This window comes from Barbus barbus (assembly GCF_936440315.1).
Source record: "Barbus barbus genome assembly, chromosome: 11".
NCBI lineage: Eukaryota > Metazoa > Chordata > Actinopteri > Cypriniformes > Cyprinidae > Barbus > Barbus barbus.
In genome coordinates this window covers 15987793-16059881 of record NC_136739.1, presented here as the reverse complement: position 1 = coordinate 16059881, position 72089 = coordinate 15987793, and the positions used below count along the sequence as shown (strand labels likewise).

Here is a 72089-nt window from a genome sequence, read left to right as displayed (position 1 = left end):
TCCAACTCTGAACTCAGTCCCCAAGTAAATTCGGTTATTAAATAAACAAATAGCAAAACGTTTTGTGCGGTGTCCCCACCACTTTTCAAAGCAAAGTTACGCCACTGGCAGTAGTGATACCTATCTTTAAAGCAGGTGATAGGACTTTTCCATCAAATTATAGACCCATAAGTATCCTTCCAATAGCATCGAAAATTGCAGAAAGGGTAGTTAGTGATCAATTAGTTTCTCATTTAAATGAAAAATTAAATTACATCCAATGTAATTTGGGTTTCGAAAGAACCATTATACAGAAACGGCTAATTGTTTTTTTGTCGAACAAATTAGAAGTCAACTTGACAAAGGTGGTGTTGTTGGTGCTGTGTTTTTTATATCTTGCAAAGGCATTTGACACCGTTAATCATAACTGTTTAATTTTCGAAGTTCAGAATTTTAATTTATCTGCTACTGCCTTGACTTGGATGAGATCATATCTGACTAAGAGGAAACAATGTACAAGAGTGGTTGATAAGTATTCTTCTTTTGCTAGCTGTCCTATAGGGGTTCCTCAAGGGTCTATTTTAGGACCTATTTTATTTAGTATTTATATTAATGATCTCCCTCAAGTATGTCCAGGTGTTAACATTCTAATGTATGCAGATGATACTGTGCTTTTTGTTCATGCAAGAACTAAAGAACTTGTTGCAAGCAAACTGACATCTGCAATGGTGGAAGTCTTGAATTGGTTAAATAAGTCTTGTTTGTCCCTTAATGTAAGCAAGACAGTTTGCATGTATTTTACTGCACGAAAAAATAACTCCAGATATCGTACTCAATGGTGAAGCAATCAAATGTGTGACACATATAAAATATTTAGGAATAATAATTGACCAACACCTGTCTTTTAAAAAACAAGTAAGGGTTATAAATAATGTTAAATTCAGTTTAAATCATTTAAAAAAACATCAGGCATCAACTGTCTCAATCAGCTGCACTACTTTTTGTACATACTTTGATTTTTCCTCATTTATCATATTGTATAACAACCAGGTCACAGGCAGGTGCGACCACACTTAAGCCTGTGTACTCTCTTTATAAACAAATTTTGAAAGTGCAAGACAAGAAACCAAGGGATTACCATTATTGTACTATTTTGAAAAAGTTAAATTTTTTAAATTTTGTATTTTACAGTGATGTATGCCTGATGTACAAAATGATCCATAATCTTGCTCCCCCTCCTCTTAAGGGATGCCTGGCCCATAACGGCAGTGCCGGTAGGACAAGAGCATCTGCTAGGGGAGATTTAGTACCGCAGTATAGAAAAACCGCCTTTGATCAAACAGCGTTCTCAGTTAGAGTAGTGAGGTTATGGAATTCTTTACCTACAAACATTTAAAGCATTGACAGATACACAGTTTTTTTAAAACCAATCTTAAGCACTGGATACTATCAGAACAAATTTGCAACCACTAATGACTGTGTTGTAAGTCTTGTGTTTTTTTATATATTGTTTTTTTATTTTTGTGGATATATGCATTGTGATGTTCTATCTGGTGTATATGTAATATTGTATGTTATTTAATTAGTTTACCTGCCTAGGGACAGCAGATGTAAATTAGCTATTAGCTAACTCTGGTGCAATTACTTTTAATTGTGCATTGTCCCTGTAAAAATAAACAATAAAGTACGAAAGTAAGTAAGTATGTATTTAGATTTTTTTGCACCCTCAGATTGCAGATTTTCAAATAGTTGCATCTCGGCCAAATATTGTCCTATCCTAACAAACCATACATCAATGGAAAGCTTATTTATTCAGCTTTCGGATAATGTATAAATCTCAATCTCAAAAAATTGACACTTATGACTGGTTTTGTGGTCCAGGGTCACAAACGTACCTCCAAAATTGTCCCACCCCCGACCCACGCCTGATTTTGAAGTTCCATTTCAGTTATGATGCTTAGAACTTTGGGACCTTTTAGAAAGGAGTTGCCCATTAGAAAGAAGATAGCAAGGCAGTTCAGTTGAGGAAAAGAGTTAGAGAGACAGGTATTGAGAGAGAGAGATGGAAGAAGCGATACAACTTTGGGAACTGCTCTCCACGTTAGCATGAAACAGGATTTTCTGCTGTGAATCTCATTTAAACAGAATGACTCCAAGCCCTCAAATTTCCTTAATCTGATGAATCAGTCTTAATCAAAAAGGCTGTTTTGTGTTGCTGGTGTCCCCAAGTGCCGATTAAAATCTGTAATGGTGCTGTTGTGCTTTTAAAAACAGATGATCTTGCTATGATTAGGTTTGGTCTGTTATGTTAGAGGCCACAGCTTAACCTGTGGATGTTACCACTCAGCAATCAAACCTTGATCTCTCTTTCTCACTTTTCTCCCGGGCTAATGTCTGAACAGAATGAAACCACAGTTCTGAATTTCAGATCTGTTGAGGATAGCCGATGGCAGTCGGCACACCAGCGGAGAGCTCTGTTCTCCCTGTGCTGTCTGTGAATAATCATAAGCATCCATCTGACTTATGGAGTCAACGTGACTGGTGGAGCAATGAGGAAGAGGAATAGATACAGATTTGTGAGACTGTAGATCTCAACCTATCTGGAGTTTTGCTGTAACAAACTGGCAAACAAAGTCACTTAACAGTGTTGCCACTTTTGTGCATATTAATGCAGTGCAAAAACTAAACACATTGTGTTAAAGTAGAAGGACAATTCTCTAGTGCAATAATGTATGTACACTTAAGAAAAATTTATATCATTTAACTTTGAACCCAGTACTGTGAATCCCTGGTGTGTTGGCATCTGCTGGTGACACACTTGTTCCATTTTTGATGATGTTATGAGAGTGACATCCCCAACTGCTCCATTAACAAGAACTACAACAGCACTGACAGTGTCATCTTCACTTACTCTAATTAGTGTGTGTGTGTGTGTGTGTGTTTGTGGGTTAAAGACTGGTGGTGTGTGTGAAAGTCATTGTAACCTCCAGATGTTTCCCAACCCACCCAGAGAAAGAAAATTAAGCACAGGGCAATAAATCTGTGCAGTAAAATTGTGAGTGTCCATTTGCACTAGTGTAAGGCCTATATGGATTATGAGGTGAACACACACACACACTTTACATCCTGGTTAAAGCTCTTTGCAGTGCTGTGTTACACTCTTTTTGTGACTTTTAGTTGGTTGTTTTGTTTTTCTCTGTTCAATCAAAAATGAAGGAACGAGTTAAATAAAGAGGGTTGAATATCAGTTCTTACCACCATTTATTAAGTTTGCAGTTTGTTACCCTAGTAAAAAAAAAAATCTTATGTAATAATTTATTTAAAATACATTTATTTCATACTAAGCTTCAAATCATTAACATGTATTGACATATAACGTAATACCTACTGATATAAAATTATAATTGAAACGTCATATAGAGTATGTCTTTATTGTACAATGTACATTTCTTAATATTATGCTTAAAATGTGTTTTATTATCACTATTAATAAGGATTGATGTATAAGCTATGATCTCTGTATAATATCAGTGTTTAAATGCAAGATATTTAAAGTGTACATGACGTGTACATATAGTATATCTTTAGTTGGATTTCAGCACTACTTCCGCACAATTAAAGTGCATTGAGTACAAAATTAGTTGTTCCAATTTAGCAGACTTTAAGTTATACCAGATTAGTATACCAAAAGTACAATTGCAATGTATTTTTATTAAGCACATAAATATGTACATGTATTTGTAGTGTACTTAGCACAAAATAAATGTATTTCAAATACATTTTAGTATTTCTTTATTATTTTTTTCACTCGGGTAGTCTTCAGTTTTCAGTTTTCTAACAAATTGCTCTGTAATTTAACTCAGCAAATTACTAGCTACAACTCAGCTGAATCATTATTTTTTATGAAATCTCAATCCAGCGGATAAGTGGTAACTATTTATGTTCATATAAAGGCTATAGAGGTTTCTTGTTAGTTTTCTGACAGCTCCCATAAATGTGCTCTTGTCTTTCTAATGCCATCTGATGATGCATATTTCACCTCTATTGTTTAGATTCCTGGATGTAATGGTGCGTCGAGAGATAATTAGGGATGTATGTGGTTCTGCTTGGCTAAATCGGTTTGTCCAAAACACGTCCTTTATCATGTTAGTGAGAGCGCTCTTCCGTTGAGTAGCTGGACATTCCACTCTAATGAAATACTCTGCGCCCTCTCACGAGATATTAAAGTTTATGGTCATAATAATCCGTGAGAAAGCAGGGCAAATTCAGAGATTCATTCCAGTATCACTTTCTATGAAGCCAGTGTGTGTAATACATTAAAAAGAAAGAAAGAAAGAAAGAAAGAAAGAAAGAAAGAAAGAAAGAAAAACTAAATTTAGTCATTATTTACTCACCTTTAAGTCATAATTTCCAAACCTGTTTTACTTTCTTTCTCCTGTTAAACACACACAACAGATAATTTGAACTGTTTTGGTACATAGTCAATGAAAGTAAATAGGGTTTCATGGTGTTTCTATTTTATTATTATATTTTCATTTTATTTTATCCATTCAAAGGCATTGCAATGCATTCAAAGTATTACAGCACGTCATCAACAACACATTTTAAAGGGTCATATCATGTATTAACTTGAATTACAGTTTTTACAGGTTTTATACTAAGTAATTATAAATTATTACATTGTGGGTTTGTGATGTGTATTAAAAGGAATTGTGAATATCTCTGCATCATATAAACAGACTTACAGAAAATGTGAAGTGCATGTCTCTGTATGCGAGGTTCCTATCGTAATAGGACCCCAGACTTTGTCTAATCCATCATTACTCGTAAGTCCAAAAACAAGCTGGCCCATCGAAGGCCTCAAAGAAGTGATTTGTAGCAATATTATTTTTAACATAAATCATTTGTTGCGAGAGGCGAGCTGAAGACATGGGTTTATAATTTGTATCATTCAGCATTTTTCCCGTGGTTTTTAAAAGCACTGGGCTTCCACTTGTATATCTTTGCCTGGCTAGCAATATCCCCTACGTAATTTAAAAACAACAGCGTCTGAGAGCCGCCGGGCAGAAAGGATCAGCAAGTCAAACAAAGCCTTGAGCCCTCACTGCCCCCTCAAGCCTGCTCTTATTCAAACAGCCATTAGCATTTCCGCAGTGGTAATGATTGGAGCTGAGAAAACACCACGGAAAAACTCATGGCTCACATCCCACACATGCTTACTTAACTATCTATATGGAGAAATACCAGTGACTTCTATAGCAGATTTTTTACATATTTATGTGTTAATGAAGACATTTAGTCTCCTTAAAGAATATTTTGAACTCATTTTGTTTTTTGAGCTTTTCCCAAAACATCTGTTTTTTTCAGATATAGCACATCCGGAGAGAAATTTTGTCCTCAAAGTACACCACAATAAATCTCTAAATAAAGCATTTGCTAAATGAATAAACGTAAAGGGCGAAGTTAGAAACACACCCACACTAATACACATCCTCTCTCGTCTTGTTCTCATGGGTAATGGTTTCTGCCTGTGTGGAATGTAGACGGTGTTCTTAGAGTTCATCAAGCCTTTGGAAAAGGAGCGGGATATTACTATTTGATTTAGAAACGGACATGGCAAATCTACACAATAGAAACTCTCACGACTAAGGCATAACCACCCCAATAATTCTATGAAATGACCTGTTGTATCTGAAATTTGCTATGGCTCAGCTCCAGCGTATTTCTCCAGACCAGTCTAGATCTGCTGCAGTTTATAAAACTGACAACAGGTGTCACTGCTAACGTAGGTCTCTGAACCCAAAGCAGGGTTGATGCTTCACAGAACAAAACTTAAAAATGTTATATTTAATTCCAAGATAGCCTCCTGTGGGAGTAGCATATCATTCACTGCTTGGATTGATGTAGCGTCCACAGACACATTACTAAGGGTTATTACCTTAAGGCAAGTGTTTTAGTATTGGCTGTTATATATATAGAACGTTAACTTTACACATCCAGGAGCAGAAAACAGTGCCGAATGACCTGTGAGAGTACAGACAGAAAGCACTAACATTCCTATGCTCCAAATATACATTTCTTTATCAGCTGGCAGCTCTTAGGTCAGCCATTTGTGGTGAGCTGTCTTCAGATGTCACTTTCGAATTATTACAGTGTCTGTTTTCACACTTAAGCCTTGCAGAGGTGATTGATGTGAGTGTGGAAAACTAATTAGGAGGTCACGGCCGTGTGTCTGTGTGTAGTGAACTTTAAAGTCCTCCTATAAAACATTCAAAATAAGACAAGATCTGTTAGTAAGCAGCCTCCTTGCTTATGTATACATAGACATCTTCCTTCAAAAACAGCATCCTAAATCAATCTTCATAAAAAAGTGATTCACAGTAAATTACAGTAGAGTTTGATGTAGCATGTTAAAACTAAACTTAGGCAAACGAACTTAGGTGAATTTAGGGATGCACAACATCAGCACTATGAGAGTTTGCTTCGACATTAGAGTTTTGGGCTTTTTATTTATTTTACATAGTTTTTTGTTGTTTTGTTTTGAGAGAGAATTATTGCATTGGACAATACTTTTTCACCGGAGAAAGCGTTATACAGATCATTAACTTATATTTTGACCAAAAGCGACAGTTTATGGTTAAAGCACTATGTTTCTTACAAACCCTCATTTGGTCACTTCACAAGATGTTAACTGATTGACTGGAGTCATGTGGATTACTGCGATGATTTTATCAGCTGTTTGAACTCTCATTCTGACGGCAATCATTCACTGCAATGGTCAGCAAGTGATATAAAGCTAAATTTCTCTAAATCTGTTCTGATGAAGAAACAAACTCATCGAAATGGCCTGAGGGAGAATACATTTCCAGCAAATTTTCATTTTTGTGTAAACTATTCCTATAAAATGCTGTCTAGGTAAGCTACAATATAGCAAGACACACAATAAATCACGGTTATACACATGGGAAACCCAAACTGACATTTTGCAAAGACTAAATTAAATGTTGCATGGACATATGCTCAAAGGAATCAATAGGAACATGAGCACTCGACTAATGGGTCATATGTACATGATTAGAGAAATGTAATACTGCCCCAAGGGTTTCATGCCTTGAGTACATGAATGAAATGGAGAGTGTTAATGGTGTGAGATGCATGTGTGTGAGATGTGCTAGTGATATACTCACAAGCAGTGTATATAACAGCATCAAGGGGGAGACCATAGAGGACAGATGGTGCATTCACTCTCACACACACACACACACACTGGTGGCAGACAGGTCTAGGGCTAGATGGTGACATCACAGTGGGGGTGTGAATGACAGAAGCCTTGCAATGAAGGAAAAAGGAAGAAGAGAGCGCTTTGGGACCCATGTTCACATTTGATTCTGTTTCTATATTTGTATGCTGACTAATGCTGGGAAACAAAACTAGTTTGACATTGAGGTGTCAAGCCAGGCTGGATGCTATTATGAAAATCTGCAATAACTAATGAACAAAACGACTTTCCCAACATTTCATGGACATTTCTTCAGCATTTCATTCTCACATTTCTATAAATAAGGGTCAAATAACTACCGTTAACTATCATTCAAAGGTTTGGGGTCAGTAAGATTTATTTTATTTGTTTTGTTTTCAAAATTGATCATATTAATAAGAAATGTGTCTTGAGTACCAAATCAGCATATGAGGATAATTTCTGAAGCATCATGTGACACTAAAGACTGGAGTAAATTCATCACATGGATAAATTACATTTTAAAATGCATTAAAGGAAAGAGTTTAAATTGCAATAATATTTCCCAATATTACTTTTACTATTACTATTTTTATAACTTACATTATTTTATCTAAAATTGTTTTTACTGTATTTTAGTTCAAATAAATGCCGCCTTGGTGAGCATAAGAGACATCTTTAAAAACCTTTGAACCATAGTGTACTTTTACACACAATTTTCAGTCAAACCAAAACAATTATTTCCATATTTTTATCTGAAATCATACCATATATTCAAAATTCAATTATAAATTGTTACATATATATACACGTGAGCACACAAATAGAGGCTACATAAAAACTGCATGTGTTATTATACTGCACTTCCATGCTGATTTGCATGTTCTGTCCAATATTACGTGTGTGTTATTGTCTGCTCTGACATCACTGTCAATTGTCAGGTCCCTCCTTTTGTATGACTTCCTTTAAACCACAAAGGCCAGACTATTTTAGCACACACCTTCCTGAATCACTGCTTGACCCTCCCAACACATGCTGATGCAAACACTGTTGGGGATTCTGTCCAGTTTTCACTATCCTAACACTTTCAAAACACAATCCCTTCCACATGCACATACACACATTAGATGCACATGAGACTAACTCCTTATGTCAGTTATATTTCTGATCATTTAATGAACCTGCAGCACTAGCAGTAGGGCACAGAGCTAGCAACACCAAAGTCATGAGTTCAATTCCGAGGGCAAGCAAGAGCTGATAAAATGTGTACCTTTAATGCAGTGTATGCAATGTCCGCCAAATGAATAAATGCAAATGTAAAGTTAACTGATGTGCAACGCAGGCTATGCAGCAAACAAAACTTCCAAAAATATGTACATTGTGAACAAATTTAAGAGCTGACTGTGTAAGATACCCTTCGGTGGTGTCTTTGTAATTATGCAAACCGGTTTCGGAGACTGCACTATATCTCATGGCTTTGTCATAAATTGTCTGTAGAAAATAGGACAGTGGGTCTGGAGTGACGGTTGGTGTTGTGTGATGGGTGGGGAGGATATGTGCTGTGTGTGTGTGCTGGATGAACAGTGCATTTGTTTTCTTTTTCCCACAGCCTTCTAAATCTGTGACTATTGTTCTGCGTGTGTTTATGCGTGTCAGAGTGTGAGTGCGTTGTCGTCTCAGGTGATGTAAAAGTGTGTTCCTTTGTTGCTGACTGAGATCTTTTGCATGCATGTACTTTAGTCAGTCTAATACTGTGTGCATGTTCGCTATCATCACATCACACCACTCAAACTCTTTCTCCATTTATCTTTCTGGCTTGGTCCAGTAACTAAATAAGCACATGGGCCATATGATGGTCGCACAGACTGACAGAAGTCTCTTTCCCTTCCTGTCATTTTTGTCCCACTCTCTATTCTGCATACAAGAGATTCCCACCATAAGACACAAAGCAGCTGTAAACCATCGCAAAAAGAAAAAAAAATAGATGAGAGAGAGAGCGTGAGTGTGTAAAGAAAGCTTCTATCTAGCACACATAACGGTTCTTCAGTTTGATCACTGGAGAAACCTTTTAAAGTGCTTTGTAGGTCTGTCTTAGAAAGTTCTGAAAAGAGGCATCAAATGATTTGCATGCAGATCTATTCAGTATGCACATTTTCATCTGAAAAAGTAGCAAAAACAGCTTTTTAAGATGTATATCAGATGTTTACAATAGCACATTTCTGTACTCTTTAACAGATGTCTAGCATATGTGCTTGTAAAGATTTATAAAATTGGGAAGGTTTAAAAATCTGTCAGCAAAGCATAAAAATAAACTGTTAAAATAGTTGTGTTTTCATATTTAAAAATTATTTATAATAAAAACATTGTATTAAACAAAATAAACCCATTTGAATTGTACAATAAAATAATTTAACCTAAATTATATTATATTGTATTATTATACAATTCAAATGGGTTTATTTTTGTTTAATACAATGTTTTTATTATAAATAATTTTTAAATAATAATATAATATAATATAAAAACTCCTGAGCTTCCATAACGTCATACAATTGACCGAGGTCTTGTACCTAAATTTGCACATAATACACACTCTGTAATGACCATGTATGTGTGTGTTAGCCACCTTTGTGCAGGGGCTTTCCTTGTGATGTCCAAGCAGAAAGACCGGAATTGCTGCTACTACGTAAACACTCACAACTGGTTAAGTACATACAGTAACTCACTAGATAGTACTGACACATCTATTTTAGACTGGACAATTTCCTCAGGTCAGTAAGGTTCCGCAAGACTTTCAGTCTTCAACCTTCAGCCTTCAGTCTCACACTGCTAACACAATTCAAATCAGACATAGATTGCTAATAAAGCAGATGGTGTTTTCATTAATTAATGACTATAATTATTTATGAAATAAAGATGACAAAACAAATGATTTACCACACTGTTTGCATAGCTCTTCTAATGGTTCTTCCTTTTTAACTAATCTTTGTCACTGCAGTCTGAATGCAAAAGGCCTTAGGGGTGCACCCTATGATTATTTTTTTTTTTCTTTTAAATATAAATTCCATACGTTTAAACCAGGATTCCTTTAAGATTAACATTTAAAAATCCCAAATTGCCATGAAAGATTAACATTTAAAAATCCCAAATTGCCATGCTTACATTGTAAAAACACAAGATGCGGGGCTGTGGAATGCAAATAAACACAAGGTCAGCAAGGTCCTATTTTAATCAACTCTACAGTGCACAATGTCATTGTATAATGCTCTTTTCATTCCATCCTCAAGGCTCTCTTGTGGAAAATATGTGTGTGTGAACGAGTGTTAGTGTGTTGCCATTTCGATACTTTGCATCCATTAAAGATAACCATCACTATCTTTAATAATTATTAACAAAAAATGCATTTTGAGGATGTTAAGATACTGAGGGCAAGAGAAGACCCTGATAAACACAAAAACTGTCACTCTTACCTGCAATTTGTGCGTGAATTTGTTTAAGCTCTATCACTGGTGTTGATCAGAGGTGTCTCATTTTAGCATGGCACGTTAGATTGAACAGGTGTAGATGTAATGTGTGTGTGTGTTGCACTGGAAGAGATAAAACTGTTATCTGCTGCAGATCCGTGGGAACGCTGGGTGTGAGCATTCCATGCAAATGAGCCCAGTTTAGGGAGGAGAGAGTGACCGAGGGTAACATTCAGGTCAACATCAAGTCACCATTACCACCCACTTACTTCTAGTTTAGATGAATGTGTTTCTCCATCTATGTGTGTGTATCTGTGGTAGGGCTGGAATGCTAGAGTTGTATATGTAGGTTTGCAAGAAAGAAATAAACACACACACACACACACACACCGGCAGCAGCTGTCTCACCCCATGAATCGCCACCTACATACTGGAGTTCTGGAAGGTCAGAGGTGCTCACACACTGAAACTACCCAAAAATATCAGCCAAAGTATCTCACTAGACTTGAACTCCAAAACACAAGCTGTCTTCACCAAATCCCTCCGTCACTTTCCATTTTGACCTGCTTTATTTGGCTAATAGGCATATGAAAACAATGCAAAGTTTCTTTAGCTGACTTCTTGAAGAGCGACACAACACTGTCTTTGCATACAAGATTAAGTACTATGATTTAAAAAGTACTTGACCATTGATGAAGTGTGTTCTTTAGATATTCAGTACAGAGCCCCGCAATTCGCTCCCTCATTTTAATTAAGATAGATCTTGGCCGTGTTGTACAAATTCATCCCCTAGTTTGAATTCAGTTAAATTGTAGTCATGATTTATAACTAAAAGAGGGAACAAATTATTAAACCGCAGGAACATATTCTTAATTTGAGGTCAGGATTTCTTGTTTTTCCCCTGCATGTCATGTGACGAGCTCCGTAAAGCAGTATAAATAAATTCCCAGACATACTACATCCATCATGTTGGCACTGTCCTTTGACCTGTGTGTTCTTTGAACTATGATGCATGGACAAAATCTGTGAAAATAATTCACTGCTGTTGCTAAATAAGTAGACTTGAAAGAGCCGTTCAGCTCACAGTTCTTCTCCATTTTTTATTTTTCAACCTCTGCCATTTTCTCAGTTCATGTGTATAAAGGTAAATTTGGTGCAAAACAACTGAGCGTCTGTGACAGCAGAATTTGTAGTTGTAGAGAATAGCCACACATGTGTATCAGTAAACTTGAAGCCACAGACAAAAGTCGCAAACTTATAGATTTTTTTCTCTCTCCCCCAAACACAACACAACAGTTACACCTTCTCGGATCCTTCATTGCAGAGACACAAATCCTATTCTACGAATCACAAATCAAGACACTCGTACTCGCACATGTTTTGCTACTATTGCTGCAGTGAATATGGTGCAAAACACATTCACACACCTGCATCAAAAATGTGAAGTCACGGACAAATTTTGTACATCCACAGATCAGTATTTGAATTCTTGCAATGAGATTTGCACACTTGTACAATGTTTTCTTACATATTTTTTTTTTTTCTCAGATGGTTTTTCGAGCACAAACACAAGTACATAACGACAACGGCTTGAATCTGCTGCTACGAGTCTTAACGCTGTTTTTCACCTGCAAATTACTAGTTTCGTGCTCTCTCCCTTTTGCACCACATATCTGTGTGATAAATGGTGCAAAAGTGATTTGTGCATCTGTAGAGGCAACAGCGAGCACTCTTCAGAGATCAGAGGATTTGAGCCAATCAGAAGAGCTAGTTTGGGCGCCTATCAGCAGAGAGGAAAAAAAAACTTCTTCCGGAGCGGAGAGCGGCAAACAATAAAGTTTTTTTCTTTCTTTTTCTGAAATCACTCACAGTTATACTGTACAGTATATTTGTTTATAGTTTAAATATTAAATGAGTTTAGCTCCAACCCTGATAAAACTCACCTACCTGTAGCCTTCTAGTAGTCCTAATCAGTGTTGGGCACTAGATACTAGTAACTTAGTTACTGTAATAATATTGCTTTTTACTGTAACTAGTAGTGTAACTCATTACTAATAAGATTTCAGTGATAATATTACAGTTACTATCCATAAAACAGCTTAGTCACTTCTGATGACTCAATCCCGCTGATTTAAAATCTAACAATCAAATAATTCCTAGATTTATTTTCATAATGTTCATGACTCGCATGTTTGTAAGTTTCTTACAAACTTTTGTGATTTGATAAAATACATAATGAAATGTATATGTAATGGAGAACTTACAATTAGCTTAAAGCTGCACATGACAATTAATGAGATTGATAGTGACATTCAAGAAGAAGTGTTGTATTAATCACTATTGAGTGTTTTTAATAACTTCTGACTGCGATCCAATGTGGATTTTGGTCAAATTATGAGGCAGAAATATGTTATTAGTAACATTCTAGAAGAATGTTATGTGGAAGATACACAGTTACAACTTCTGTGGTGCGTGAATAAACAGTAATGTAGTGTAACTAATTACTGTTGCCATAAAGTAACAAGTAAAGTAACAATATTACTTTTGAAAGGAGTAACTAGTAATGAGTAATATATTACATTCTTTTAGTAACTAGCCCAACACTGGTCCTAATTAAATTAACCGGTAGAGGTGTTTCATTAGGGTTAAAGCTAAACTGCAGGACAGTGCCCTCCAGTACCAAGTTTGCCCATCCCTGCTTCAACTCACAAAGAGGCTTCATAAAAGATAAACCCATTAATTACATACTGTATATAATTATGAGAGTGTAATTTACAAGATGATTAAATATATTTGTTAATATATTTTAAAAGATTATAAACAAATGTACAGTATAACAGTGAGTGATTTCAGAAAAAGAAAGAAAATGTACCTTTATTGGTATTTGCTGCTATTATTTTACAACCCCATAAAGAGCACAATAACTCATTAGCATTTGTCTTTATAATATTCTTTTTAATTGTTAAACATGTTCTTTGTAAAAATACAAATTACAAATCTTCATCTCTAGCATGTGCTAGCTGAAAAAGGGCATCACCACAGTCCCCAGGGGACTGTATCTGCAGCATGGCAAAACAGATTTCACAGAAATAAAATACAGTCAAAATTTGTTTGTGTTGTTGTGTTAAATTTCAGTAATTTTGGCAAAGTTGACAAGCTCTCTGATGAGAAGCACCACGAGGGGATTCAGGCTGATGCTTTATCTTTGCGCACTCTTTCCAAAATTCCATCTGATCAGTGACTCTGAATGGCATTTGGTGCCACCAGGGTTGATTCTCAGAAAGAACCTGCAAGCACAAGAAAAAAAGAAGTTCATTTTCAGTGGGAAGTGTTTACAGAATTTGCCCTAATTGCCAGATTTGTGCTGTATGCCCTTTGCGATTAATTAAAAATACGATATACTCTCTGAACGCACCTACAAGGAAGGTGCATAATTAGTTGATAATCCATCACAAATCATAAACTTATAATGCATTCCTGTAGATCAAACAGTAGATCAAAGTCAAGTCAAATCAAGTCACCATTATTTTATATAGTGCTTTTTACAATGCAGATTGTGTCAAAGCAGCTTTACAGTATTAAACAGGAAAATAGTGTTTCGAGATAGTGTGTCGTTCTCCTCTGGCCAGACGAAACCAGCAGGTTGTTCCATGCTGCAGCAGAATCAGATGTTTTGTGCAAAGGACTCATCTGGATCCTGTGGTCTTGTCCCGATGGCCGTCTTGGAGACAGGGTCTTCACTGGGGATCAGTGTCTGGGACTCATCTAGGTGTCCTGGCTGTAGAGGTCATCTCTAGCTGCTGATCCACCATCTGATCTGGATACAGTCTGGATCTGGGTGGCTACGGTGACCTCGGAATAAGAAAGAAACAGACTAATATTAGCGTAGATGCCATTCTTCTAACAATGTAACGAGTACATCAGGTGTTTTGGGAAGTGTTCCCGGTTCTGGCTGACCTAATTAATGCAGTCTAACAATCCTTTAACGGATTTGAATTATAGAAATGCGATAGTGTATTATGTGTAAACCAGGTTAAAGAGATGGGTCTTTAATCTAGATTTAAACTGACAGAGTGTGCCTGCTTCTCAAACAGTGTTAGGTAGATTGTTCCAGAGTTTGGGCGCTAAATAGGAAAACGATCTCCCGGCCGCAGTTGATTTTGATATTCTAGGTATTATCAAATGGCCAGAGTTTTGAGATCACAGCGGATTTGAAGGACTATAATATGATAAGAGCTAACTCTAATACTGAGGTGCCAAACCATTCAGGGTTTTATAGGTAATTAGCAAGATCTTAAAATGTATACAATGTTTAATAGGGAGCCAGTGCAGTGTTGACAGAACCAGGCTAATGTGGTCATACTTCCTGGTTCTAGTAAGAACTCTAGCTGCTGCATTTTGAAGCACAAAACTAGAACAAACTAGAGCACAAACTAGAAAATAATCATAATAAAAAAGCAGTAATTGAAAATACTGTTTGGGTAGCTTAACTCAATAAAATGTGTACCTAATGCAGCAGGGTCTATTCCCCATAACTTGATCCAAGTTGCTTTGGACTACTACCGCATCCCATATAACATCCAGGGCATGATCATCAGTTACCTGAGAGACATCAAGCTACGGTTCCAGTCCGCCAAGTTTACAACAAAGTGGCAGCCAGTGGCGAAGGGGATAGTGACAGGATGCACAATCTCTCCCATCTTGTTCATCATGGGAATGAACCTGATCATCTCTGCAGGGAGTACAAAGTCAAGAGGGCCGAAGACCGCAGCAGGATGTCAATAGCCAGCAATCAGGGCATTCATGGATGATCTTACCGTGATAACACCAACTCACATGCAGGCAAGATGGGTCCTGGCAGAACTGGATCGTATGGCCACTTGGGCAAAGATGGTCTTTAAGCCCAAGAAATCAAGGAGCCTGGCGATCCAAAAGGGCAAAACAACTGGAAGGTTCAAGCTACTTGTTCAAGGGGAAGAGATCCCGAACATCCAGGGGAACCCAATTAGATGCCTTGGAAAGTGGTATGATGATTCCCTGTCAGACAAGACCAGCATCTCCAGCACCGGAAAACAAGTTGAAGAATGGCTGGAGAAGATTGATAAGTCTGGCCTGCCTGGGAAATACAAGTGCTGGATCTACCAACATGGCCTGCTCCCGAGACTCATGTGGCTTCTCACTGTATATGAGGTGCTCCTATCAACTGTTGAAGAAATGGAGAGGAAGGTCAACAAGCACCTTAGAAGATGGTTGGGAATACCCCCAAGCTTTACATCCTTGGGTCTCTACATAAGGTCGGGCCAGCTCCAGCTTCCCCTGTCATCAGTGGTGGAGGAGTTTAAAGTCGCCAAGTGCAGACTGTCCCTGACATATAGGGACTCTCGAGACCAACTCACCAGGGAAGCAGGAGTCAGAACAAGATCTGGCCGTAAGTGGGCTGCCAGTACGGCAATTAACCAGGCAGAATGTTCTCTTAGGACCAAAGACATCATCGGAAACCCTTGCACTGGAAGACAGGGTTTAGGAACGGCACATTTCCCAGCAGTGGTCAAAGTCCACCCCTAGGAAGAAGAGAACCATGATCCATCCAGGATGAAGTCCGAAACCTTGAGGAAGAAGGGAGATGAGCAAAATCCATCGAGCTCGCAACTCAAGGCGCCTGGACGAGGTGGAACCTCCCCAAGAGAACAATCACATGGGGTGAAATGTGGCGGCTGGAGCCCTTCCGTATATCCTTTCTACTCCGAACAGTGTATGACACCTTACCAACCCCAGTCAATTTGCACAGGTGGGGGAGGAGGGAGAACCCACTGTGCAGGTTGTGTGGTGGGAAAGTAACAATGGCGCACATTCTGTCAGGGTGTAAGATCGCATTAACACAGGGGAAATACAGGTGGCGCCACGGCAAGTTGTTGGCAGTGGTCGCAGACATCCTGGAGCAGGAAAGGAGGAAGAAACAACCAGCCAAAGCAAGACCACTGCTGAGTACCATCGCCTTTGTGAAAGAGGCCAAAACAGGGCCAAAGACCTGTTGTCCACAGCCAAGCCAGGCAGAATCTCCTGCAGTCAGCCAAGAGATGGGAAATGGAGGTTGACCTCGGGAGGAAACTCCACTTCCCCGAAGCGGTACTGTCCACAACTCTAAGGCCCGACATCATTATGTGGTCTCCAGAGGGAAAGAAGATCATCCTGATGGAGTTGACGGTACCGTGGGAGGAGGGCTGTGAGGAAGCTGCAGAGAGGAAAAAAAGCAAATACCAGCAACTTGTCCAAGACTGCCGGGACAAGGGGTGGACAACATGGCTGATGACGGTAGAAGTCGGATGTCGAGGATTCCCAGCTCAATCTGTGTGGAATCTATTGACAAAGGTTGGACTGAGAGGCCACTTGAGGAAAGCAGCCGTCCGTAGGCTGGGAGAAGCGTCAGAGAGAGCCTCCTGTTGGCTCTGGCACAAGAGAGAGGGTATAAGCTGGAAGCCTGTAGGAGAGGGGCAGTGACCTGGCCAGTCACTGCTGATCCGCCAACTGGAGGGTGTTGTGGTTAAGGGTCGAAACACCCAGAGAAGGTTGGGGACCACCTGACGAGGTTCATCCATTAGAATGGGTGTATGGTAGCTTCATCCATTAGAAATGGGTGTATGGTAGCATCGCAGATGTATTGTACAACAGCACATGTTGCTTTGGATTAAAGCATCTGGCAAATGCAGGAATGTAATTATAATGTAAAATCAAATGTATTTTGAGTTACCTAATTTATATAAAATTGACAGCTGGCCATTTTGATGATTCTGCCCCTCATAGTCAGCATCACTGTTTGTGCTTGGCGTAATCTCCTGTAACAGAGTCACAATCCTGTTAGTGTTATTGTAGTTTATGGTCAGAGAAAAAACTACCATACAATAACAGAACTTACAGGTTATATTAAAATAAACAACATTCATAATATTTGTTAGCCAAACTTCGTTACTATTTTCACGTTAGCTTGCTGTTATGTAACATCTGACATAACCTGCTACAAAAAGGCAGTGTAGAATTATATGCATTATTATTATTAATTCCCTGATTGATTCGGTAAACTGATGTTATAACTTAACTTACCAGCTGATGTAATCACCATAATGATATCTCCAAAACACACCCCCGACGTTGCAGACGATAAAATCCAAAAACTTGAACATAAAAAAATGAACAACTTTAAAAAAAAAATAACAAAAAACGGATACAGTGTAGCTCTTCTGATTGGCCGAAATCCTCTGATCTCTGAAGAGTGCTCGCTGTTGCCGAAGAGTGCACGGGAAGTCGTGGCCTAATGGTTAGAGAATTGGACTCGTAATCGAAAGGTTGCGGGTTCGAGTCCCCGGCCGGCAGGGATTGTAGGTGGGGGGAGTGAATGTCCAGCGCTCTCTCCACCCTCAATACCACGACTGAGGTGCCCTTGAGCAAGGCACCGAACCCCCAACTGCTCCCTGGGCGCCGCAGCATAAATGGCTGCCCACTGCTCCGGGTGTGTGTTCACGGTGTGTGTGTGTGCGCATTTGTTCACTACTCACTGCTGTGTGTGTGCACTTGGATGGGTTAAACGCAGAGCACCAATTTCGAGTATGGGTCACCATACTTGACAATACGTCACGACTTTACTTTACAGATGCACAAATCACTTTTGCACCATTTATCACACAGATATGTGGTGCAAAAGGGAGAGAGCACGAAACTAGTCATTTGCAGGTGAAAAACAGCGTTAAGACTCGTAGCAGCAGATTCAAGCCGTTGTCGTTATGTACTTGTGTTTGTGCTCGAAAAAAAAATATATGTAAGAAAACATTGTACAAGTGTGCAAATCTCATTGCAAGAATTCAAATACTGATCTGTGGATGTACAAAATTTGTCCGTGACTTCACATTTTTGATGCAGGTGTGTGAATGTGTTTTGCACCATATTCAATGCAGCAATAGTAGCAAAACATGTGCGAGTACGAGTGTCTTGATTTGTGATTCGTAGAATAGGATTTGTGTCTCTGCAATGAAGGATCCGAGAAGGTGTAACTGTTGTGTTGTGTTTGTGGGAGAGAGAAAAAAATCTACAAGTTTGTGACTTTTGTCTGTGGCTTCAAGTTTACTGATACACACGTGTGGCTATTCTCTACAACTACAAATTCTGCTGTCACAGACGCTCAGTTGTTTTGCACCAAATTTACCTTCATACATGTGGCCTTATTGAATAGCAATGTGTCCGCTATTGTACTATTTAGAATGATTGCTGAATCATTAATGATTCTTTTTATAGATTTATTACTTATGGTTGCTCTGTGGTTTGTGAGTATTGTATAATATGGAGTTGGCGTCAGAGCTGTGGGTTAAAGGGCATTCTTTAAAGTGATCAAAAGACTGTCGCAGTGAGTGTCAGCGCTAAGCAGCTCTGTGTCACTGTGAGGTGACAGAAGGTGAAACTTCTCACTCCTCCATTTAGAATGTAAGTGTCACATGGACTCTCAGTCTTAAAGGAGCTGTCAATCACACCTGACCTCAGCGATCAATAACTGGACCACAGCATGAACGGCTCACTCAGGGACCAGTTGAGCTTGCATGCAGACATACAGCCAGGAGAATTTAGTTTATTTTAGTTTAATCAAATAAAAATATTAGAACGATTAATATTCCTTGAGCACCAAGTCAGCATAATAGAAGGATTTCGTAAGGATCATGTGACACTGAAGTCTGGAGTCACAACTTTGTTTCTAACTGTAACATTTGGCACTGCAAGCCTGCTCTGGAGCATCATAAATTAAAAGGTTTAAAATTGGAACTAAGTTACTAACCTCATTTTGAATGTGATTTTTTTTTAAAGCTCTTTTGAAGAGGAGATTCTTTGTTTCATTTATCATACTTTTATGTAGCAGAGTGGTTCTATTTGTTTGTACATCATTGTGCGTTACTTCAGACATTGTAAATACTTAACCCGATTATATTACAATAGATAATATAAACAATAGAGATATAAACAGAAAAATTATTTTAGTATCTTGTTTGGAGCTTAACCTGAAATGTAAAAAATAAAGAAAAAAGTAAGATTGTATATCTGATGTGATAAAAGTTCACATGTTCCCATATTGTTTTTCCAAATGTTAGTAATACGATTAAATCTTTCCTACTTTTCTACTATCCTAGTATTCTCCTCCCTGAGCAAATTCAGAGAAACTGTTATCTTCAGAGGAGAAAAAATGTTTTGGTGTCCTGTTGTCTGTTTCCACCTTAACCTCCAATAGAAAGCCTGGGATGCCACTGACATCACCTCACGGCAAGCAACAGTGCTAAACAAGAACACAAACATACAGATACACAGCCTTACACAGATTCTCAGATCATAACGATATTCATATGAGTGTTTGACTTGAGCATACATGCTTATGCAAATGCAAACTCCAGCCCACTTTAAAAGCTTGATTCATTCAGCGTCAGAGAGACGGACGAGGTGAGAAACAAAAGGGCGGTTAGTGACAGTGACACGCACACGCCGCATGAAAATGAGAGTGGAGACTGAGAGGGCAATGGCAAACTGTGCTTCGGACAGCCGGGGTGATGGATATAACGGATCAATCACATCTAACTGTGCTACAGGACATCAGTCAAACATGAGGGACTTTCATTGTGCGCGTGTGTTTGTTGTATAAAGAGTGTGGTGGGGTCCTAAGGGGGTCTTTAAAGATGCAAGGAATGAGGCTAACAGGCATTTAAAAAGAGTTTAAAAGTATTCATTGTCCACACCCAGTTTTCTAGTGTTCAGAGACCTTAAGAATCTTCTTCGGTGATCACTATCAATGTTATTTTATGTAGGCGTATCTATAATCTGATGTGTATATACTTTTAATAAATTAAGAGTTTTCTTGTGAAGCACAACTAACAGAGGAAAAATGACTAGTTTTATTTGAAAGGCTGCAAATTACTTCAAAATTTGACTCATGAACGTATATGATCTTTCCAGTCATTTGTGTAGAGCCCCTAAAATGACATTTGCAGACACTTTTATAAAAATGTTTGCACATGCAAGACAAACTTCTAATCTACCGTTATCTGGTTTATGTATGTCTATTTTTCCCCATGGTAACTTTCATGTAGGCATTTTCCCATGTGAAAGTTTCTTGTGCACACTAACTTCCCACAGAAGTTCGAGAAAGTTTTACGATTCGTTTTTTTTTTTTTTTTTTTTTTTCGCCAAATGTCACTTCAGGGTCTCCATACATTTGTGATTACTGGAACTTATAGCAATCACTGTAATTCAAACTGACTCACAATAGAATCATTCAACGGGATTTGTGAATCAGTTCAATTGATTCATTTAAACAACTTGACTCAAAAAAACTATTAACTTACAAATCAGGCATCACTATGACATTTGAGCTAATCTACTCTATAAAACCTAGCTTATTAAATATGCTAGAGCAGAGAATAAATAAGAAAATGTACTTTTGCTAATAGAATATCAATTCTTTTTTTTCTTAATTCCTTTTCCAGCAGTGTTTTAAAAGCCTTTCATAACCGTAGAAAGCTTAGGATCTATCCAGAAAACGCTACAAATGAGCAATGATTTTCATTGTGTGGTCTGTCGTGAGGATGTTTGTACAGTTCTGCTAATAAATTATTCTGACCATCAAAACAGATGTAAGTAATGCATGTATGCACACGTGTGCACGCTCACACACAAAGGTGACGTCAACTTTAGGGCCTCTTGTTTCTTTCCTTGCAGAATAGTTTCTCACGCTCTCTCTCTCTCTCATGATTATTCACTCTGTCATTCCAGCTTCCAGTCTCAAGACTCAGTAGCAGGAAATGGCCATTGTTTCTAGATCAGGTAGAGAATGGGACAGAGAGTGAGATGAGGAGAGGAGGCCTGGAGCCGTGATGATGTGGCTCTTTTCCTGCAGGGACTTTCTCAGGCTCTTTTTCCTGTGGTGCCAACGTCTCTCTGCCTCCCTTTTTTCTCAAAGATCTCTACGTAGAGATTAAACAGTTAAGAAGAAGGGAACAGGAAAAAAACGAAGGGTTAAATAACTTGATTTTTATAGGCACAAATAAACATTTCTCCTTCTCACCAAGAGAATCAAGAGTAGGAATGAATGAGTCAGACCTGTAAATCTCATCTGTCTCTGATCACCCTTCAGGTCAATCCAATACTACAGAAATGGCCTTTCACCTCTTTGCTTGGCCTGTCACAGCCTTCCATCTATATAGCCGTTTATTATAAAAGAGGGCCTTAGAGCTCAATGCTCTTTGACAGAAAGCTCACTAACTACTTCTTTCTTCAATGACAGAGGCTTTGGGTCCACATCCAATGGATTTAATGGATTGGATCCGCATTTAAACTTATAACACTTATGAAAAGTGAAGTGTGTCACAAGCTGCACCAATCTGTTGCAATGTGTTTGTTTGAGACATAACAACATTAGCTACACCAATGATGGTGCAGGACACCCAAACAATGGAGGATGTGGGGATTGTAAGAAACGTATTACTGCATTTTGTATGCTGTTGCTGCTAGTGGTTGAGAAGCACTTTAACTAGATTTTTACATTTTTAAGTAAATTTGCCCATTAAAATATCACTGCCACAATTATATGATGTTTTAATTACAAGGTTCGGGAGGAGCACAATCAGATAATCAGTCTGGCCCAGGTGGAGCTCGTCAGCTAATCACCTTAACAAGCACATCAGGTGTATATATACAGCCAACTCACCTCTTTTCTATGACAGTTTTCCAACATCCCACCTCCACACCAATTCCTCACTCTTAATCTAATTTCATCCCATTCTTGGGATGGGGGGTTATCTGGGTTCGGGCTCTATTCCGAGCTTGGAGCCCTCCCTCTGGACAGCACGCCAAATATGATTACTTATTGCTCAATCATATTATATGTTAGTGCGAGCTCGTGAAATGATGTTGTGGGTGGTTTTTATGCCGTTGCTAATCCCACACCCACATTTCTCTTTCTCTTTCCTGAAATATTTTAATAAAAAAACATCCAAAAATAATACATCCACTACCATTCAAAAGTTTTGGTCTCATATGATAACTGTTCCCACCTGGTGGAATGACCTGCCCAACTCAATCCAAGCAGCTGAATCCTTAGCGATCTTCAGGAAATGGCTAAAAACACATCTTTATTTGACCCTCTAACTCTAGCACTCTCTATTCTAATTCTATTTTATCTATCTGTCTTCTTTTAATAAAAAAAAAAAAAAAACGCACTTGACCCTCTAACAATTGCATATTTATTCTGTAATTATTCTGTAATTTCTTGAAAAACTAACACTAGCTTTCTTTTTTTCTATTCTATCTACTTGTTTCTTTAAAGAATTAAAAAAAAAAAAAAAAAAAAATATGCTACATGTACTGCGTTAGGCTAACCAAGTCTTGTCATAGCACTTGCTTGTTGTTGCTCTTTTGTTGGTTTTGATTGCTTCTATTGTCCTCTACGGTGGCCGAGAGAGCTCAATGCGCTGCAACTTCAGAAAACACTTGCAAATAGAAAAAGCACCGGCAAATCAAAAACATCTTCATCAGTTTGACAGTAGGTGGTGTAAATGCTCACAACACAAACAAATAAATAAACACACTGCAAGTGCTCACAATACAACCAAATACATTTTATTTGCAGTGCGTTTCTTTGCTTGGTTGTGTTGTGAGCATTTGCAGCGTGTTTGTTGTCAAATTGACGACGGTTATTTTCTTAATTTGCAGGCGTTTTTTTTTTTTTTTTTCCACTTTGAGGTCTGACACTAAAGTGCCCTTGCAGTACCGCCAGGGCACCTCCATCAGGGGGGCATTTGAAGTTCTAGGTGGGGCACAAATCACGTTATGTGTGTGGTGGTGGTGGTGTGGGGGGGGTTCCGGTGGGAAGTGTGCAATCTGTGATCGCGTGCAGTTGCTGACGCTGCTAAAGCGTGCAATCGCTTTCGTATGCGCACTGTTTTATCGGTTTCACTTTTATCGGTTTCACTTACGTGAATGCACCCCCTTGGCGCCGGCACTGACTTGCGGTCCGGTCTGTGCGATATGAACGATATCGTGGATGTTAAAATCAGTAATGCCACTCCCTATATGCAGAGTACGCAGTTTGCGTAGGACACCAACTTCTGGGGGGGCACCATCCCAGTTGAAAAAAAAAAAAAAAACACTGTGACACGCCATTCCCGCATCCGCGACCGCTTGCACCTCATGTATATTGTGTTTATAAACAGACCTAAGCCAACAACAGCCTTTAAAATGACTAAAAATGCATTATATAAAAACAACCCTGCTGAAAAAAAAAACTAAACAATATAGACCCTCACAGAAAATTCTAACACCATCACAAATGAATGACAAATAAATCGCAAATGCCATTACAAACCATCAGCTTTTAACCGTTAAAACCATAAAAAAAAAAGGTTTTCTGTAGTGTGTTTTTTTTTTTGGGACATATTCAGTTAGGATTTATTGATTTTAACAAGCCACCAATAGAATGCAACTAATTAGTAGAGACCAACAGGGTCCATTACAGTTTTCCATTAAAACCAATACAAGTCCCATTATAACCAGTAAAACCATTACAAATGTTGTGATGGTGTCTATAGTTTTTTTCTTCAACATTACATGTTATTATAAATGCCTGCAAGGGGAGCCAAAGGCCTGGTCATTGCTGCTGTTACACTTACACTACACTTGCTGACGATCAAATCCTTGTTTAATAAGCTATTGACCAAACATTTAATTCAGATATCCACTTAATCTTTCATTTTTGGCCATCTTTTTGCTATAGATGACACAGCCTCTATAATTTCTTCAACAAAAAACATGTGAACATTACAACCCTTACAAAAATTAACCATGGTTTTCGTAGTAAAACTGCTTAATTTTGAATGCTTGAGACCATAAAATCAATCAGACAACTGTATTACTGCCATAGGTAACTGTCTAGAGCTACAATTGTAATTTGTAAATAATACAATTTAATTACAATTTATTTACTTTTATATTTTATTAAAGTTCTATTTTGACCCCTATGGTTGGTGTTTTTTTTTTACTCCCATAATAGGGGGCACAACAATAAAATCCTGCTTAGGGCATCCATTTGGCCAGAAGCGGCCCCGATAAAGATGTCTCCACGATCTGCTTTTGAAGAAATATCGTTGTATCTTGCTAAAGCGCACATTCTATCAGCTGCAGCTCTGGCGCCGCCGTATCAATATACTGTACAGTGCCACATACATTCACATCTGTAAGAAGATATTTTGAAGAATGTGGGTAGCCAAACAGCTGCTGGTCCACATTGACTTTGACAGTAGGGGGAAAAAAATACTATGGAAGTCACTGTGGACCAGCAACTGTTTGGTTTTCCACCTTCTTCAAAATAGCGTTTATGTTTAGCTGAAGAAGAAAACTCAGGTTTAAAACAACTTTTTAGGGAGTAAATGAAGATTTAAAAATAAAACACTAGCCTATTTTAATTGGGTGAATTATTCCTTTAATGTTTATAAAACACCAAACACAAAGAGAAAAATCACTCACTACTCTTGACTGAAAAACTTTAATACAGTTTCTTTAATAGGAATCAAACTTTATAGTGTTTTATTTTCATATTCATTCAGTTTCTTGAATGCTCCTGCTAAATACACCTATTTTACCTGAAAATAAAACACTGTTTATTTTATTTGTATATTGTGTGTATTTGTAATGTGTATGTTTGTTAATAACAAAGATAAAATAATGACAAAGATTTTTATCTCCACCCACTTTGGCCTAAATATCTGCCATACTTTTTTTTATATTTTGTTACCTTGAAAGGCTTTGTCTTTATAATAGGGAAATTAGTTTGGCTGTAATGCTCAAACAGCTTGCAAAATAGAAAAACCAACATGACAAAGATTCGTGATGCCCGCGATTGTACCCTCGTAATGCCATTTCGCCCCTGCCCCTCCGGAGGCCTGTGCACACCACTGAATGAATGAATTATGCATTTATATAGCGCTTTATTGTGTATTGCTGTACACCCAAAGCGCTTTACAATCATGTGTGGGGGGGTCTCTCCTCAACCACCACCTGAGACCATATATATATATATATATATATATCTGTACGTGATACAGACAGACAATAATATTATGCAAGCCAATTATTATACATTATAACTGACATATGCTCAAAGGAATCTGAACCTAATCTAATAAAATCAGAATAGATCCTCAAAAAGACAGCTTGCAAATTGGATTCAAATCAGTAAATCGATAGCCTACCCAACCCTACCCATAGCCACCCTTCAACCCAAAATGTCAAATGTCAAGCTCCTATAAGCTGCACAATGGATATATTATTTGATGACCATTTAATTCTTAGGGTGAGATGTTTGAGGAATAGTAAAGGCGATGAAAAACGTAATGCAATGTATGTCAGGTATACAGTTTTAGTGGTGCCTAAAGGAAACTTATACAGAGTTAACAAGCAACTGAAGCATGTCGGAGTGAAAAGCTTCTTGAATTTCCATGAAACCTCACACACACACAGTAAGGTGACTCTTTGCAACCCCAGGAGACTTAAAGAAGTCGGTGACCAGGATCAGTCCAGTGACCAACAACACTGAAGCTATAGCCGGTAAATGACCCTCCCCCACTCAACACACACACACACGCTGCAGGACGGGTTAAAGAAACTTCTCCTGAAAGCCTTGTTCTCCCTCTCGCTCTGTCTCAGGTCTTTCTCTCCTTTTCTCTCTTCAATGGCTCTTTGTGTAGGGGCCCCTGGGACATCAACATGACAATGTGCCCCAGCGGTGGGATCCTGTGTTTGTTAAGTGCCCTCACCCTCAAGAGACAGAGGCTAAGGCCAACTGAGAGGCGAGGTTAGCCAGAGAGGAGAGACTATCTTTGATCAAACGAGTAAAAAAGGGGGAAGAAAGAGAGCGGCGACTTTTCATTAACTCGAGTAGCATGAAGGTCATTCATGTTGGAAGAGCGGGAAAAAGCAGCAGCATTATACTGCTCAACTAATCATTTAAAGATGAGGTTAATATGTTTGAGAATTGTAAAATGGCTCGATTGAAAGCGAGTGATCTGGCCTAAGGTAGCGGGGATGTCTGTCTTTTGTGTGACGTTACTCCACTGGAAGGAAATGCTGTCGTTCTTAGTGTAGCAGCTGGGAAGTTAGTTTGATGCTTATTGATCATGTCGCAGACACATATAATATTGTTGACTTCCTATAGAAAAGAATTAAAAAAACACTAAAATATCCTTCCTCAAATGAAAATAAATCTCTAACATCAACTATTACTGCTGCTTTTCAGAAAGTGAAAATGTTCTCTTTTTATTAGCTTTTCTACATATCTGAAACTTTTACATTTCAATCATAACTTCTCCCGAAATCCACAGTTCCATCTCAAATTCAGCCTAAACTTACAGTGTTCTCCCACTCATCCTGAATTACTCATCTGAGCAACTTCGTTTATATTATTCTGTCACACAATGACCATGAGCACCAACTAACTGGTAGGATGGTAACACTGAGTGTACAGGGTTTTCTTCGCCACTGGAAGGAAAAGCAGTCATTCTTAGTGTAGCTGCTGGGAAGTCATTTAGATTGATGCTTATTGTGTCAAACACATATAACACTGCTTACATTTTCAGGAAAAAACAACAGAGAACAGTTTGTTTGTGTTTAGGAATTTAACATGAAAAACCACTAAATTGTCCTTCCTCAAGTAAAAACAAACCCCTAACATCTACAACTATTACTATGTTGCTTTCCAGGAAGTGAAAATGTTCTCTGTCTAACAGCTTTTCTGAAATCCCCGAAAACGTTCACTTTAACACTAACTTCTCCTGAAATACGCAGTTTCATCTCAAAGCTGACAGCGTTCTCCCACTCGTCCTGGATTATTCGTCTAAGCAACTATGCTGATTTTGTCTGGCCAGAGGAGAATGACACTATTTCGACACACTATTTCCCCGTCTAAATACTGTAAAGCTGATATAAAGCCACCCAGCTTTATATCAAGCTGATGAAAAGCTGCTTTGACACAATTTGCATGGTTAAAAGCGCTATACAAATAATAGTGACTTGACTTGATAACTTTGTACATTATTCTGCTACAATGACCATGGACACTGAACTAACTCAGGAAAACTCTCTCTTATCCTCACAGAACAAATTCTCTTCAACTACAACATCACACCTTACTGAACGATGAACAGGCTCAAGAAGAGTTTGCTGAGGTGATGTTGGTAACACTGGACTGTACAGGTTTTTCAAATACTATTGCCTCATCTTGCTGGTGGTATCTGGCAATAAATTATGGGCTCAAAGATGTGCGCTATGACCTGGAGCCAGTAAACATAAATATAGCCACTGTGTCTTAAGACTTAGTTTGACCAACTAGCAGTTAACCAAGTGGTAATCAGTCTTACATTTCAAATTAGACTCATCTACCTTTTTATGTACCTGACTAATGACCAGTCTTGAAGAAAAAAATAGATGAGTAACTTTTAAGTCTAGTCTAAGCAGTTTATACAACTGGCACCTAGAAACTGAGTTTGAACCATAAAACGACTGCACCCTTAGTGGTTAGTGTATAAATGATTAAGGGATAGTTCACACAAACCTGTATGACTTTCTTTCTTATGTGGAACACAAAGGAAGATAGGGCTGGGCAGTATGACAATATATATTGTGGTGACTATATACAGCGTCAGTTTATAAAGAGAAAAATTAATTGTCTATATAATAGCACTGAAAAGTGACCTGCTTCAAGCTTTAAAGAAAAAGATGCATCACAGGCAACTCATGGTCTGAAGGCATATGATGGGGTTTGGTGAAAACAAACTGAAATTTAAATTATTATTTTGCAAAAATTCAGACTATGGCCATTGGTTAAAAAGGATTTAGTTTTCCAGAGAATAAAGTAAATCATACACAGACATAACATACTGAGACCTACACAGAGCTGTCCAATTTGTGTGAAAATTGAGCAACAATGAATGATCCAAAATTCCAACCCTTATTTTCTTGGCATGCCAAAACAAAAGAGAAAGTCCTCTTTCCCACTCTTACCTAGACCTGCTTTCCCAGTTCTTAAAACGGAGTCACTATGGCTTTGCTCATGTGTGTTTTAAAATAGTCTTGGCCGAATATTTTTAGGCTGTAGTTTATCAGAATAAGCAACTGCCTGTCACAACGCTTCCCCGGAGTTATTATTATTTTGTGGAATGCATAGTAGACTGTTACCTAACCAGACTGTTGACACCAAGCTGTTAGGTATATATTCTCAGTTGCACAGACTGCACTGAATGATGAAATTCTTACGTTCCAGTAAATCACCCGTTGGCAGGCCCAAACAGAATCTACACCTGAAGAACTCCACAAAAGCTCTGCATTCCTGTCATTCATAAAGTTTCACATATTGCACACCATGTGTCATTTTATTAGGCCCTACATTCTGGCTAATTTGATTATTTTAGCTACCAATAAAAGCGCGGAACTAAAGTTTTTATCTAATCAGCAACCTCAAAATTCAGTGGAGACCATGCAAAAAGGTCTGTAGATTTTGTCTGGACCTGCCCATTAGATAATACTTTGTTAAGAAGCTTGTATTTCTTTCAATCCTCTGACATTTGGAAAAAGTGGCTATCAGAATTGCATAATACTCTTATATTTGCGAAATTGAGCAGTATACTGCTTGGAATAGCCTACTGTCTCCACACTGCAATGTGCTCAACTCAGCTGTTATAGATGAATCTGGTAGTAATATATACTGTGAGTTTTATCCACTGATCTATATATTTATATAATTCTCTATAATAGATCAGTGGCTGTATCTCTTTCTTAGCTTATTTGAGCAGACTGCCAAATGTCAAAAGACGTTTTACTTCAAATTTAAAAATGCCATACATTTATTTTTAGAAAGGTAACTGAAATGTCACTCATTAAATATGTAATGTGATGACAAAAAGTAGCATATCTTCTTTAGTGTGGAATACTGTTTCACTCATAGCCTACTTTTAAAAAAAAAAAAAAAAAAAAAAAAAAAAAAAAAAAAACACCAGTATTCCTCACTTAATGGCTAAAATAAATAATGTTTCATACAGTATGTGGACAGAATGTAGTGGACAGTGACCTTTTTTTTCTTCCCTGCATGACCACCTGAATAACTTTTGGATTTGCCGAAATATGCAGTTGTCTCCACAACTACAACTGTATACCGCTTATAATGCATTGTGTAGTGCTAAAATACCGTGAGGCCTGCAGTTGTTTGGGGGGAAAAAAGGCTTCTGCTTTGTAGTCATCAAAAGCGTTTTGTGTGAAGATACCTCAGTGAGTTTTGGTGCCTTCATGCTTCCGCAGACTCGTCTCCTCTTGTTGCTCACTCACTCGGCATCAGCCCGAAAATATCCGAAAAGAGCCGAACCCGTTGCATTCTGGGAAAACGAAGACTGGCGGCGGTCGCCATATTGTTTGATTCCGCAGATTCACTGGAGCAGAAAGCACCAAAAAATCTGATTAAACCAGCTTATATTAAACAATTACACAGGTAACCGTCACATAATATTACATGTGGTCGCTGCAGATCGTGCTGCATTTATAAGACCCTCTTTAGCGCTGTCAGTCGGATTTATTTGTGCAGAACATGGGTCGCTCCCGGAGTCGTAGCACGTCCCGGTCCAAACACTCAAAACACAGCCGCAAACGGAGCCGCTCCAGATCCAAATCCAGCAAGAAAAGGAGCAAGTCAAAGGAACTGAAGAGGAGCAGAAGGTCCCGCTCGAGGTCAGGCAGCAGGAGGGACAGAGGTGGCTCACCCCCAGACCGAACCGACATGTTCGGCCGGACACTGAGCAAGAGAAACACCGACGAGAAACAGAAGAGAGAAGAGGAGGAGAGGAGAGCAGAGATAGAGAGACAGAGGAAGATGTAAGACATCTATATGTCATAATACATGTGTGTGTGTGTGAACGTTTTAAGAAGTGCCAGCACTGTATGGAGAGGCCACCTTACTCACTTCAGTTACATGCTTCAAGTATCAACTCTTTGTTGTTTAATATTGATAAGAACCTAATAACGTAGCTAGTGGGACATGTTTCAGGTTACAAATCGGTATTCAGTGAGCTTTCATCACTCTATGGACTCTCATAGACAGCTGTCACACATCAGATCATCTCATCACTGAGATCTGCTGGCCATGTTAGATGATACGTCTTTGTATCTATCATAGATTGTTGACATCTCTCTTTTGTGATTGGGGACCACCGGTATAATGTTAAGAGGTTTGGGGAAGAGAAGGAAAGGGGGTTTCTAGTGAAAGAACAGGAAGGGAAGTGCTGCAGCCCCAGGCTTGAGCTTCACCCCGAGTACATTGTGACTGCATTCAGGGTGTTTTAAAACTCAAAGAGAGGCCCTGGATCAAGTTTCGTGACACTGAAATCAAATCAAAAGATGGCTGCTGTTGTTTGATTTTTGTTTTGGCTCTGGGCAATGTTATGGTCACTTGGTTCAGTGTTGTGTCTTTGTTTTGTGTTCCTTCTTAAGGCCAGGTGTGACAGCTTGCTCTCCCCTAATGATTTAGTCATGCTTAAAATGTAAATAAAGATTGAAACATGCTTTTGTAATCATGACCCCCCTTTGAGTGGCATACATGGGTTTATGATGTAAAAATGTGCCATGCAGTAACATCTGCCACTTCTTCAGGGATCAGAAATGCATTTTGTTCAATGCAAAATGTAACATTTGAATCTCTGTGAAAATTGGTTTGCAAAATTAAGCAAATTATGCTTACTAAATAACACAAAAATCCATGTTTCATTTGTTAGCTTTTTAATCACATCAGTAGTTAAAGGTTATCAAATCAGCAAACATAAATTGAGCCTTTAGTGAGATTGCATTTATGATTTGATAACATCAGCAATATTTGGTTGAAAATTATAAATGAACAGCCTAATCAGTATGTTTTGCTGTGTGTAATATTTCTATTAACAAGTACGACTATAATAACTATAATTTGACTATAATTATAAAAATTTTGTAAAAAAAAAAAAAGTTAAAATATTTATTTTAAATGTGTAATGAATTGTTACCTAATAATATTCTTTAAAATAAACCAAATATATTTTAAATTTGTTTTTATTTAAATTATTTTAAAATGAGAACATTCAAGGTTATAAAAGTTATATATTTAATATTATTATTATTATTATTTAGAATTCATAAATTTTGCATTAATAATTTTTAAATCGGGTGGCCAGTGAAAATTGTGAGAGCAAGGAAATACTGGCCTTATTGTGCAGACATCCTTACTGTCAGTCCTAATTTTTATGAGTTCTTTTTTTTTTTTTTTTTTTTTCATTGTGTATAATTCAAGGGTTTGCCAATGAAACTGCAATGTTTGATCCTTTCTTTCTCGTATCCTCCACAGCCGTCAACTGGAGATCGAGGAGCGTCTGATTGAGGAGGAGACGGCGAGGCGCGTGGAGGAGCTTGTAGCACGGCGTGTAGAGGAGGAGCTTGAGAAGCGGCGTGATGAGATCGAGCATGAGGTGTTACGGCGGGTAGAGGAGGCAAAGCGCATCATGGAGGCACAGCTTTTGCAGGAGCTAGAGAGGCAGAGGCAGGCCGAACTGAACGCCCAGAAAGCCAGAGAGGTAACGCTCGGTCGTTCGGAATGCAGCGGAGCTGAGCCGCAAACCGCACACCCACAGCCGTGGCACAACCTGGCACTCGTTTCTCCACGAGATAGAGCAGGAGACGCAGGCTAGCTCGTTTGATCGAGTGGGGAATAAAATTAATTACAAAATGCGACTTTTTCAAGGTGTGATGTGATGCTTGGAGCAGTTCTGCTGAGCTGCTGTCTGGGGAACGCTAATATTTAAGGATATTGGGTGATGTAGTCTGCTTTTACTCTGTTGACAGACAAGCTCTGCACTTTTTCTATAATACTTCAATTTTATTGAATCACACACACCTCTAGTGCACTCTCGGGGGTTTCAAGTGAACGTTTTGCCACGGATGTGATGGACCAATATTATGTTTCCCATCTTTTCTCTCCCCTTTTATTTTCCACCCCTACCCTGCTGTCTTTACTGTCTTTAAGCGTTTTACTGTCACCAATGTATGAAACTGTTTGTCTTCAATAAAACGCTTTTCTTAAAAAAGGTCACTCGGCATTCAAACCAGGCCTGTTTTTGTTCATGAGCTTTCCGTGTGAACATCCACCATTATACACTTTGATAGGTCAAGACGTAATTCTGTTTTGGATGTTACAAACACACAAGACCTTTTGTAGCCACTAGACTGCACTTAAACTAGTTAATTTGCTAAATCCATAGCTTGTAATTCCACCCATACCATAAAGGAGGGTTACTGTGCTCTAATTGTAAAGACGCAATGAGTTATGAACGAGAAACTAATTCCATTCCACAAGCACACACAAAATCCAGCGGCTCAGCACTAATAGGGTTAGATATGTGCCCTCCTTCTGTACATTTTAGATTTGTGCCCATTATCTGTAGCCCTGGTACTGAACCATTAAATGAATCTGTATTGTTGTAGATTCCGGATGATTTTGTCTTCATTTGCACCATCAATCACAAAACGCTCTACCCTTCCCTTTATTGCTCATCCATTTCTGTCATATGTTTTATATTTATTAATTGCTGATTGTTTTTTTTTTTTTTAGATTTCTAACATTTTTTTTTCTTTGACTCTTGCGCTTTGACGTCATTAAAAGTGCAGTGTTTTAAATGTACTTCTGTGTCCTCACGATTTGCTTTTCCTCAGGAGTGCTGCCGTACGGTACACACACACATGCAAAAACACACAGACACACACTAATACATCCACTCTCAATGCTACTGTACCATTGAGCTTAGACGCCAACACATCACTGTTTTTGTTTTCAAACAAACACATGAATAATGAATGATCCCACCTTTTGTGTTTTTGCAGTCTTTAACATCGTTTAACGTTAATAGCCTGACGTCCCCACACGGTAATGTTGTATGATTAACATAATTCATTTTCCTGGACTGTGCTATATATACTGCATGTGGTGTTGCCATGTAAGAGCACTAGCTCGTGCTAGCAGCTCAGAAATTTTTAAAGGGGAGGTGCTGCGCTGTCCAGGACGGGACACACGGGACCAGGCAGTAAATACTCACCCCTTTAATCAGCAGTTGTGTAGGTACAGTACACAGTCAAAGGAGAAAGGCGTAGGTATACGAGCATTGGTGAGCCACTACTATTCACTCTCTCCTTTGTTTAAGTTAATCTTTCTTTGTCTCTCTCATTTTCTTTTGAAACTTTTTGCTTATGGATGCTGATAAAGTATTAAAAAAAGAGAGAGAGAGAACGAGCTGATTGATTTGATTTGTTTTGTTTTCCTTTTTCATCTGCAAACAAATGAGATTCTTCGTTAGTTGTCGATGTGTTGTCTATACATACCTGTTCTGTATGGATGTAAATGAATGCGTAAATGGATGTTTGGATGATTGCATTTACATATGACGTGGCAGGGATTAAAGGTGTGACTGAATACATCCGTGGGTGGGTTTTTGTGCTCATTGTTGCATACATAGAGGTTAGCTTCATACATTTGATGCTGCAGATTGGAATGTGAAATGTGGAGAGTGTGAAAGCGGGTGAGAGAGACTGTGTGAGTGTCACTGGCTGGTACCTGTTTGTGCAAGTGTAGACGTGTTTGAGTGTGCAACTGGGTTTATGGGGACATATTTCAGTGGATTTGTCTCCCTACCCTAACATGTCACCATGTCACTCCTTTAGGCGGAAGAAAAATCCAAACGAGAGGAGCTGGAGAGAATTTTGGAAGAAAACAACCGAAAGATTGCTGATGCTCAGGCTAAGCTGGTACTTATTTCTCTGTTTTATTTTGACGGCAAAGCAGAAAACAAGAAACAAATAGCCAAACACAATACAATATGAGTGTACAAAAAACAAATGAGAAAAATATATACACAAAGCAAAAATTAAATGTAATAAAGTATGCTTTTACATCTTACTCTCTCAGTGGGGGGTATTTTGATTTGTCTGCACGAAAAGTGTTTTTTTGTTATGCATGACAAGGTTACCACAATTATAGAAATCAAGAAATTAGAGTCACAATATCAGATTTGAACTACACTATTATTGTGGCCAAAAGAATTAACAATGATATTATTGTAATAGCTATAGAAATTTTGGTAACACTTTAGAATAGGGAACACTTATTCACTATTAAATACGACTTTTCCCTTAATAAACTCCTAATTTGCTGCTTATTAATAGTAAGGTAGCTGTTAAATTTAGATATTGGGTAGGATTAGAGATGTAGAATAGGGCATTAATATGTGCTTAATTACTAATAATTGATGGCTAATATTCTATTAATATGCATGCTAATTAGCAACTAGTTAAGAGACCCTAAAATAATGTGTTACCAAAATTTGTTTTGGGGGAAAAGTTGTTTTATGATGAATGGTGACGACCAACGTTAAGGTACAGTGTTGCCATGTACTATATTGGAGTGTCGTCCATATAGTTCCTGTTTAATTATTTACTAATATTAACTGTTTAGTTATTGTATGTGTAGTAATAACGTGATATATTTCATTTTTTAACTGTCGCGTTTTCTCTCAGGAAATGTTGATAATATTTGGAGCCTATAATGTACCAACTTTTGTTTGTTTATTTATGAGCATTTATTTATTTTGAGCATTTTTTGCCATTGATGCATGTGCTTTGGATGTTTCATCTTTGTTGATATCCAGGCCTGAAAAAACTCAAAGGAGCTGGCAAAATCTAAGAAGTCTCAGAAATTTCTATAGGGAATAATAGTAGAATAATACTCTGTTTAATATTTGACTAGAAATAGTTATTTGTGTTATTTTCTCTAAGAAATTGTTCTTATCTAGAGTGCTCATCTGGAATAGTCATGGAAATCCATTGTTCATTGAGCGGAGGGAACCCTAATATACACTTTTCCATGCAGAGATCAAGCCAGTCAATTAATATTGAATCCTAAGTCCACTGATAATTAAAAGCTCTAATAATAGACATTTTGTGTGCATGTCTTTATACATTTCAAGGTAATTAGAATTGTGGCCTTTTGTATCTCCCTCAAAATATCCAGAAAATACTTTTCCCACACGGTTTTGAATTGAAGTGTTTAGATGGTTTTTACTGTGTTATGTCATTGTGAATACTCAAGTGTTGTTTTGTTTGTTTGTTTTTTCTGCTTGTGTTGTTGTGGTAGAACCTACCATCTATGAAATGTGTAGTCTGAACTTTCAAAAAGGATGTTTAGCAGTGCCCCCATTTTATGTATATGGTAGTACTGAATACAGTGAACAGGTTTTTTCATTAGTACATATCGTTTTGTTAATTAAAGGTACATTTGTTAATGTATTAGTGCATCAAAAGATTTAAAGCGTACCTGTTTGTCTTGGCTGATTGAAAAAGTCACTTTTGCTCATGTGTTTGTTTTTTTCAGGCTGAGGATCAGCTACGTATTGTGGAAGAGCAAAGGAAGATCCACGAGGAACGCATGAAGCTAGAGCAGGAGAGGCAGAAACAACAGAAGGAGGAACAGAGGATGATATTGGGGAAGGGCAAGTCCCGACCTCGTCTCTCCTTCACTCTCAAAGCAACAGAGTGATCTCTTCTCTTCTCTTCTCTTCTCTTCTCTTCTCTTCTCTTCTCTTCTCTTCTCTTCTCTTCTCTTCTCTTCTCTTCTCTTCTCTTCGGATGTGTGCTTCATGTTGAAGTGAATCGGAGTCTCAAAGAGAGGTCTGCCCTGCGCGCTCTGCCCACATAAATTGCTCTTTGTAAACCCTGGAAAAAGAAAAACATTTGAATCTTCACGCTTCAAAACCGGACTTGCAGGCACCACTACAGACTTACAGATCAGCTGCCATCTTTTGCTTTTTTCAGTGTTGTATCGATATTTGACACCGTTATGCTGGATGCACCTTTTTCCCCCCTTTTTAATGGCAAGCAAATAAGAATGAATAAGTGTAAATATTTGTGTATATGAGTGTGTATGTGTGTGTGTGGTTGGTTGGTTGGTCAATATATATCAGTGGTTTGGGAGCTCTGTTGGTACAAGCTTAGTTTAACTGTTCTTGAGTTCAAAGCATAGGGGAAGTACACAAAAATGTTTTGAAAAATGTAAATTGGCAGACTTTGTTTTGTGCTTATTAGTGAATGTATGTTGCAGGAGTGTGTGGAAGCATTTTGTATTTTTTAGATTGTGGACTGAACACCTCAAAACATAGTTTCTAAAATGCTGCTTAACACATTGTTCTCATAATCACCTGATATGAACTACGTTTATAGCATTGTAACCTAGATCACATTTGTCCTTTTTGATACACCTTACTTAAATCGCTCATTTTTGAAACGTAGAACATATGTGTGGCCAGAACTTATTTAGCATTCTTAATACAAGCATTTTGGTGAAAAAAGGTTACAATGTTACAAAGTCGTGTAATGTTTCTAGTGCTCTGTTGGTACCTTAAGGAAATCGGGAATCACAGGTAAGACTAGTTAGGGTGTGTATGCGAGCAAGTTTGTGTGAGTGTATGAGTGTGTGCTAGAGGGTGTTCTTGTCTTGTGGTAAATTACCCCTTTTCTTGTGAACTGGGACATTTAGTGTGATGACCAATAAATCCCATGAACACAACAATGCCTGAATCATGTTTCTTGGGTACAATGCAAACCACAAAGGAGTTTGTTTAGAACCTCAGTATCCTCTTCTGGGATTTTGTAACCGCTATCTTGCTTAATTTGACAGATTATTTTAATTCTGCAACACACCAGTCATTTGTTATTTTGTAAGATAATTACAGTACAATTTAAACTTAAAAAAAACACTGCCTTTGCAGTTAAATAGTCACTTTAAGGTCAGATTTGGCAAGATTCTAATTAAAGTTAAATTAATTAATAGTATAACTGTCTTACAAAACATCTGAAGTGCAGAATGAGTGTTAGAGGATTTGTAGAGCAAAAAAAAAAAAACAATCCCAAGAAACTGCCCTCATTAAAAGGTCCTAGATGAGGTCATTCCATGAAAAAGGGTGTCTTTTGTGTTTCTCATGAACAGATGCATAAACCATTTCCATTAATTCCTTTTAATTAAGATGAAAAACTTCTATTACAAAAAAGCCATTCATTCAACTCTTCAAGCACAAGTATTTTTTTTTTATAATTTGATCATACTTTGTTTAATAATGGACAGCATTTAACTGTTACCATGATTTTTGTACAGAAAGCAAATTATTAAAAATGTTCATATACATATCCCAAGTTATTTTTCAAATAAACACCTTGTAGTCTTATGATCTTTTTTGAAGTTAGTTATATACCAGCACATAATTTAATAAAGTTTACATTTAGTTTAATGCCACAATATTCTTTAATGATCTTGTAGAATATTTAAAATCTTAAAGAATTTACTTTTAAAATCACATTTTCCAAACCTATTTCTGGAAATGACCCAGTAACTGAATTGAATCTAACCCTTCGGTTGATTTAAAGACCTATAACCTAACCTGCCTTTCAGTTTGATTTCTGATTCCTCATCTCGAGGTTACTTCTGGTCGCTGCCTCAGGTTCTCAGGTGGCCTGTGTGAAAGGCTAATGGAATTGTTGGCAAACTCCTCTGTCACAGACGTGCCCGCACGATACAGTCTTGCGTGTGTGTATTAGTCACTGTCAGCTTTAACAATGCCGTACTGATGACTGGTGTAACGCCGAAACTCTGCGCGCGCTCAACTCCACAATTCTTTTATTGACATGAATACAGTGTTCAGCGCCAGGCAGAAGTTACAACGCCTGTTATGATCAGTTCAGAAGCGATGCGTAAAGTTTGGCCGGGAATGCCCATTGTTTGTGCGTGCAGGGAAGCCAGCAGGAGTTTTTCTCGTAAGTGTAGCCTACTGTGTTTGATCACGCTCCGAGGCATCCACGGACCGCGAGATTATTCGCGTGCAACTGAATAAACATCGATCTGACCTGTGATTTCAAAGAGCTGAAACGTTACTCAGAGTTTATCTTGAATGTGTTTTTCATTTACGGAGCGTCATGGGACTTTAGGGACATTTAGGTTGAGATTTTTAAACTGATAGTGAAAATAGGCCTACTTTTAAATATTTAAATGTCAGAACTAAAAAAAACTAAAATTAGTTATAAATAAAGAATCTTGAGAAAATAGTTTGTTTCCCTATAATTGATCATTTTAAAATGTATTTATAATGATTAGGCTATTCAAGTGCACGTGGAATAAGAGTATTGTCAATTTATAAATGTTAATTTATATTTGTTCTAACATTCTAATGGAGCATACAAGAAAGAATATATGCTAGAAATTGCACGTTTACTTCTTTACCGGGGCACTTTTAAATCTTCACGTCTCATCTGCGTTGGTTATTTTTAAGATAGTTCAGGAAATTGCCGTTTCCTTGTTTTCCAGTTGGGATGACGACTTCTTGAATTGTGTCAGCTCGTCCTATTGTTTGCTTTTGTTTGGTGGTGTGGGAGCATTCTCAGAACACACTACCATTGCATAGTAAATAATTTATTACATTTGGAGTTCTTTGTAAGTGGTGCTTAAAAAACAGTTATAAGATAGCCTCTTTAATTTTGCATTTGCAATTTAGTGCTTATATTGACAAAATATGTCTTTATGTAGCACAAAAACAAATGTGTAATCTAACCCATTAGATGCATAGACAAATAGACGTCGTAATCAGGCAATTGGCGCTTCTTTGAAGTAACACGTTAATAAACCGCTTCATTAATGCGCAGCAATCCTTCAGTCCGTGTATTCAGCATGTGTAGTGGGTTAATTATCGCTTCGATGTGGAATCTGCGCGTTTGATGGTCTCTTAAACCAGCAGTGCAATACACAGCGATAAAATGTATGCTAGATTCAATTACAGCCTTCGGAAAGTGTGAATGTTTTTCACACCGGCTTTTCTTCACACTTGCGTCCTAATTTAGTTTTAGACGTACTGTTTCCTTAAGGCCAGACATGGCGAAAATGCATTTCATTAAGTTGTTTATTTCTCTTCTGTAAAGGAAGACATTCCCCGTTTAATGATAGGTGGTATTGATTTGTTGGATAAAAGTGCAATAATATTCATATCAGAAGAACATTACCCTCTATAAGCATATTGGCCCTAAAGCACTCTTTTCATGAAAACGGATGTATCCTTCTTTATCTTTGTGTAACATATGGTCTATTCATAATAATTTTGTGATACCAAACAAGGTTAAAGAAATTCATCTTAAAATCCTGCACAATTTTTACCCCTGTAAGTTATTTTTATCTAAGTTTATGGATATTCACCCAGAATGTTCTTTTTGTGGATCTGAAAATGAAACAATGCTTCATTTGTTTTTTAGATGTCCCTTCACAGTACCATTTTGGACTGCGATTTCAATTTTGATCTTTACATCCTTTAATAACCTCATTGATATTACAGAAGAAATGGTCCTGTTTCAGTTGTGTAATACTGGCTCTGCTCTCTTAAATAATGCTGTTAAAATCCTGTGCTTGCTTGGAAAAGGTCATATTCACAAGTGTAAAGTTACTGCCTCCAAACCAAATTTTATAGTATTTTGCTCTGAATTAAAACGTTTTGCTGATTCACTGTGTAATTTAAAAAGAAACAAAAAAGCAGTTAAAACATACCATATTTTAAATAAGATTATTGATTCGTCTGTGAACAGAGATACATTGTTTAGATGAGGTTTCTTACTCCCTACTTGAGTCAAAACGAAAAGTAAACAATTTTTTGTTTTGTTTTTTTTGCTATTATTATCTATTTAATTATTTAGATTTTATTATATTTGTTATTGTTCTTTATTTTAATTTATTTTATCTTGTTGGTTTATATAGCTTATGTTTGTTTGATACTTTCAATCCCTCGTAATATTGCTTGTTCTTACACATTGTTAAAATCCAAATATCTTTGTACCTTAAAGTATGTTTTCAAACTAAAAATGTTACTTGCAAAATATTAATAAAAACAACAAAAAAGTTGTTTATTTCTCCAGAACTTAATAGATTAGTGCAACTTAAACAGTCTGCACATAACAATAATATAATATAATAATGCATAGTTAATATAAAACATATTACATGTTTGTACTTTGTATCTGGCTATTTATTTTATGACTATGTTTATACTATAGTTTGTTCTATTTATTTAAATTATTTTATTTACATTTTAACTGCGTTTGTGAAAACAGTACTGCATTTGACAAATTAATTTGACAAGTAAAACTGAACTGCATCAACTTCTACTAAGCTATAAGAGTAATGTAGACTATCATTGAATAACGTAGACTGGGCTATATCATTGAATCAGCTACTCTGAATTAAATACAATTCATGATTTGATATTTTGTCAGTGTAAAATACAAAAAAGTGCTAAATTGTTGTAATAAACCTGTTATTTAATTCATACATAAATGTAAGAGGAGAAGTGATATGTCCTGCCGCTAGTGGGCGCTGTTGACCGCCGAATCAATCCCTCATTCATTCAGCAGGCGGCTCTCTGTCGACCTCAACCTAAATAAACGCCTTTATTTTAAGTGTATTGGCCATGTGGGACTTGAAATCTACCTTTATGCGTGTCGTGGAACACGATAATAACAATTAAATTCATTATTTAAATGAACAATGATATTATAAAAAGATAATAAAGAGAAAGAGTAGTGATTTAACATGATTAGGATGCACGTAAGTAGTATATTGTGTACTTATTAGTACAGTTTGCTGTTTTTTCGGTGTAGTTTTTGTAACAGCTGCAAATACACACATTGTACCCCGAGTTCTCTTTGAAATGTTATTAATCCCTAAGAACTCAAATCTGGGTTGGTGACCTGAAGTCCGATATATTCTTCTCCCATTGCTCGACCAGTCGCCAGGCGACCGCTTGATTGACAGGTTTCTCTCCATGGCTACCTGTCCAATGAGAGAGCAGGTGGGAGGAGTCAGCGAAAAACTCGCTCTGACAAATATTCCGTGCTGTAGACGCTCGCAGCTACTTGCAGTACAGCCTCGCGCAGAGAACGGAGCAGAGTCCCGCAATTCACGCGCAGTTCAGTTCAGTTCGGACCTGCAGCTGTTCTCTGCTACTGTGAGGGTCCCACAGCGACCCATGAGAACTTTCATTTGACTTCATCGTGTCATTTTATTTTTATTTTCAGTCATTCTTATTTTTTGCTTCATCCAATAAGGCTGCAATTAATTCATTCTTGCTCATCTTTTCCAAACTGCCTCATTCGTTTTTTTGGGAACTCCGGTGGTTTGCCCGCCTGAACGGAATACCTCGCATTTGGAATTGGTACCTGCTTGGTTTATGATCCACACCGGGGGGATTAACTTCCATGTCTCCACGGACATCCAGCACTTCGGCAGCGACGACACGGGTCGCCTTCCTGTGAGGAATGTACGTGCTCCCCACGGCCGGTTGATAGGAGAGCTCTCCACTCGTTTATTTTACCGAATGAGAAGCTGCCTGCTGTCCGCGGTGCTGCTCTCTCTCATCTTGAGCAGGACTAATAGAGGAGTAGCCTAGCTCTTCCCTTCGGGATGGTTCACTTCTAACCGGGCTCCTATTCAGCATTTCTTTTTCTATTTTTTCTCCTGGAACGGGGATATTGAGTTTGGATTGTCACAAGCAGCACTCCAACAAGACGCTTTCTTTTTTCTAATTAGAAATTCCCGCGGAACGGAATTTGACCGAAACGGTCGTAACGGACCATGGGCGACTCTCTGTGGAGATATTACTTTGGAGTTCTAGTCATCGCGTGCAAGGTGGACCTGTCCCGCGCGCTCATCCTGGACTCCATATACTGGAACACGACGAATACCAAGTAAGCTCCGTCACTAACCCTCTCTCAGCCCCTCAGACCCGGGAAGTGTCGGTAAGATCATGTACGGTAAAGCAGGATAAATGGCTGTGTGCGGGGTGAAAATTAATATCAGGTGATGTGGATCATCGAGCTGAGACGAGTGACGCACATGGGGTTTATAACATTAATATTTAAAAATTAGTCGCATTTTACAGTAATTAATCATTCCCCATGCTAACTTGTAAATTTGAGGCAGAAAGAAAAATAAATGATTATAGTTTTGAATGGCCCCATGGGACCTCAGGTCATAAATCTTGAGAGGATTTTTAGGCACAGAGATGTGATCTGTTTCATGACACGAAATTATTTCAACAAAACAATTAAGGGAAATCAAAGGTGTGACATAATATAGACAACCGGTCTATATTACAAGTGTTGGTTAAATTTCCAGCTGATGTTTTATTGAACGGCGTATAGGCCCCAAGTCCTTCACCTCAGAAAATGTTTGTGTAATTCTCACCATCGCAATCTGATTTAAAATCAGACATAAAAACCGTTTTCAACGAATGATCCTTTTCATTGTTTTATTATTTCACCTGGTCGTGGTATAAGCTGTTTTTTTTCAGATGCGGGCTATTAGTACTTGACGAAGCCCTTTAGCATAATTACGCGTAGCTGTGATTCTCTAAAATGTGCTCTTGAAAGCCTTTCTTCCTTCAGTCCTCAGTGACTGCGAAGTCAGTGGTGAAAAGTCAAGATGAGCACATGCGTAGCACATCGGCGCTGAATCATGCATTAAAACATCGAAACATCAAGTAACGCTGAAATCCGAAGGGGTCTCGTGTCCCGCGCGGGAGTCTCGAGCGCTTCAGTAATTCATCTTTCGCTCTCGGCCCATTTTTATAGAGAAATACTTCTCTCTTTTACCCCTGCATGTACAGGGCAAGTGGCAGCACGGATAGAGCGCATAACAGGTGTCCCGTGTTGATAATTACGGTCTTTAGCACACACAGGTAAAAGAGCTGCTGTCTTTAGTCCTCTGGCAGTGTCGCAAGCGTCCTTAAGTGCGTTAATTAATAAGAATGTAACTGATCTAAAAGGCTTTGCTCTGCACAGGTTGTTGAGAGGATCCTCGGTCTACTTTACAGAGCTTATTTATGTATTTATTTAAAGCTAAATAACTTAATAACAGATTCAAAGTTTGTTGGGTCTAAATTATCTTGAGAGAGAAAATAGATTAGTAGCCTATGCATGCATTATTTAGAAAGAGGAGACTGTTTGTTACTGTATTTGTTGGAAATTCTGCCGTGAGGGGAAAAAATGAAGAGCATGACTGTTGCATTGAGAGATTCAGTTTTGCTGAATGTGCTCACTCCACTTAACCTACTTTTACATTGTTCCTATATAAGACAATCTCTTTGAAGGTTTTTTAATACTCTATAGGGAACTTCAATAATTCAAATGACTAATGTTTTAACTATATTGCAATATGCCAGTTTAATTGATGTGGATGAGTGATGAAAAGTCATGGAAAAGTTGTGGCCATGTCTATAGTGAATGTACATTTTTATAGTTTAAATTAAATGTATATATTTCCCCAATAATTTGCATGAAGTGCTCTTGTAGAGTAAAATTCTGTTAATTCAAAGAGTAGTACTTGGCATACAAATCCGTCGAATGATTTTGAGTGTGAGAGTATTTTCGACTCTTTGTTACAGTTCTAAGCGAGCCATGTTCAATACACTTTACACTAGCAATTATGTTTCTGGGTGATTACATATGTAAGTACTGCATAATTGTATTTAGTATGTAATTATGTTTTTGTGGAGTACTTTGTAATTCTAATTGCTAATTATTTTAGTTCATTAAATTTGTATATAACTTAGACACTGAATGTGACGTGTCACCACCGTGCCGATATCTATTGTGACATCTTCATTGATGGAGACCCAGAGCGACCATGAAGTGACCTCCAACGGCGCGTCTCTCTATTGTGTGTCACTGTAAATATGCAGGCCTCATTCTCCCCAGGCAAGCCGGCGTTCCATGGAATTACTCACTGCGCACATTCCTGCCGTTGTGTTGGGGCAGTTTAATGTATAGTTCTTTGTAGCACAAGACTAAATGGTGATGGCACTGATAGCATTGTTAGCGTTTTATAAACAGAGCGTTATATAAACAGAGCAAAACACTGGGACATGGCAGGAGTCTTGTTACATTCAAATATATTTTCATGTGTTTGCTTTCTTTCTTGCTTGCTTTCTTTTGCTTGCTTTCTTTTTTACTTTGGCATTAAATTATTTCATGATATGAATTGTGACCCTGGACCACAAAACCAGTCATAAGGGTAATTTTTTCAAAATTGAGATTCATAGATCATCTGAAAGTTGAATAAATAAGACAGCTTGATAGGACATTATTTGGCCGAGATACAACTATTTGATAAACTGGAATCTGAGGGTGCAAATAATCCAAATATTTGAGAAAATCGCCTTTAAATGTGTCCAAATGAAGTTCTTAGCAATGCATATTCCTAATAAAAAATTAAGTTTTGATATATTTACAGTAGGAAATTTACAAAATATCTTCATGGAACATGATCGTTACTTAATGTCCTAATTATTTTTGGCATTAAAGAAAAATCTATAATTTTGACCCATACAATGTATTTTTAGCTATTACTACAAATATACCCCAGCGACTTAAGACTGGTTTTGTGGTCCAGGGTCACAATTTATTTTTCGATAATAGATGAACTGAGGAGAACCTGACTCTCGTATCGACTCCAGTTTCATTTTAGAAACACAAATACCCAATAAACAAAAAAGTACAACTTACTATCTGAAGATTAGAGAGAAATCCCATAGGTATAATGTTTGTGAGTACTGACTAGCACTTCATCTAAAGTATCAGTGCTGCATAACAGGAGGGGTGTACTTAAAATCTGTACTGTACTCCATATGGCCTTCTGTACATGAGACAACTGTATTACTCAATCTCTGAGCGAGTGTGTGCGTGACGGCTGTTTTTTCTTTCCTCCCATTGCAAAAATGTCAATCCAGTGCAAGTACTTTTTATCCCTCCACTGCTTTACCTCTGATGCGTCAGGCATGTAAAGACTCCTTTCTCCTCTCTCTTCTCTCTCCCTCTCTTTCTTGTTCCTTCTGGTAATCCATTTTGTCGGAGGTGGAGAAACAAAAGCAGTCTGCTCTACACGTTTTCAGTCAAAGGAGGTTCCCCCTTCTCTTCATTAGGAGATTACATCGCTTAGCAGGGTTCTGACGGGGGCACATCCATGGCTTCATACACATGCAGATACAGCATGAATGAACGAGGGGCGATTGGGCCATGAATAATAACTACCCCTTCCCCCCTTCTTCATGATAGACTGCTAGCGAAAGGCTGTTATGATTTAGATGCTGAGTTAACCATTTTCCAAATTTGCCGTCATCATATTAGTAGATGGGTGGGATTGTTTTACCGCTGGGAGAGAGCGAGAAGAAGGAAAGGGGCTAAGGGAAAAGTGTAACGTCACACAAGTTGATTGTTAAATTGCATTTGTGTTGCTTTAAAATGCGAGGAGAGAGCAGACGGGGTCTTTCGGGATTATGGATTGAATAGATGAAGAAAACAGGAAATAATGAATGGATATAGGGTGACAAAGGGATAAGGCTCCTGTCTGGTCGATTTGCCCTCTCACCCGACACAGGTCTCGGTTGCAAAGCATGATGGAGCGATTAAAGCGTGAGATGTCTGTCGATTTCTTTTCTCCCGTGCTTTCTGTCTATGTCTTTCTATGCCCGATGAACCTCCATATTGGTCTGATGATTGAAAGTCAAACAGCTTAAGTTCCCTCCGCCCATATACGTCCGTCGCCCAGTGTTGTTTCAGATCTTCGGTTTAAAGTGCTGTCTTCCTATTGGGGCGGGATTAGGCTACTGCTGTCACTGTGTCACGGCTCGGCCCACACAACTAGAGATTAACATGGGAAAAGAAAGAAAGAGGAAAGCTGATGGACAAAGATTCATATGCAAAAACTCTATTTGAAGAAAGCAAGATATATGAAAACATTGGGGGGGGGGGTTATCATGAACACGTGTTGTTCTTAGTTTTAGCAAATGAATCCTTATTTTGACCACCTCTAAGAAAAAAGAAAAATGCAACGGGCAATAGCAAATAAAAAAAATAACAGATGTCTTATCCTTTACTCTTTAACGCTTTTCAGACGTCCATCCAGCCCACCTGTTTCTCAGCTTCAGTTTTATCTTTTATATCATGCCTAAGTTGCCAGAGAGAGTCCTGAAAGGCTTCTACTCATTAACCGCTGTTAGTGAATTTCTCTTTTCTTTTACTTTAATGTCTATGAGCAAGTTTATTTAAATGGCTTCATTTTGAAGTGCTTTTAGAAAGGCTGCCAAAAATGAATATATGAGCCTGAGCACAAGTGAATGAGTCAGTGGGAAGAAGACAAAAAGAAAAGATAAAACAGATGCGTTGTGAGTATAAAAGACAGAGATATAAGAGGGAAAAAATGTGGATCACAAATAAAATTATGGAGAAACGTCCTCAAGTGGCACGGCCGTGTCGTCTTAGATGTACTGCACATGTCTTGACCGTTCGCTCTTACACAGACGCGCGCCTTTTCCGACTTAATGGCTTCTCTGTGTGCAGCTGCAGTCTTGTTAACAGAATGAGCGGTCTGTGTTAAACGTGTGCAAACCCTTATTCTGTCATCCTTTTCTGTTTCACATTCACATGTCCCAGAATATTTACGACCACTGGGAGAATCACCAAGGCTAAGGTTGGGGGGTTAAAGTGTGTCTTTTAGACAAGGATTAAAGCCATTTACAAACATGAGTGTGACCTCTGGCTTTATTTGTTCAACAACCCCCCACTTTTACATTCTGCTCCCTACTCAAAACTAAAACTAGACTGTTTTAACAGCGGCTCCTGTAAAATACAGACACGTAAAACACCCTTTTAATAGTGGAATGCGTGCGTATGGGCTGCGGGGTGACCTTGTGGTTTAGGATAATGACTGACTGTGGGCTGCAGCAATGTATATAGCAACTAGCATGCTGCATCTCTGCATTTCACTGCTCAACTGTGTTTGCTCATTAAATAGAGGTTAATAGAATTAGCATATATATATATATATATATATATATATATATATATATACACTGTTGAAAGTAAAGATTCTTTATTGGTGTTAATGGCTCCATGAATAACCTTTAACATCCACAGAATGTTTTCAATGCACAAAAGATTCTTTATAGTGGAAAACAGGTTCTTCAGATTATTAAAATGTTTTTCATACCAAAAAATATGTTCACTGAACCCAGAGTAGTTCTTCATTGGCATCGCTGTAAAAAAACCTGTATTTTTAAAAGATGTTTAGCACTTTACTATTTGGGAAAACAGAGCAGATTTGTGGTTTTGTAGGTGTGTGTGTAAACCTTTAAGGTGTGAACATTTTTTACTCTGGGAATTCACGAGTCTCGCCCTCTTCTTTTGAACAATCCCATGGCAAATATTCAAACACACCGCACACGTATGCGAGCAAACTGTTCTTGGCTTTTCATATAAGCTTGCATAGCGATAAGACACGAGCGAGATAGCGATCCAATGTTCGGCTTGAGAGGATTTGCGTGGCTAGATCTGTCGTACAGATAGTCCTGACAGCTACCCCGCTGCACGTCAAACGCACGCACACACACCAGAGCAGATTTCCCAGCTACTCCTGTTTTAGTCCCTCGAGGCGGATGGCTGGGAGCGTCGCCTGATGTGAGCTGCTGCGCTTTTCCTCCTTATTTCTCATGACATCATTTTCTTTTCACAGCGCTTGGCATCAGAGAGACTATTTGCCTTTATTCTTAAGTATGAGCTGTGAGTCAACACCTTTGTCTCGTTCTATCTGCTCCATTTTCTTTTCTGGTTTCTCATAAAGCAACTTAAAAACACTCGTGCATGCAGTTTAGGATAGTTTCAGTTATTCTCCTACGTTTTTATGATCTAGCCCGTTTTATCTTTTATAATCGTTGCTAAATAATTGATCGCCCTCTTTTTTTAATTATGGATCAACACTCTGCTTCACGATCCAGCATATTTTTGATCCTGAGAGCAGTTTGAATATGATTTATCATCTATGATGTGTCTCACTCTCTCTCTGCCTCTGTCTTTCTCTCAAAGGTTCGTGCCAGGACAGGGTCTGGTGCTGTATCCACAGATCGGGGATAAGATGGACATAGTTTGCCCACGTGTGGAGGGCGGCTCAACGGAAGGAGTGGAGTATTATAAACTCTATATGGTTCCTCTGGAACAGCTAAAGTCCTGTCAGGTCACAAAGGCAGATACACCTCTACTCAACTGCGTCAAACCGGACCAGGATGTCAAATTCACCCTCAAATTCCAGGAGTTCAGCCCAAACCTTTGGGGCCTGGAATTCTTCAGGGGGAAAGACTACTACATTATTTGTGAGTATGACAGCGGATATCTGTAAACCACCCTTGCCTCACCATTCTGGTCAATTACATTTGCTTGGGTTTGTTTATGTGGTTTTAAGTATCGGGAAATGTTGACGTTGTGGGGTGAACTACATTAGCAATGTTTTAGTGAGTCGTGGTGCAAATAATAATACATTTATACCACATTAGCTAGTGTCTGTTTACATTGGGTGAAATGGTTGTTAGTTCAGAGTTACAGAGATGGAAAGTTTCTGTTTGTGAGTGGCATTTGACCATGAACGCATATGTACACAAACAAAAATGACTTCTCGTATTCGCTTTGTATGGTTTTGCATGTGGGTTGAATTTTCACATTTGCGAGAAAAATAACTGCTCACCTGGCCTCAAAACATACAGATCAGGCTCAAAGCAAGCTGTATAAACAGTGGGTGAGGTGGAAGAGGAACGCAGGGATCTATCAAATGGAATAAGGCACACACACACACACACACACACACAAACATAAAAACAGAGATTACTTTGATACACAGCATCAATCTCATTGCCCAGACCTGAGCCGTTCTCTCACTCTCGCTCACAATGAGAGTTCATTTCCAGCATAAGGAGAAAATCCAATTTTGCAGTTCTGGGCAAATTCTCTCCTCCTTTATTTTGCTCTCTCTCAGTTTCTCTTAAGCGAGAAAAAGGAGGTGGAGAAAGAGAAATGAGTTCATTTTGCTGCATTGTAGATGATAATTGCCCTGGCGTACAGCTGGAGTTGTGTGTGTGTGTGTGTTGAGTTGTGAAGTGCAGAGACGTATGACTGCTATGTGTGGATGGCGGGGGGTGGGGTTATTCGATAAGTCATTAATTAAAAAGTTTAATCCTAATAGCTCAGTTTAATCACTCTGTCTTTATCAATTGGATCTGCTTAGAAACCAATCAGATGATTTCAATCCCTTATAAATGTGCTCAGCAAGCCAAACTTCTGTGTATGTGTGCAGGACTCAACAATGAGGATTTTTTCTTTATGCCAGTCATATAGATTTTTACTTGGCCTGACAATATTTTCACATAAATACCATAAACAGCTATTTTTTAGGAACATATTTTACTATGTGTCAGAAAATGATATTGTTCATTAAAGATTAAAGGGATTCTTTCCAAAAAAAAGTTGTTCTTTTGAATATTCTGTTGATGAATTTTTTTTTATTATGGTTTCCAAAACTATTATGCACCACAACTATTTTTAACATTAATAATAATGTTTCTTCAGCACCAAATCATCATAATTTGTAAAATTTCATAAAATTTCTGAAGGATCATGTGACACTGAAGACTGGAGTAATGGCTGCTGAAAATTTTGCTTTGCCATCATTGAAATAAATTACATTAAACTAGAAAATATTAATTGCTGTTTTTACATTCATTTGTTCAATTAAATGCAGCCTTCATAAGCATTAAAAATTTTAAATAAAATAAAATTAATCATACAGGCCCTAAACATTTTCATACAAAATGTTGGTTCAAAATATGCACATGATAAAAGTATGCAGTTGGTCAGCTGGCCTAAAGCACACTCACTCTGACCCCGGGTCATCGTCCACCTTTATTGCTTTATTGTTGAGGCCTGGTGTGTGCTGGCCAAACTTTCAAATGGCTCTTCTATTGTTCATATGCAGCCTGATGCTGAAGACTCTGATATGATTGTGTGTTTGTGTGTGAATATGAGCTTGATGTGATCTGGTCTGACAGAGCCAGAAGAGAGATACATGATCTAAATATGGGATGAGAGAGAGAGAGAGAGAGCAAGCAAAAAAAAAAAAAAAAAAAAACACTCTGCAGAAAGATTGAATCAATTCAATGAAGCAGAGACAAATTACATCTATGTAAATCTTAAAGGTGCGTTCAGAAATTTTGTCCCTTAAGAATAGAATAATAGTTAATTGGTAAAAAAAGCAAGTAGTGCTTAAAAAGCTGAATGTAACCGGTTTACATCCACAGTTTTTGTTTCTTCAGTATTAATTAGGACTTCTTCAAAGTCGTGTGTCCTGGCATCGGCAGAAACATTTAGCAGGTATTTCAGTTTCAGGTTCAGAGAGAGAAAATTTCACATTCTCCGAATTAGTTTTTTTCAGACTTCACCATACTGACAGATGATGAAAAATGAAAACAATGCCCCTTAGCAACTAGTTATGTAATGTAACAGCATGCCATTGCCTGAGGGCGAGCATGTCTTTAGACACCAACGATGATGAGCATTTATTACTGATAAGTGATAAGTGATTAATAACATTAAATCATATATAGTTGAAATTCATTTAACATTGTATTCTATTTTTTACCTTTGTTTCTTTCCTTTTCGTTATTTTATTTGTTGTAATTGCTGTTTTTCATATGCTTTGTCAATATTATAAACGGTAATAATCATGCCAATGAAGCATCGCTGACTTGTTTGTTTGGCTTTGTTCAAAGCCAGCGAGGACGTTTCGAGGTGCCGTGCCATATCTTATTAGAGTAGATGTGCAATGTTTGTGTGTGTGTATTGTTGTGTCAGTTCTCATTATTGGCCTGAGTGCTGTTCACCACTCAGTGATCCTGACGCCATGTTGATCAGGTCAAACTGCAAAACAACAGCTACAGCTCATCGTCACAACTCGCATTCACATTCTCGTTCAAGTTGCTATATTGTTCAATTATTGCTATTAATTATTATTATTATAAAAATCATTTTATGTTTCGGTAAAATTCAAAATTTAATGCAAAATTTATTTTAAATTAAATGCCTGTAGCGTGGTGTCGTTTTCCAGTCCTGTCCCACTGGTTGCCCTTTTGTCATGGCAGGACTTTACATACCTCGCAGCCTGTTTGAGCTTTATAGGGTTTCACCAAACAGGTATTGGTGTCAGTATTGAGTTTTTGTGTCCTCCTGTAGCACACAGACACATTTATCTAGCTGGGGGAATAATCTAGTCTATCACATACATACAATACATACTGCAGACTAACCCAAACCATTTTAGAATGAAAATCAATATATTTAATATTATATTTTACTAATATATTTATTTATGAATCATTTCCCAACTGAGGATGGCCCCAAAGGGAGGTTTTTAGTTATTGAACTATATTAACAGTATGTGTTTTTCTATTATGGTGGGCACTTTCCATTGACCTCTATTGTTGAGCCCTCTTGCTGCTCTTCACAAAGTAGGTTTCAGGCTTTTTTGGGGAAAGTTGGCCTTCACAATGTAGGCCAAACCTGTCCCACACACAAATAATATTTGCCAGCCAGTCTGTCAGTTCAAAGTCAAACATTCTTTCACTTAAACTCATTTATGAAGAAGTGCTTCAAAAGTGTATTTGTATTCTAATCAACTCGTCACTTAAACTAAATGAACCACATGTGTCATGTGACTGTTGACCTTGAATGTGAAATCATCATGTGATTATTGTTTAGCAATGTGTTTGCTTTAATGCGTGCGTGTTTAGGCTCATTTGCCAGATTTATGAAATGAACACACAGAAAGGAACGCAAGCTTTTAAGGAGCTTTACATGTAATGCGCTTGTGTTCTTCTCAACACTAAAAAGCCACAGGTTAAAGAAGCAACAGAGAGAATCAGATGGTGTCATGCTGCCGTCCTAACAAACAGATCAAGAAGAAAAGTAGAATCAGAAGAATCCGTCACATGGCACACACATAACTCACTCACACTCCATCCTCGGCAGCAGAAAAAAAAAAAAAAAAAGAGATGATGGGGGGACAGGCGCCTCATAGACTCCAACATCACCGCCCTCTCCCGTCTCTTTCTCTCTCTCTCTGAATGCAGGCCACATTGTTCTGGACGCTGACCAGACGTTAAGCCCTTGGCAGCTCGTTAGCTCTGTGTTACTGACCCAATAGACCGCAAGCCTGCCGGGCGTGGACACACACGCATGCATTGTTCGGTTAAAAGCCCACATGAGACACGTGGGACCAATGGCCAGAATACTGCTGATAGTTTGTTTAGCAACAGATAATGACGTCAAATGGCTTAATTCAGTTCAAATTAAAACTGGTAAATAAATCAAAGTAGTTTTCCTGGTCACACTTTATTTTAAGATCCTATTCTCGATAATAACAAACCATTAACTACAATTTTTGCTTCAATAAACTACTAATTTGCTGCTTATTAATAGTTAGTAAGGTAGTTGTTAAGTTTAGGTTTTGGGTTGGTTAGGGATGTAGAATATGGTCATGCAGAATATGTGCTTTATAAGCACTAATAAACAGGCAATGTGTTGATAATAGGCATGCTAATAAGCAACTAGTTAATAGTGAGAATTGGTCCTTATATTAAAGTGTTACCATTTTTCTCACTTCTTTTTGTTAAGCTAGTATGACATGTACTCAAGAAAAGAGAGAACTGTTTTTTTATTTTTTATTATTTAGTCTATTTTCCTCTCGCTCACTTGTTTCTTGACAAACACTTGCTGTGGCTAAAGTGTTACACGCACTTAAACACGCTCCAAACCTCACATTCATTAATAGCACTCTCTCTCTGTGCCTTATTCGCTAAATTATTAACAACCACTCCTGGTGCTGGAGGCCTTTGCCTAGCTGGTGAAGAAAATCAGCTTTTTATTATTCCTTTAATCCTTCTTATTTCCTATTGAATTGTTAAAGAGCAAAGGCGTGCTTTCAGCGGGAGTCCTCCTGACCACTTCATCTTTCAAACACCAAAACAAACACACAAAAAAATTCAAGTTCATAAATGGCAAATAAAAGTTTGGTTACATGATTTATGAAGGTTCTGCACAGAGACTTGACTGCATGAATATTCATTAGTCAGTTACACCATCTAAATAGCTTGTACCTTCTTTGATCAATCTCAGTTATGTGTTTGCATATGTAATAGCAACACATGTTGATATCATGTTGCTAAAGTTCTTGTTTTTGTCATTGTGTTTCAGCTACATCTAATGGAACGATGGAAGGGCTGGATAATCAGGAAGGAGGGGTGTGTAAAACCAAGTCGATGAAAATCATCATGAAGGTTGGACAAAGTGAGTAATTGTTTCACTGTCATGTGTGTACGTGGGTGTCTAATAGCTGTGGGCACAAGGGTGTAGAACAATAGCAAAGCCCTTCGAACCTGCCTCAGACCCTGCACTGAAATTAATGACGATTATTCATAAATCACCTCACCAGTGACATCTGTAGTAATTACCATAGGCCACACCCACCAACACAAGCGACTGAATTTCTTGCTCTCTCACAAATAAAGACACAAGTTGAAGGTCACTAGATTAATCATGGCTGCTTTTGTTTTAATGATGAACACACACACACATACACACTCTCATGGTCGCTATCAGTCTCATGGTCGCTATCAGTACACGTGCACACTTTTATTTCGCTGAGCAGCGTGAAAGTAATAGCTCTCCAGATGAAAATGCATACATGCATCAGAGTGATGAATGTGTTTCTTATCTATGTTTTGCAGACCCCTCCGATCCCTTTTCCCCCAAAGAATACCCCACCAGTTACCCTCCCAAACACCCCGACGTAGGGGGCAAGGACACCAAATCGAATGAAGTACTTGACAAGCCCGGTACGTCACACACTTTATCACCTCACACACCTGTAAGGGGACACTCACTGATTCATCATTCTCTCTGCTTTTTTTTGCTGAGCAAGTGCCAGTCCTCTGTCACAACGGCATGCACGCTAATTTGTTCTCATAAAATCCTTCTGACAAGGAAACCGTTAACGTGACAGAGTAAAACAGACTCATTCGTTGTAGAATTCAGCTTCTACGTAGAAGCATATGGACATCAAAGTAATTTGAGTGGAGTGTCTTAGGTACAATAATCCACTTGTAAAACAGCCTGAGTGAGTGTTAGAAGCTCATCTGTTCCGCCAAACAAACTCACTGGAGTCCAAAGCCGTGCGAGGTCACTCTGTCCACAGCTTTCCACGACCATGGACGTTATCTATCCTAATACACATTTTTGAGAGTACTGAAAACTGACAGCTTCCACAAGCACATAACTAATTAATTTAGATAAAGGCAGTTCTTATTAAAAATTATCTCTTTTTTTCCCCCTACAACACTTACGATACTACTCAAGCTTTGTACTCTGGTTTCTTCTTGAAATTTGTTTTCACGGCACTGGTAATACCGTCGGCTCTTTTATGATCAATCGCTTGTGTTTTCTCTCCTTTGGAAGTTGCTTTAGATAAAAGCGTCTGCTAAATAAATACATGTAAATTTATTTCACCACACATAAAAGACATTTCATTTAGTGTCAAGGCATCTTTTTAATTGCTCATGAGTATGCCATTTCCCTTCTAGTCTGAAAGCCTGTTCACACCAAGAACGATTACTAAAAAAAGATAACTATAATTATATATTAGCATGCAGACCAATGTAGGGGTGGGCGATATGGCAAAAATATCATATAACGATTTTTTTCAGGAATATCACGATTCACGATTGTATCACGATTCTTTGTCATGTTGGTTTTACTATTTTGCAAGTTGTCTACGCGGTAGAGCTAAACTAATTTCCCTATTTTAAAAACAAAACCTCTCAAGGTTTTCTGTCAACGGTTTCATTTCAATTTAGACATAACCAAGTGTGTTTATATGTAAACCTTGTGTGTCTTTGACAGTATTAGACGCGAAAGATAACTTAGCCCAATAATCAGGCACTGTTTAAAAAAAGCACGTCAAAATGCGTGAACGAAATGTTTAACCGGCAAGGCTTTAAAACAAATGCAAATAATGTACTTTTTTGATTGCGAATAAGTGCAGTATCTCGCTGTGAGTGTAACTCTACCACTGAGTTAACATTTGATGTGAATGTATGTCGCGTTGTACAGTATATGTAAACGGAGGCGTCAGAACTTTAAGTGATAGAATGTGCGCTGTAGGCATTATTTCTTCGTGGAGAAATTTTAATCGTCCACGATCAAAAATCGTCATATCGCACACCTGTACTACTCTAATTATCATGAATTGTTATAGTGATCGATGTGAACTTTCCTTAATACTAGTTGCTCATTGCTTTTTTCCTAACTTGATGTTGTTTTTCCCCTCATAGATGCAGCTCATCAAGGTGAAGAGAAGGGAGATGGAAATAAATCGTCATCAGTCATCGGCTCAGAGGTCGCCCTGTTCGCCTGCATCGCCTCAGCCAGTGTCATTGTCATCATCATCATCATTATGCTGGTATTCCTCCTGCTGAAGTATCGACGACGCCATCGCAAACACTCGCCTCAGCACGCCACCACGCTGTCACTCAGTACATTAGCCACGCCCAAGAGGGGCGGCAGCGGCGGCAACAACAACGGCTCGGAGCCAAGCGACATCATCATCCCGCTGCGGACTGCTGACAGCGTCTTCTGCCCACATTACGAGAAAGTGAGCGGCGATTACGGACACCCCGTTTACATCGTACAGGAAATGCCGCCGCAAAGTCCAGCAAACATCTATTATAAAGTGTGAAAACGGACATGCTTTTTTTCGGACGTTTTAACTCTGACCCCCCACATGCCCCTCGATGAACCCCCCCATTGACGCCTGAGCTCACCCTCGTCCTGCCCCCTCTTATTTTTTTGCTGTTCTTGTTTATTTTACAATATTCCTGATTATTACTCTCAGTATAGATGTTGCTGATGGTGGAGTGACACTCCTGATTCACTGCTCTTGCACCTGCAAAAACGAAGCAAACAAATAAAAAAAAATGACAAAAAAGAAAACAGAAACCCTTCGGGAGATTGACGTGCACTATAACGGATCCTATAGTGTGTGTATGAGGGAGCATGTGTGAATCAGACGAGCGGGGGAGAGGGGGGTTGAGGGGGTGGCCGTGAAAAGAGAGGTCAAGACAATGATTCTTCCTCTTTTTTTCTACTACATCATCTCCCTTAAAGACAAGTGACGTGACAGTATCACACAGCAAGAAATATGAACTTGAGCTTTTTATTTAGCTTGGCCGATTGGCTGATCCATCTCAAAACAGGAAGTGAATGCAGCCTATTGGCCAGAGCTACAGGAAGTGGATTTATCGAGGAAGCGGGACGCTCTCCGGAGCCTACTGTTGGACATTTGAATGGACATCATATGTTTTTGCACGTTCACTCGTACTGTTTTCATTTACGTTAGCTCTCCTCATTTGCTCACCTCTACAAAATGACTCACAATGTTTACTTGAAGTCTTTTTGTATTTTCATGCGTCTTGCATTTCTTTCTGTCATTCCCAGTGCAGTCCACTTGCAGATTCGTTTCGTAGAAGACTAATAGGTATCGTCATAGAGATTCTTTTGTGCTGGTTTATGTGCCGTTTAGTAACGTGGAAGACACACATTTCATTTCGTATATGTCTGCTGCCAGGGCTGGAAAAATGAGACACAAAGAGAAAGAAGGAAGGAAAGAACGTCGATGTTTGGTACAGTTGCTGTCCTGTTGCCTGCTGGGAAGGTGGAGGACCCACATGAACACTTTAGCCGCACTTTGAAAGCCTCACCACCTTTCCCACATGGAGTGCAAACTCAAGAAAACACATTAAGAGAAAGAGAGCAGGGAGCAAATCACTCAAGGCTTATTAGCAAAATCTGTCATTTTTGACACAAAATGGCCGCCTTCCCCAGGCATGTTGCTGCAAAAGTTCCTGTTTTTCTAGTATTTCTGCCATCGCACACACACACACACACACACACACACATTCTCCCTCACCAGTGGCGTGAGACAGCAAGAATATGAATAATTTATGGCGAATCTGCACATTATGCAAGCTTCCAAGTTTTCCTTTTCTTTAACAGATATTTCTCCATCTCACTATTTGCTTTTTTCCATCGATCCCTACACGAATAGCTGCATTTCGACCACAAACACACACATACCCGCACAAAAAGCACATGCGCTCATGGCCAGGGAAGGGGTGGCTTTGGAAGGAGCCCTCAGGGAAAACAGCATGTTGGGTTTTAAAATAGCCGAAAGGAATGAGAGGGATGGGCCAGAAACGGACCAAAGGAAGGGCACGTCTAACAGTCCTGGCTAAACCAACTTCTCCGGCCTGCCTGTCTCTGTTGATGAAGCTCAGATGTGCTCTGGGTTGAAATTAGGCCCCTTAATCTGGAAGCAAAGCAGTAGACGTGGGTTAGCGAGCATACCAGATGAGAACGAGCGCAGGCTAAATGTAGTAAATTGCATGAAATGAGATCTTTCAGGCTCAAATTGTGGGAGGTTTCTGGAGGGGGAAAAAAAACACATTATGATCAATGGCGTTTTAGAGAGGAAGTCGCCGAGCAGAGGCCAGAGTATCCCACAACCCACAGGATTTTGGAAGCCCTTACGTGTGTGTCATCATTCGTGCGAAACCCTTGGTGAGCAATGCCTGCAGACATCTTCATTTGTTTTCTTGCGTTGAAATCGAAATCGTTGACCAAAGGTGGACTTTGAGAGTTGAAAATATCCACAAACTGACTTTGGATCGCCATAGTCGCACATTAACTGTTCATACATTTTGTTTTCACTTGTTCATGGAGGTTCTTGAATCTCACCGAGAAGCCAAGCCTTGTGTGATCGGAGCTTTGTGTCTCTGTAAGAGGCCACAAAATCTGCAAATATGCAATTTTTATTTATTTTTATAACAATTGAGAAAAAAAAGATGATATACATTCACCTATGGAAAAGTGTTCTTAACCACTGAAAATTAAATGAAACAATACAGCATACGAAAACACTACAACCCCGGTGTGTTATTATTATTTGATTTTTTACTTTGTGCTGTAGGTTCGAGGTAAACTGTGAAACATGAACTCTTAAACACATACATATTGAAGACTGAGCAGTTGTTTTAAACTTTAGAAGATACACACACACACACACATACTACAAAAACTACAAACATATTGCTGTTCGGTTGCTGTCCCATATGGGCTAAATATGACAATCTCCTTAGTTTCTTTGAATCCGAAGACACTGTCCCGGAAAGCAGATTGCAAACATTCCCGTAACATTTTAGGAGCGGTAGAACTCAACTAGTAGCGTAAGATGTTGCACCGATGTGGGCGGAAGGTTTGCGAAGCGCTGGGAGAAGTGTCTTCGGGCCACTGTAAAATGCCTTGCTTGTATGGTCACCCTGAGTTCACGAAACTCTAGTTTTTGCACCGTACATCTGTAGGTGAGAGGCTGTAAATACATTATTGTTTGTATTGTATATGGATTCCCGGTTGTTACGATAGCCTTATTCTCACATTTCTAGCAAATAAAAAAAGTTACGAAAAAAAAAAAGGAATCACTTCAGTTAAAAGAGAGCATACTAATTTTTTTGGTAAATAACTTGTGTAAATATTGACGACAAACCCAATAAATAGTTTTTTTTTTATAAACTCTTAAGTAAGATGTTTTGTATAGAATTGGGATTTTTTGCTATGTATTTTAGCTAGCACTCGTCAGACCCCTCCCACTCAACCCTTTTGCACTGTTCCCATGGTGATCTGGTTTAAAAATGAAAATGATATAGAGAATTGCCAAACTGACTGCTTGCTGCATATTTGTGCCATACGTGTGTACCATAGATATTTATTTAATTAGTTCTTCGTTTTTGCTTTTTTCTGTTGTATTTTTTCTACCCAGTTTAGACGCAACCTCAGTATTATCATTTGAGTTTTTCTTTCTGTCGCTATCATTTCCCGATGGCCCATGCGCCCATCCTTCTTTCGCAAGATCTGGTCAGGACGTGCAACCTTATAAAGTCATAGAAATGAAATGGCACACTTTCCACCAGTCTGTTACAAACTGAAAATGTTTTTCAATAAAATGTTTTTCCTATGGAACTTTCAGTTCTCTTTTATGTTTATTTGATGTGGTTGTGTCAGGTGGAGTTCATCCGTTGACAATTAGCCTTAATTTCTTTACTATCTTTCCAGAAGTGAATGAACTCTGTCTGATATTCATGAATGAAAACCTGCCCAGACACATTTGGGGTTGGTTCATAAGCTGTTAACAATATTGTGGTACAACTTTTGATCATTCTACTTAACCACAAAAGTAAGCAAAGTGTTCAAGAAGTACAGAGGGCTTCATAATCATCCAAAGGAAAAAATGCCAGTTTAGAGCAGGGTGTCGACTTGATTCATTTGGACATATTTCAGTTGTGTAAATGTGTACAATTATTATGAAATTATGAACCCATGAACATTTCCATGAACATAAAAAAAAACCTCCAAACTCCAAAAAATAACACCAGAAAGAGTAATCTCCGGAAAGCAGAAAGTCTATAAAATGTATTTTTGAATGATTCATTCAATTTAATGAACTGGTAATTGTTTGTAAATAGGACACACAGTATTTTTTTGATTCGCTAACAAGAACTGTCTTAAAAGAGTTTGTGAATTAATCATACTCGTCACTAAAAAGAACTGGCTCATATACAAGTGTTCATAAATAAGACTATGCTGGCTGCAGTAAGTTTTGATTCACTAAAAAGAACCAGTTAAAAAAAAAAAGTTCATGAATCAGACCCCACTGGTTAAGCTTTATATTTTAAATTCACTAAAAAGAATCACTCATGAGTCATGTGTTCATTAATTGGACAACATGAGTTGCACTGTATGATTTTGATTCACTAAAAAGAACTGATCAAAGAATCATTTGATGGTGATTCAAACCACAGCAGTCGAGCTGTAATTATTGAGCACAGTACATACATTTGTTGGTGTTATCACATTCAGTTTAGACTTCCACACTTGAGTTAAAATATATATTTTTTGCCGTGCAGATTTAGCCGCAGTGATGTACCACCATTCAAAACAGTGTAAGAAACACTGGTGAACAGTAAAAAGAATCAAGATCATTCAAATGAAGATCACGATTTTTCGGAAAATCAATAATTTCCCCAGCCCTAATTATTTTGTAGCTTTTAGTGGCAGTTGTCAAATGTCAACACATTATGGAAGAATGTTAAGCAGATCGGTTTTCCCATGTCTTTTGTTGTCATTATTTAAGGCAAAGATCACCTGATGTGTACCACCTGCATACTTTACCACTTTAGGGGAAACAAATGAGGATGTGAGGAATTATCCTCAGCGTGTTCCTTCTCTCTCCTCAAGTTTATCTGAAGATCATTGCTCAGACTGTACAAACATTCACTTCTTTGACTGCACGCTGAGTTTTGTCATCCCGTGCTCTTTTTTGTTTTTCCATGTTGCGAGACACTGGAGTATCTGCATGGTGGTCTCCCCAGAGCACTTCCTTGCAGCACTCAGGAGAGCTTCTTCACCGCTTTCCTGTCTCTCTACACATATTTTCTCCCTTTTTGAAGTGAAAAAAATGAATCAAAGAGGTCTTTATAAAGGTTTTTCTTACTTTTGTGAAGAATTATGGATTGTTTTCAAGAGGTTATGAGTTTAAGGGGGTTTTCACAGCGATGCCATAGAAGAACCAGTTTTGGTTCCCCAAAGAACCTTTTCAGTGAACAATCCTTAAAAGAACCATTTTTTTCTAAGTGTGAAGAACATTTTAATAATCTATAGAACCCTTTTCCACTGTAAATAAACTTTTGTGGAATGAAAAGGTTCCATGAATGGTAAAAGTTCTTTGTAGAACCATTGATGCCAATAAAGGGCCTTTATTTTTAAGATTGAGGCTTCTGGAAATCACATCTGAGAGTCGAACAAACAAGATGAAACATGATTTAACTTTGTTTTAATCATGATCTTGGGTGAAACAGAGATTACCAGTTGCATTGTTCCACCAGTTCCTGTTAAACCACATGTTACACATTTCATTCATTTGGTATACCTCTGAATATATATGGATATGCCTGGATAAGTGAATAAAATGAATCTGTGGCTTTGAGAGAGCTTTAAGTCCTTGGAGATCTACTCGAAAATAATCTGTGCCGATTACTGCGACTGGCTCTCTTTTAGAGGAGCCACGTGTCGCAGTTGAATTCTTTGCTCCAGAAAAGTCTCTGGTGAGGAAGAATACATAAAGCAAACATCAAACCGAGAGAACGATAATAATGTTATTGTTTCAAAACGTGATTCTTTCTTTGTGTTGAATTAACACTAGAGATCTCTCTGGGATTTGTCATTCAAGGAGTGTCTAGTTTTCTTATCACTGGATGTGTTGATAGTTCAGGATTTAAATGAAGTCCCGGATTGATGTGAATTGGGAAACAATGACTGTATTGTTTCAGAGAAGACCAGAGGTGCAGTGCGGTCAGTATTACTGACACCAAAACTCAATACTTGTAATATCATATGAATATGCTATATGATTCAGATAGAGGGATTGTGACATACACATATGGTTCATGACAAAACAATTTGTCAGTGTTTATACTAAACACATAAAGGCAATGTCAAAATTCCCCACTTGACAAGAGTCATCATTACATGAATAATGTGTTGTTTTTGACAACAAAAACACAGAGAAGAATCAATGGAGCGCTTTGGGATAAAGCGAGTTTCATGTCCGTAATTTGGACGTCACAGCACGTCTCCACACCTGAGTTTTACAGGGAATGTGGCTGTCTTTTTTTTATAGCTGTTGACCTCACTCTGAATCCTGAGCCTGTTTAACTGCTATTGTGCACCTGAACATGACAACACTCTCACACACACACACGCATACATATGCGCCCTCTTCTAGAAAAGACAAATGCAGAGTGTGTTAAAGCACACGGCTGTGTGAGAGGTGCGCTGGGTGTGTTTGGGTGTGTGTGCATCAGTATTTGTTTTCAGCAAGCACAGTTTCAGGTTGGCCAATGTGAAAATGATTATCTGTCACTAAAATATGCTGACACATGAATGTCTGTAAATATGACTAAAGAAAAACAAAACCAAAATCAATCCCATAGGATCAGAGTAACAGCCCATTATTTGTCAAATTTGTAACTTTGTGCAATTACACCATGACCTTAAAAGATTAGCACTGGTGAATGCTAATGCCAATGAGCTTCTCTTGGAAGTTTTCTATTGTGTGATAACTACATCGGAAAAAGTTATCATTCACTCAGAAATTGCAAGAAATTTTCATATTCAAATAACAAAGGAATAGCAAGTAAAACATTGAATTAATGTTAAATTTAAGTAGAAAAATAAAAAATATATTTTCTTAATTTGATTTATTTACTAATCTTTTTATTTATTTAACAGTTTAGAAGCTTATAGCAGGTCCATGCAGGACTGCATAGAAAAATCTGAATTTGAATATCCATCTTTCTACATGATTCCAATATGCATGATTATTTTTTAGTTTGTTTGTTTATTTATTTACTTATATATATATATATGTCTACACTTACAAAAAACACTTTATTATATATATTGGGGGTCAGGGATTGGGAAATTAATGCTTTTACGCAGCAATGATTATTGATTTTTATACAGCAAGGATGAAATAACTTTATCAAAAGTTGTAGTAAAGACATAGTATAGCATTATAATTTTTTCATTTTTTGATGTTCTTTTGAATCCAGAAAAAACTAAAAGTGTAAGCTCAGTTTCCTCAAAAATGTGAAGCAGCACAACAATGAAAATAAGAAATGTATCTTGAACAGGAAATCAGCATATTAGAAGGATTTCTGAAGGATCGTGTGACACTGAACACTGGAGTAATGATGCTGAAAATTCAGCTTTACCATCACCAAATAAATGATATTTTTAAATATATTGCAATAGAAAAAAAGTTATTTTAAATTGCGATATTTCATAATAATACTGCTTTCCCTGTATTTTTAATCAAATAAATGCAGCCTTGGGGAGCATTATTTCAAAGATATAAAAAAAAAAAAAAATGTTACCAACCCCAAACTATTGAATGATTTTAAAACATTAAAAATATGAATACTAAATTATTTAAAATATTACATTCTATGTATTATCTAAAAAAATATCTCAAATGTCTCAGAATACGTCATTTTAATCAGATTTCCCCCAAAGCCAGCGTAGAAAATGTGAAAAGCTCCACAGACTCCGCCTGGGCTTATTAGTAAACTAAACAACACTGTTTATTGTCCTCATTCCCACAGTGGCTCCACTTCCACTGTCATGGACTGTCAAACGGACGGATGTCTAGAGAGCTTCAGCTTACTGATGCCTACCAATCAATGTGATTGACAGCTCTCAGGAGGCGTGTCGCAATAGATACCCCACCCTCTGTCACTTCCACCTGTCTCTGAAGAAGCTTTGAGCTGTCCATCAAAATGTTGCCATAGCTATCACACCATTTTGGCTTGATGTGACAGAACTTTAGCGGATGCATGAACACACACACACAACAATAATCATAAAACACGATTCTAAACCCCCCGCGGGACCAACCTACTGCTCGAATAGCGCATAGGACACGCTCTGCCTATCTGTCCCCCAGTGCGCACATATTCAGCCGGAATTATGCATTTATTAAAATCATTTTTATTTCTAGAATTCCCTCATGTGTGACTAAAGCTGAGGTCGGGATTCAAGGCCACACTGGGGTTTGAGTGTAAAAGATCTGAATTAACACGCTGATTCTCCACTCATTTGCATTGTTGGAATAACGGCGGTGGATCTTTGCAAATATAAATATAAATTGATGAATTAGCTCATTGTCTATTAAATAATATTAAAGACTTTGATCATGTGGACTCTATGTTAAAAGTGAGCTGTTGGATTCTCACACTCAATTTGTGTATGTATGAACTCTTCACACACTATAGACTGTTTATCATATCAAAGAGTATTTTTGTGCTTTTTTGGTCCACCCCTCATCTTAAGCACATAATTCATTAACAAAGCTGTGTAAATTCATCTAAATACAGTTTCAGTAAACTGTCTGTGAGACATGTTTGACGTGTTTTTCATATGCTCCACAGTGAGCTGTGAATCTTGAAGCTTCATTACATGTTTGCGATACCAGCGTCACATCAACAAATCTGAACATTAGACTACTAATGATTCACCAATCAACGATACAATAAAGCTAAACATAATCACTATTCAGATGAGATTAGTTTTCTAAATAATATTTGAGTAACTTTATGAACAGAGGACATCTGTGATCTCACACACTGATTCAGATAGGACTAGGATCTCTGGTTTTTACTGAGAAGCGAGTGTGTCTCTGGTTGTGAGTGTCATGGAAGGTCATGCAAAGGTCATCTAAATTAACATGACTTATGTATAGTCGATGTCAAAAGTTTACATACAGTACACCTTTCAGAATCTGCAAAATGTTCATTATTTTACCAATAATGCATGTTATTGTTTATTTAGTACTGACCTGAATAAGATATTTCACATAAAATACATTTACATATAGTCCACAAGAGAAAATACGCTGAATTTATAAAAATGACCCCGTTCAAAAGTTTACATATAACTGTTGTTACCTGAATGATCCACAGCTGTGATTTTTTTTGTTTAGTGATAGTTGTTCATGAGTCCCTTGTTTGTCCTGAACAGTTAAACTGCCTGCTGTTCTTCAAAAAAATCCTTCAGGTCCCACAAATTCTTTGGTTTTCCAACATTTTTATGTATTTGAACCCTTTCCAACAATGATTGTATGATTTTGAGATCCATCTTTTCACACGGAGAACAAATGAGGAACTCATACGCTCACTGATGCTTCAGGAGGAAAAACCATGCATTAAGAGCTGGGGGGTGAAAATTTTGAACAAAATGAAGATCATTTTTTTCATTTAGTAATGCCCTTTAGAAGCTACAGAAGATGCTTACGTGTTTCCCATAATACATAATTAATTTTATTTTATCTTGTGGACTATATGTAAACGTCTTTTATGTGAAATATCTTTTTCAGGTCAGCACTAAATAAAAAATAACATGCATGTTGTATGATCCCTCTTATTTTGGTAAAATAATTACCATTTTGCAGATTCTGCAAGGTGTATGTAAACTTTTGACCTCAACTGTATGTGATATAATTATATCATTATGCGTATGGTAATGGATGGGATTCATTAAGATCATGTGGTCCTTTCTGAGAAGTTTCCGTGATCAGATTCTCCTTATTGATTTAATTTCCTTTTTATGTCGGATGGGACGCCAGCAGTACTTGAACCACCATCTGTAACTTTACCCCGAAACTTGGCAAAAAGGTCTAAAACCATAATGAAGGTGCACCAGACAGCTCAACAAGAAATTTTGGTTTAGTCACGGTATTCAGTGAAAAACAAATGAGAAGATATGTTGTGAAAAAAGGATATATATATACTCCAATCACAGACATTCCTATCTGGGACCCAAATGTTTCTCATGGGACCTGAGTAGTAGTGAGCAGAAAAACAGCAGGAATTTTGCTGTATAATTTTTGTGCTGTGTGCGAAAAACACAGACATTCTCATTCAGACGTGCTGGAAAATACATCTGTCAAACACCTGACCTCTTCAGGGCCTTATTACAAATTTGAATGAATATACCTGCATAATAAAAATGAGAAACATCGCTCAGTGCATAATTAATCAGAGACAAGTCACAACATGTCGCAGAATAGGAGCATTTAGAAAGTACTAAACATAAAAAACATTATTTAACATTTAATGGCAACTAAATATATATCATGCTTTGTTGCTGTTAGTTGGATTTTAAAGCAAAATACACAAAGACGATTTCTTATATTTCAGTTCATGTTTCATAAAGTCTCATGTGACAGTTTCTGAATAATATCATGCTTCTTAGATATTAATGATGCTCTGCCATACAGGTAGAATCACACTTTAAGCACTTTTTTGTTCTCAGCTCTACTTTTATCAACCCTTTTGCTATTGTCTGTCAATGACTTTGCATCTTTTGCATCTAGAGTGAGTGTGAGAAAGTTCTCTGCTGATTCATTTGTATTTCTAACAGAAAGAATGTTGCCTGGTTTGTTCATGGTCATTTCAAATTGAGTCTCTCCCTGCAGTGCGTTTCTAGTTATGCTTCATCCTGTCTTTAAGAGTCATGTTCAGACACCTTCAGAATGTGTCATTGGTCATGACAGAGCCAAAGTAATGACACACTTAATATGATGAATGTATGATAGTCACATTGCCTTGTAAAGCTTTGTCTTTTATTTATTTATTTTAATTAATTTTATTTATTATTGAAACATAAGTTTGGTTTTCAGATCTTTCATCAAGTCTCAATTGATTTTTTATTTTTAGTTTAAGTTTTAGTCTACTGCTAACCAGCATTGTTATGTCTGAAGCTGGTACTTTGAACCATTAATTTGCGTTTTCTCATATTCTTGCTGTGATGGACGTCACTATCATGCTCCTGTCACACTTCTGTCGGTCTGTCATCTCATGGCAGGTCATCTGAAGACAATCAGGGACGGAGAGGGGAACGGAGTGAGGAAACGCAGTGAAAGATGAGTGTGAGAGGAGGAGAGGAGAACAATGTGAGGGCTGTTGGGTAAAGAATCACAGAACAGGACATTAGCCAGAAAAAGACAGACCGAGAGACAGAATGCTGAAGATGATGGTACTAGATTACACTTTAATGGAATGAAAGGACACCTGTGGAAGATTGAATCTGAATGTGGGAATCCAAGGGTAGGGTATTCAATTAAAATGCTGTATTATATAAAATGTAATTAAATTATTCTAGAGGTAAAAATATATAATGTAGAAAGGTTTTATATTTCAAAATTAATTATGCTCGATTTTTGTAAAAACATCAAGGTCAAATTAATTTGCATTTGCATCAAAATTCATTTGAACATTTAAAATAACACTTAGCCTATTTACATTAGGAAATTATACTTATTAAATTATATAACATTTATAATTAATAATTAATGTCCCCTACCTCTTTGAAGCTATATGGCGTTATGCCTGTAGGTGGCAACATGTGACTGTTTGAAGTCAATGAATAATTCCTTCAACTGATTCGTTCAAAAACAATGATTCATTCAGGAATTAAACAAGTTATGGGCTGCATCCAAATATCCATTCTCCCACGTTTGAATGCCTATAAATAGAATTCAATGAATTGAAAATTGTAGTGTGACCAGCCCTTAATTGACAGGTGATCTGACCAATCAAAATGTTGATCTGCCAATTTGTTCCACAAACAAACCAGACAGGAGAATAGATTAACATTGGTGGACTTGAAAAATGGTCTGTATTGACATCTTTCTGCGGTTGAAACAAGATACCTTCTGATGTTCATTCATGTTTATGTTGTGCTTCACTAAAAGAGGAAGAGATGATCGTTCATGTGCCGCTTGAACTGAGGCATTCTGTCACGACACATTGAAGAGCCACAAAACATTTATTGTTTGCATTTCTTAAAACAAATTACAAAAAATTTCATACCAAAAATAACCTACTCTGTCTTGTCTGTCGACGCATTGTCAGTTTCCTCTTTGCTTTCCCATGTATTTTTCACTGCGTGAGAACACGATGTGTGGCGTGAGAGTGCCATGGCTTGTCGGACATATCAACAGTAACTAAGGGGGGCGGGTCTCTGGGAAGGGTCGATTCTACTGTGGTTTGTTTGGAATGTTTTTTTATAATGGAGGAAAAATACAGAAAGTAACTACAATGCTGCATCTAAAATGTAGGTTACTTAATATTAACTTTTTTTTTTATTCAACTTTTGTATAAAATAACAGCACATCCACAGGCATAAAACAGCACTCTTGCTCATAGCTTAAATGACTTAAGTTCTTGTAATAACTTTAATATTGCTTCATTTCAGAACATTGTATTTTTTGTTTTATTGTTTCACACTTGGTTCATAGAGAATAGGCTAATGTGTTTGTGTGTGTGTGTAATGTAGGCTCTAGATGCCAGTTTTACAATGGCCAGCATTGATAAGATACAAACACACACACTAATATATATGCAAACAGGAGTGAATGGATACAGATGGAGAAAAAAGGGGGAAAATAATGAATAACTTTACAGTAAAGAGCCGTAATGCCTCCCAGCTTTAGCTTAAATTTCAGTTATTAGATAGCATCTCAGAAGCGCTGAGTTTAATCTATAGGGTCGTATGCGTTTTCCTTTTATTTCCATCTCGCCAGCATTATAAATTTGGCCGGAGAAACGCCACTTAACCCTTTAAGACCGGCTGTGTCGTCGCCGACACACTAAACCAAGCTGTATTCATGTTACCGTAACTCTTCAACCGTTTGCACCATCACAATAATTCAAATTGCTCCTGACAGAAAACTACATGCGCTTTTCGGCAATATATTGCTTATTACGGTAATTTCTTGCGCTCCGTCGACAAATGACGGCTGATTTCCGGGAGAGCGGGGAGGGAGAATTTGAATGGAGCGATAGGGAGCGCGGAGTTTTGGATTGCATAAAATAATAAACGAAACAAACAAAAACATGGTGAAGGAGGAGTAAACAGCATAAGAGTCGATTGGGATGATTTTTGATGAGACTTTGGGAGCAGTCTGAGTGAGACTTTTTCACATGTAGTGTGTGCATCGCTATAATGAGTCCGTGCATGTAAATGTATGGGTGTATGCATGTGCACGCATTTACATGCATGTATAAATGTATGCGTGTATGAACAAAAAAGCCTCCTGAATGAAAACTGTGCAACCCAGTGTCCCAAAACTACTTGTATATATGTAATATAGTTGAATTTTGAAGTAAGAAGTGTTGGATTATTTCGATCACGATTTTTCTCTTTTTTATAAATAAAAAACAGAAAATATTTTACTGTTGTTTTTTATTTTTGTCTATTTAAATTCTGTTTACAAACTCAACACACGACATTAATGGTCAAAAGCTGTACTTTTTTGAAAGCCGTCTGTTTTCTGAAAAAAATGACACCTTGCACTTGAAAATAGCACATTCTGTTAGAATTTTACAGTCAAATAAACAAAATATGTAAAAATGACCTATTTTACCCTTAGGTTTTAAAGGGTTAATAGCTAAAACGAGTGTTAGCTATATCAAGAGACTTGAGCGGTAAAACTGAAGCAGCTGCTTTTAAATTGGCCTTAATGAGACGCTGTTACTGACGCATGGAGCCCTGACACGCAACCATGCACACACACACACACACACACACACACACACACCTTTGTTGCCTGAAGATGGCTCAAAGTTTCTTATAAGATCAATGGGCTGCTTCAAAATTATTTTTTATGATTTACAATACAAACCCACATATCATACCATGTTCACGGTGCTCTCTTTCATGTTTAGAGTCAGACACACACAAATGAGACCCTCGGCTATGTTTCAGCAGTGGGCCTTACACCTCTCTTGTTGCCATGGGTACACTCAGGACTGTGGAATCCACCCCAGGACTGTGTGTGTGTGTGTTTGTGCGCCCAGAACCCAGCAGAGATCAGAAGAGCATCACTCTCAAGTTAAGATCGATATCTTACCCCCCACCTTTCTGAATTTCTACACCTCATCACACACAGATGAGTACTCGAACACGAGCCGCTCGTGAGGATTAGACTGAACACGAGGACACAAACTGTTGTCATGAAAATTAAATAATAAGGAAAGAGAGAAGAAACTGGATGGGTGCAATTCCAATTTATTTCCACTTCAGAGCCTGTGGGGTAAAAGAGAGAGAGAGAGCGAGAAATAAAATAGGGAAATCCTTTAATATTCACAGCCTTGAGATGAGATGAGAGAATACAGCCATACCTTCAGGTCCATGAACATAATGAGCTTTTTATTTCACCCCGTGTGTGTGTGTCTATGTGTGTGTGTGAGAGAGAGAGCTTTGTGGTCAGGAATTAGGATCATCCACATCTGAATGTTTTGCACAGAAGCATCTGCCTCTTGCTCTGTTTCTGTGTAAAAAAACTCAAGTCTTAGCTCTTCATTTACAGTATGAGAGTAAAAGAGCTGATGTCACGACACCTGCAGTATGAGAAACCTTATTCACTGATGACAATTCTTTTCAACAACACATTTCTAAAGAACAGCTCATTCAACATTGACAGATTAAGAAGTGTCACTTGAAGATATCACTTAGACATTGACCCTTATATGATATATGCTCATGACAAATACAAATGTTAATAGAGAGAGTCAGAGAGTCTATAACATCATGCTTTTAATGCATTTAAAAGTCTCTTTCTTTTCATTTCTTTGCTAAGAAACAAACAACGTAACTGTGTGTGTGTGTGTGTGTGTATATATATATATGTATATATATGATAAGCTGAATTTTTAACAAAATGATTAATAGAAAGTTCCAAAGAACATAATTTATTAGAATTGTTTAATATATAAATTGTCTTTACTGTCACTTTTGATCAATTTGATGCATCCTTGCTATACTGATTTCTCAAATTAATAACATCTAAAATGTCTTACCCTTTAAATGAGACATAAATAAATACATAGTATAGTGTTTAATGTACAATGTGGGCGGGGCTACCTCCAGAGCGCCCTCAAGTGCCCGCTCCTCCAGAGCGCCCCCTAGAGCCCGCTCCCTCTGAGTGCCCCACAGAGCCCGCTCCTCCGGTGAGACCCCTTGTGGGGAACATTCCCAAAGAAATTTTGGGGGGGGGGCTATATACCTGTAATCCTGGTAGCCATAGTGGCCTTGCTAGGGACATTGATCAGGGCCACTATGGCTCATTTCTCATGGCCTCATGAATCCCTTTGGGCTTCCCAAAAAATATGGCCATGGCTGCCCAAGCTCCCTGATCTGCCATGGCTGCCCAAGCTCCTTGATCCGCCGTGGCGGCCCAAGCTCCCAGATCCGCCATTGCTGCCCAAGCCTCCTGTCCCGCCATGGCATCCCAAGTCTCCTGATCCGCCATGGCTCCCCGAGTCTCCTGATCCGCCATGGTCTCCCGAACCTCCTGATCCGCCCTGGATGACCTTCCTAGGTCTAGGTCCTCTGACATCCAGGGTGCCCACCCCCCCTCCCCGGTATTGTTTTTACGTTGCGGGACGCGCCGTCCGGGAGGGGGAGGTAATGTCACAGAATGGCCCATCTTCCCCGTCACTCATCACTGTCACCTGTTTATCTTCAATCATCACCCGCACCTGCACCTCATCAATCTCCAATCACCACACTCATAAAAGCACTTCCCTCAGCTCACTTCATCGTCCGATCTTAAAGTAACATGCTGCAAGCTGTTGTGACTACAAGGACTGACCTCTTACGAAGCT

At 38.1% G+C, this 72089-nt stretch overlaps 2 protein-coding genes across 2 annotated transcripts; both read left to right on the top strand.

Annotated features, from left to right (window-relative positions):
- Positions 1 to 30124: 30124 nt before the first annotated feature.
- Positions 30125 to 37359, top strand: LOC306877367 (arginine and glutamate-rich protein 1-A-like). Its single transcript, XM_079429095.1, has 4 exons — positions 30125 to 30609; positions 32108 to 32333; positions 34471 to 34554; positions 36176 to 37359. The coding sequence occupies exons 1-4, from the start codon at positions 30326 to 30328 to the stop codon at positions 36338 to 36340; spliced, it is 759 nt and encodes a 252-aa protein (XP_079285221.1). The 5' UTR covers positions 30125 to 30325; the 3' UTR covers positions 36341 to 37359.
- Positions 37360 to 41731: 4372 nt separating this feature from the next.
- LOC306876986 (ephrin-B2a-like) lies at positions 41732 to 59821 on the top strand. Its single transcript, XM_079428486.1, has 5 exons — positions 41732 to 42570; positions 48742 to 49025; positions 53950 to 54042; positions 54483 to 54590; positions 56085 to 59821. Exons 1-5 carry the CDS (start codon positions 42458 to 42460, stop codon positions 56486 to 56488), a joined length of 1002 nt encoding a protein of 333 aa, XP_079284612.1. The 5' UTR covers positions 41732 to 42457; the 3' UTR covers positions 56489 to 59821.
- The last annotated feature ends 12268 nt before the right edge of the window (positions 59822 to 72089 follow it).

What these genes read in the sequence shown, in the direction of transcription:
- LOC306877367 (XM_079429095.1), top strand. Translation starts at nt 30,326, where the DNA reads ATGGGTCGCTCCCGGAGTCGTAGCACGTCCCGGTCCAAACACTCAAAA. An exon ending in ATAGAGAGACAGAGGAAGAT is followed by an intron (nt 30,610 to 32,107) that starts GTAAGACATCTA and finishes TATCCTCCACAG; the next exon opens with CCGTCAACTGGAGATCGAGG. An exon ending in ACGCCCAGAAAGCCAGAGAG is followed by an intron (nt 32,334 to 34,470) that starts GTAACGCTCGGT and finishes TCACTCCTTTAG; the next exon opens with GCGGAAGAAAAATCCAAACG.
- LOC306876986 (XM_079428486.1), top strand. Translation starts at nt 42,458, where the DNA reads ATGGGCGACTCTCTGTGGAGATATTACTTTGGAGTTCTAGTCATCGCG. An exon ending in GAAAGACTACTACATTATTT is followed by an intron (nt 49,026 to 53,949) that starts GTGAGTATGACA and finishes ATTGTGTTTCAG; the next exon opens with CTACATCTAATGGAACGATG. An exon ending in CATCATGAAGGTTGGACAAA is followed by an intron (nt 54,043 to 54,482) that starts GTGAGTAATTGT and finishes TATGTTTTGCAG; the next exon opens with ACCCCTCCGATCCCTTTTCC.